This window comes from Periplaneta americana, chromosome 11 (assembly GCF_040183065.1).
Source record: "Periplaneta americana isolate PAMFEO1 chromosome 11, P.americana_PAMFEO1_priV1, whole genome shotgun sequence".
Taxonomy (NCBI): domain Eukaryota; kingdom Metazoa; phylum Arthropoda; class Insecta; order Blattodea; family Blattidae; genus Periplaneta; species Periplaneta americana.
The window spans coordinates 81,892,520-81,964,608 of NC_091127.1; positions in this window are offsets into that span (position 1 = coordinate 81,892,520).

Here is a 72,089-nt window from a genome sequence, read left to right on the forward strand (position 1 = left end):
GTTAAAAAAATGCCAAATTGGTGTGTACACACGTATTTTTATTCAAAGATTCTTGTTCCCGTCCAGATTTATGTACGTTTGCTAGTGTATCTGAAAAACTGGAAAAATCGTGGTTTCTCTGGCTAGAACTGCGTTTTTTGGACATACATTAACAAAAACCGACAAATTCCAACCGATTTTGCTAATTCTTTCTGCATGGGTTTAACATTCACAATGAAACCCCATTTTATCACTCGTTTCGATTGTCCACTCATATAAAATTTCTCTAAAAATTTGGTTTTTGCGAGATTGAAAGCTTTATAATCATGAATAAAACCTACAAATCCCAAGGGATTTCTCTCGTTGATTAATAAAATGTCAAATTCGTGTGTAGACACGTATTTCTATCCAAAGATTCATGTTCGCATCCAAAAGCATATGCGTTTGCTAATGTAATGAATAAAGTGGAAAAATCGTCGTTTCTCGGGCTGGAAATTATTTTTCCGTATATAGCTTAATAAAACCTACAAATTGAAACCGCTAATGCTAATTCTTTCTGAATCAGTTTAACATTCACAATGAAACAGCATTATATCACTGGTTTCGATTTTCCACACATATTGAATTTCTCAATAAATTTGGTTTTTGCGAGATTTTAAGCTATATATACAGGAACAAAATCTACAATTCCCATCGGAACTCTCTGATTTCTTAAAAAAATATCAATTTCGTGTGTACACACGTATTTCTATCCAAAGATTCATGTTCGCGTCCAGAAATATATGCGTTTGCTTGTGTATGGTATTGAGCGGAAAAATCGTAGTATCACGGGCTAGAAAGGCGTTTTTCCGTATATGCATTAATCAAACCTGCAAATTCCAACCGATTGTGCTAATTCCTGCTGAATGGCTTTAACATTCAAAATGAAACCGCAATTTATCACTCGTTTCGATTTTCAACTCATGCAAATTTTCTCTAAAAATTTGGTTTTTGCGATATTTTAAGCTATTTAATCATGAATAATATCTACAAATCCCATCGGATTTCTCTAGTTTCTTAAAAAAATGTCAAATTCGTGTGTAGACACGTATTTCTATCCAAAGATTCATGTTGGCGTCCAGAATTATTTGCGTTTGCTATTGTATTGTATAAAATGGAAAAATCGTCGTTTCTCGGGCTAGAAATGCTTTTTTCCTATATACATTAATAAAACCTGCAAATTGAAATCGATTGTGCTAATTCTTGCTCAATGGATTTAACATTCACAATGAAAAAGCATTTTTGACTCCTTTCGTTTTTCCACTCATATAAAATTTCCCTAAGAATTTGGTTTGTGTGAGATTTTAAGCTATATAATCATGAATAAAATCTACAATTCCCGTCGGATCTCTCTGGTTTCAGAAAAACAATGTCAAATTCGTGTGTACACACGTATTTCTATCCAAAGATTAATGTTGGCGTCCAGGAATATATACGTTTTATAGTGTATTGTAAAAAGTTGAAAAATCGTCGTTTCTCGGGATAGAAGTGCGCTTTTTTCGTATATACATTAATAAAACCTACAAATTGAAATTGATTCACCTAATTCTTTCTGATTGGGTTTAATATTCACAATGAAACATTCTTTTATCACTCGTTTTGATTTTCCACTCATATAACATTTCTCTAAATATTTGGGTTTTGCAAGATTTGAAGCTATATATACAGGAACAAAATCTACAATTCCCATCGGAACTCTCTGATTTCTTAAAAAAATGTCAAATTCGCGTGTACACACGCATTTCTATTCAAAGATTCTTGTTCGCGACCGGATTTATTTATGTTTGCTAGAGTATCTGAAAAGTGGAAAATTCGTCGTTTCTCTGCCTAGAAATGTGTTTTTTTGGATATACATTAATAAAACCTACAAATTCCAACCGATTGTACTAATTCTCCCTGAATGTCTTTAACATTCACAATGAAACCGCATTTTATCACTCGTTTCGGTTTTCCACTCACACAAAATTTGTCTAAAAATTTGGATTTTGCGAGATATTAAGCGATATAATCATGAATAAAATATGCAAATCCCGTCCGTTTTCTCTAGTTTCTTAAAAAAGTGTCAAATTGGTTTTTACTTACGTATTTGTATCCAAAGATTCTTGTTCCCGTCCCGATTAATGTACGTTTGCTAGTGTATCTGAAAAACCGGAAAAATCGCCGTTTCTCTGGCTAGAACTGCGTTTTTTTGGACATACATTAACAAAAACCTACAAACTCCAACCGATTGTGCTAATTCTTGCCGAATGGCTTTAACATTCACAATCAAACCGCATTTTATCACTGGTTTTGATTTTCCACTCATACACAATTTCTTTAAAAATTTGTGTTTTGCGAGATTTTAAGCACTTTAATGATGAATAAAATCTACAAATTACATCGGATTTCTCTAGTTTCTTAAACAAATGTCAAATTCGAGTGTAGACACGTATTTCTATCCAAAGATTCATGTTGGCGTCCAGAAATATATGCGTTTGCTAGTGCATTGTAAAATGTTGAAAAATCGTCATTTCTCGGGCTAGAAATGCGTTTTTTGTATATACATTAATAAAACCCACAAATTGAAACCGATTGTGCCAACTGTTTCTGAATGGGTTTATCATTCACAATGAAACAGCATTTTATCACTCGTTTCGATTTTCCACTCATATAAAATATCTCTAAAAATTTGGTTTTGCGAGATTTTATGCTATATAATCATGAATAAAATCTACAAATCCCATCGGATATCTCTAGTTCCTTAAAAAAATATCAAATTCGTGTGTAGACACATATTTCTATCCAAAGATTCATGGTCGCGTCCAGAAAGATATGCGTTTGCTAGTGTATTGTAAAATGTGGAAAAATATACATTTCTCGGGCTAGAAATGCGTTTTTTCGTATAACATTAATTAAACCTACAAATTGAAACCGATTGTGATAATTTTTGCTGTAAAGGTTTAACATTCACAATGAAACAGCATTTTATCACTCCTTTAGATTTACCACTCACATAAAATTTCTCTAAAATTTTGGCTTTTGCGAGATTTTAAGCTATATAATCAAGAGCAAAATCTAGAATTACCATCGGATGTCTCTGTTTTCTTAAGAAAATGACAGATTCGAGTGTACACACGTATTTCTATCAAAAGATTCATGTTCGCGTCCACAATTATGTGCGTTTTCTAGTGTATGGTAAAAAGTGGAAAAATCGTTTTTTCTCGGGCTGGAAATGCGTATTTCCGTATATATATTAATAAAACCTAAAAATTGAAATGATTGTGCTAATTCTTTATGAATGGGTTTGACATTCACCACGAACCAGCATTTTATCAGTCGTTTTGATTTTCCACTCATATAAATTTTCTCTAAAATATGATTTTTGCGAGAATTAAACTATATAATCATGAATTAAAACCACAAATCCTATCGGATATCTCTGGTTTCTTAAAAAAATGTCAAATTCGTCTGTACACACGCATTTCTATTCAAGGTTCTTGTTCGCGACCAGATTTCCATACGTTTGCTAGTGTAACGTAAAAAGTGGAAAAATCCTAGATTCTCGGGCTAGAAAGGCGTTTTTTCGTATATAAATTAATAAAACCTACAAATTGAAACCGATTGTGCTAATTCCTTTAGAATGGGTTTAATATTCAAAATGAAACAGCATTTTATCACTCGTTTCGATATTCCACTGATATAAAATTTCTATAAAAATTTGGTTTTGCGAGAATTGAAAGTATATAATCATGAATAAAATTTACAAATCACATCGGATCTCTCTGGTGTCTAAAAAAAAAAAATGTCAAATTCGTGTGTACACACGTATTTCTTTCGAAAATTTCATGTTCGCGGCCAGAATTGTGTGCGTTTGCTAGTGTATGTTAAAAAGTGGAATAATCGTTTTTCTCGGGCTAGAAATGCGTTTTTTCGTATATACGTTAATAAAACCTACAAATTGAAAATGATTGTGCTAATTCTCTCTGAATGGGTTTAACATTCACAATGAAACAGCATTGTATCAGTCGTTTTGATTTTCCACTCATATAAAATTTCTCTAAAAATTTGGTTTTTGAGAGAATTAAGCTATATAATCATGATTTAAAACCACAAATCCCATCGGATCTCTCTGGTATCTTCAAAAAATGTCAAATTCGTCTGTACACACGCATTTCTATCCAAAGATTCTTTTTCGCTACCAGATTTCTATACGTTTGCTAGTGTAACATAAAAAGTGGAAAATTCGTCGTTTCTCGGGCTAGAAATGCGTTTTTTCGGATATACATTAATAAAACCTGTAAATTCCAACCGATTTTGCCAATTATTTCTGAATGACTTTAACATTCAAAATGAAACCGCATTTTATCACTCGTTTCGATTTTCACCTCGTACAAAATTTCTCTAAAAATTTGGTTTTAGCGAGATTTTAAGCTATTTAATCACGCACAAAATCCACAAATCCCATCGGATTTCTCTAGTGTCTTAGAAAAATGTCAAATTCGTGTGTAGACACTTATTTCTATCCAAAGATTCATGTTAGCGTCCAGAATTATGTGCGTTTGCTAGTGTATTGTATAAAGTGGAAAAATCGTCGTTTCTTGGGCTAGGAATGCGTTTTTCCCTATACACATTAATAAAACCTGCTAATTGAACCCGATTGTGCTAATTCTTGCTGAATGGATTTAACATTCACAATGAAAAAGCATTTTTAACTCATTTCGGTTGTCCACTCATTTAAAATTTCCCTAAGAATTTGGTTTTTGTGAAATTTTCGGCTATATAATCATGAATAAAATCTACAAATCACATCGGATCTCTCCGGTTTCTTAAAAAAATGTCAAATTCGCTTGTACACACGCATTTCTATTCAAAGGTTCTTGTTCGTACCGGTTTTATTTATGTTTGCTAGAGTATCTGAAAAGTGGAAAATTCGTCGTTTCTCTGCCTAGAAATGTGTTTTTTTGGATATACATTAATAAAACCTACAAATTCCAACCGATTGTACTAATTCTCCCTGAATGTCTTTAACATTCACAATGAAACCGCATTTTATCACTCGTTTCGGTTTTCCACTCACACAAAATTTCTCTAAAAATTTGGATTTTGCGAGATATTAAGCGATATAATCATGAATAAAATATGCAAATCCCGTCCGTTTTCTCTAGTTTCTTAAAAAAGTGTCAAATTGGTTTTTACTTACGTATTTGTATCCAAAGATTCTTGTTCCAGTCCCGATTAATGTACGTTTGCTAGTGTATCTGAAAAACCGGAAAAATCGCCGTTTCTCTGGCTAGAACTGCGTTTTTTTGGACATACATTAACAAAAACCTACAAACTCCAACCGATTGTGCTAATTCTTGCCGAATGGCTTTAACATTCACAATCAAACCGCATTTTATCACTGGTTTTGATTTTCCACTCATACACAATTTCTTAAAAAATTTGGGTTTTGCGAGAATTTAAGCACTTTAATGATGAATAAAATCTACAAATTACATCGGATTTCTCTAGTTTCTTAAACAAATGTCAAATTCGAGTGTAGACACGTATTTCTATCCAAAGATTCATGTTGGCGTCCAGAAATATATGCGTTTGGTAGTGTATTGTAAAATGTTGAAAAATCGTCATTTCTCGGGCTAGAAATGCGTTTTTTGTATATACATTAATAAAACCCACAAATTGAAACCGATTGTGCCAACTGTTTCTGAATGGGTTTATCATTCACAATGAAACAGCATTTTATCACTCGTTTCGATTTTCCACTCATATAAAATATCTCTAAAAATTTGGTTTTGCGAGATTTTATGCTATATAATCATGAATAAAATCTACAAATCCCATCGGATATCTCTAGTTCCTTAAAAAAATATCAAATTCGTGTGTAGACACATATTTCTATCCAAAGATTCATGGTCGCGTCCAGAAAGATATGCGTTTGCTAGTGTATTGTAAAATGTGGAAAAATATACATTTCTCGGGCTAGAAATGCGTTTTTTCGTATAACATTAATTAAACCTACAAATTGAAACCGATTGTGATAATTTTTGCTGTAAAGGTTTAACATTCACAATGAAACAGCATTTTATCACTCCTTTCGATTTACCACTCACATAAAATTTCTCTAAAATTTTGGCTTTTGCGAGATTTTAAGCTATATAATCAAGAGCAAAATCTAGAATTACCATCGGATGTCTCTGTTTTCTTAAGAAAATGACAAATTCGAGTGTACACACGTATTTCTATCAAAAGATTCATGTTCGCGTCCACAATTATGTGCGTTTTCTAGTGTATGGTAAAAAGTGGAAAAATCGTTTTTTCTCGGGCTTGAAATGCGTATTTCCGTATATATATTAATAAAACCTAAAAATTGAAATGATTGTGCTAATTCTTTATGAATGGGTTTTACATTCACCACGAACCAGCATTTTATCAGTCGTTTTGATTTTCCACTCATATAAATTTTCTCTAAAATATGATTTTTGCGAGAATTAAACTATATAATCATGAATTAAAACCACAAATCCTATCGGATATCTCTGGTTTCTTAAAAAAATGTCAAATTCGTCTGTACACACGCATTTCTAATCAAGGTTCTTGTTCGCGACCAGATTTCCATACGTTTGCTAGAGTAACGTAAAAAGTGGAAAAATCCTAGATTCTCGGGCTAGAAAAGCGTTTTTTCGTATATAAATTAATAAAACCTACAAATTGAAACCGATTGTGCTAATTCCTTTAGAATGGGTTTAATATTCAAAATGAAACAGCATTTTATCACTCGTTTCGATATTCCACTCATATAAAATTTCTATAAAAATTTGGTTTTGCGAGAATTGAAAGTATATAATCATGAAAATAAAATCTACAAATCACATCGGATCTCTCTGGTTTCTTAAAAAAAAATGTCAAATTCGTGTGTACACACGTATTTCTTTCCAAAATTTCATGTTCGCGGCCAGAATTGTGTGCGTCTGCTAGTGTATGTTAAAAAGTGGAATAAACGTTTTCCTCGGGCTAGAAATGCGTTTTTTCGTATATACGTTAATAAAACCTACAAATTGAAAATGATTGTGCTAATTCTTTCTGAATGGGTTTAACATTCACAATGAAACAGCATTGTATCAGTCGTTTTGATTTTCCACTCATATAAAATTTCTCTAAAAATTTGGTTTTTGAGAGAATTAAGCTATATAATCATGATTTAAAACCACAAATCCCATCGGATCTCTCTGGTATCTTCAAAAAATGTCAAATTCGTCTGTACACACGCATTTCTATCCAAAGATTCTTTTTCGCGACCAGATTTCTATACGTTTGCTAGTGTAACATAAAAAGTGGAAAATTCGTCGTTTCTCGGGCTAGAAATGCGTTTTTTCGGATATACATTAATAAAACCTGTAAATTCCAACCGATTTTGCCAATTATTTGTGAATGACTTTAACATTCAAAATGAAACCGCATTTTATCACTCGTTTCGATTTTCACCTTGCACAAAATTTCTCTAAAAATTTGGTTTTAGCGAGATTTTAAGCTATTTAATCACGCACAAAATCCACAAATCCCATCGGATTTCTCTAGTGTCTTAGAAAAATGTCAAATTCGTGTGTAGACACTTATTTCTATCCAAAGATTCATGTTAGCGTCCAGAATTATGTGCGTTTGCTAGTGTATTGTATAAAGTGGAAAAATCGTCGTTTCTTGGGCTAGGAATGCGTTTTTCCCTATACACATTAATAAAACCTGCTAATTGAACCCGATTGTGCTAATTCTTGCTGAATGGATTTAACATTCACAATGAAAAAGCATTTTTCACTCATTTCGGTTGTCCACTCATTTAAAATTTCCCTAAGAATTTGGTTTTTGTGAGATTTTCGGCTATATAATCATGAATAAAATCTACAAATCACATCGGATCTCTCCGGTTTCTTAAAAAAATGTCCAATTCGCTTGTGAACACGCATTTCTATTCAAAGATTCTTGTTCGCGACCGGTTTTATTTATGTTTGCTAGAGTATCTGAAAAGTGGAAAATTCGTCGTTTCTCTGCCTAGAAATGTGTTTTTTTGGATATACATTAATAAATCCTACAAATTCCAACCGATTGTACTAATTCTCCCTGAATGTCTTTAACATTCACAATGAAACCGCATTTTATCACTCGTTTCGGTTTTCCACTCACACAAAATTTCTCTAAAAATTTGGATTTTGCGAGATATTAAGCGATATAATCATGAATAAAATATGTAAATCCCATCGGATTTCTCTAGTTTCATTAAAAAAATGTCAAATTGGTGTGTATGCACGTATTTGTATCCAAAGATTCCTGTTTCCGTCCAGGTTTATGTACGTTTGGTAGTGTATCTGAAAAACTCGAAAAATCATCATTTCTGGGGCTAGAAATGCGTTTTTTCGTATAACATTAATTAAACCTGCAAATTGATACCGATTGTGATACTTTTTGCTGTAAGGGTTTAACATTCACAATGAAACAGCATTTTATCACTCCTTTCGATTTACCACTCACATAAAAGTTCTCTAAAATTTAGGCTTTTGCGAGATTTTAAGCTATATAATCAAGAATAAAATCTAGAATTACCATCGGATGTCTCTGTTTTCTTAAGAAAATGACAAATTCTAGTGTACACACGTATTTCTATCAAAAGATTCATGTTCGCGTCCACAATTATGTGCGTTTTCTAGTGTATGGTAAAAAGTGGAAAAATCGTCTTTTCTCGGGCTAGAAATGCGTTTTTCCGTATATACATTAATAAAACTTAAAAATTGAAATGATTATGCTAATTCTTTATGATTGGGTTTAACATTCACCACGAACCAGCATTTTATCAGTCGTTTTGATTTTCCACTCATATAAATTTTCTCTAAAATATGATTTTTGCGAGAATTAAACTATATAATCATGAATTAAAACCACAAATCCTATCGGATCTCTCTGGTTTCTTAACAAAATGTCAAATTCGTCTGTACACACGCATTTCTATTCAAGGTTCTTGTTCACGACCAGATTTCCATACGTTTGCTAGTGTAACGTAAAAAGTGGAAAAATCGTAGATTCTCGGGCTAGAAATGCGTTTTTTCGTATATACATTAATAAAACCTACAAATTGAAAATGATTGTGCTAATTCTTTCTGAATGGGTTTAATATTCACAATGAAACATCATTGTATCAGTCGTTTTGAATTTCCACTCATATAAAATTTCTCTAAAAATTTTGGTTTTTGAGAGAATTAAGCTATATAATCATGAATTAAAACCACAAATCCCATCGGATCTCTCTGGTATCTTCAAAAAAAGGGAAATTCGTCTGTACACACGCATTTCTATCCAAAGATTCTTTTTCGCGACCAGATTTCTATACGCTTGCTACTGTAACGTAAAAAGTGGAAAAATCGTCGTTTCTCGGGCTAGAAATGCGTTTTTTCGGATATACATTAATAAAACCTGTAAATTCCAACCGATTTTGCTAATTATTTCTGAATGACTTTAACATTCATAATGAAACCGCATTTTATCACTCGTTTCGATTTTCAACTAGTACAAAACTTCTCTAAAAATTTGGTTTTTGCGAGATTTTAAGCTACTTAATCATGCATAAAATCCACATATCCCATCGGATTTCTCTAGTTTCTAAAAAAAATGTCAAATTCGTGTGTAGACACGTATTTCTATCCAAAGATTCATGTTCGTGTCCAGAATTATGTGCGTTTGCTAGTGTATTTTATAAAGAGGAAAAATCGTCTTTTCTCGGGCTAGAAATGCGTTTTTCCCTATATACATTAATAAAACCTGCAAATTGAAACCGATTGTGCTAATTCTTGCTGAATGGATTTAATATTCACAATGAAAAAGCATTTTTTCACTCATTTCGATTTTCCACTCACACAAAATTTCCCTAAAAATTTGGATTTTGCGAGATTTTAAGCAATATAATCATGAATAAAATTTACAATTCCCGTCGGATCTCTCTAGTCTCTGAAAAAAATGCAAAATTCGTGTGTACACACGTATTTCTATCCAAAGATTTATGTTGGCGTCCAGAAACATATGCGTTTGATAGTGTATTGTAAAAAGTGGAAAAATCGTCGTTTCTCGGGCTAGAAATTCGTTTTTTCGTATATACATTACTAAAACCTACAAATTGAAAATAATTGTCCTAATTCTTTCTGAATGGGTTTAAATTTCACAATGAAACAGCCTTTTATCACTCGTTTTGATATTCCAGTCATATAACTTTTCTCTAAAAATTTGGTTTTTGCGGGATTTGAAGCTATGTAATCAAGAATAAAATCTACAAATCCCATCGGATCTCTCTGGTTTGTTAAAAAAATATCAAATTCGCGTGTACACACGCATTTCTAATCAAAGATTCTTGCTCGCGACCATTTTTATTTATGTCTGCTATTGTATCTGAAAAAGTGGAAAAATCGTCGTTTCTCTGCCTTGAAATGTGTTTTTTTGGATATACATTAATAAAACCTACAAATTCCAAACAATTGTGTTAATTCTCCCTGAATGACTTTAATATACACAATGAAACCGCATTTTATCACTCGTTTTGATTTTCCACTCACACAAAATTTCTCTACAAATTTGGAATTTTTCGAGATTTTAAGCGATATAGTCATGAATAAAATATGCAAATCCCATCGGATTTCTCTAGTTTCTTACAAAAATGTTAAATTGGTGTGTACACACGTATTTGTATCCAAAGATTCTTGTCCCGTCCAGATATATATACGTTTGCTAGTGCATCTGAAAAACTGGAAAAATAGTCGTTTCTCTGCATAGAAATGCGTTTTTTGGACATATATTAACAAAAACCTACAATTTCCAACTGATTGTGCTAGTTATTGCTGAATGGCTTTAACTTTCACAATCAAACCTCACTTTGTCACTCGTTCTGAATTTCCACTCATACACAATTTCTCTAAAAATTTGTTTTTTGCGAGATTATAAGCACTTTATTCAAGAATAATATTTACAAATCCCATCGGATTTCTCTAGTTTATTAAAAAAATGTCAAATTCGTGTGTAGACACGTATTTCTATCCAAAGATTCATGTTCGCGTCCAGAATTGTGTGCGTTTGCTAGTGTATTGCAAATATGTGGAAAAATCGTCTTATCTCGGGGTAGAAATGCGTTTTTTCGTATATAGATTATTAACACCCACAAATAGAAACCGATTGTGCTAATTCTTTCTGAATGGGTTTAACATTCACAATGAAACAGCATTTTGTCACTCGTTTCGGTTTTCCACTCATATAAAATATCTCTAAAAATTTGGTCTTGCGAGATTTTAAGCTATATAATCATGAATAAAATTTACGAATCCCATCGGATAACTCTAGTTCCTTAAAAAATGTCAAATTCATGCGTAGACACGTATTTATATCCAAAGATTCATGTTCGCGTCCAGAAATATATGCGTTTTCTAGTGTATTGTAAAAAGTGGAAAAATCGTCGTTTCTCGTTCTAGAAATTGGCTTTTTCTTATACACATTAATAAAACCTACAAATTGAAACCGATTGTGCTAATTCTTGCAGAATGGGTTTAAATTTCACAATGAAACAGCGTTTTATCACTCGTTTTGATTTTCCACTCAGATAAAATTTCTCTAAAAATTTGGTTTTGCGAGAATTGAAGCTATATAATCAAGAATAAAATCTAGGATTGCCATCGGATCTCTCTGTTTTCTTAAGAAAATGTCAAGTTCCTGTGTACACACGTATTTCTATCCAAAGATTTATGTTCGCGTCTAGAAAAATGTGCGTTTGCTAGGGTATGGTAAAAAGTGGAAAAATCGTCTTTTCTCGAGCTAGAAATGCGATATTTCGTATATACGTTAATACATCCTACAAATTGAAAATGATTGTGCTAATTCTTTCTGAATGGCTTTAACATTCACTATGAAAGAGCATTTTATCACTTGTTTCGATTTTACACTCATATAAAATTTCTCTAAAAATTTTGTGTTTGCGAGATTTTAAGATCTATAATCATGAACAAAATCTACAATTAGTATCGGATCTCTCTGGTTTGTAAAAAAATGTCAAATTCGTGTTTCTAACGAAAGATTCATTTTAGCTTCCAGAAATATATGCGTTTTCTAGTGTATTGTAAAATGTGGAAACATCGTCGTTTCTCGTTCTAGAAATGGGCTTTTTCTTATATACATTAATAAAACCTGCAAATTGAAACCAATTGTGCTAATTCTTGCCGTATGAATTTAACATTCACAATGAAAAAGCATTTTTTCACTCATTTCGGTTTTCCACTCATACAAAATTTCTCTAAAAATTTTTTTTTGCGAGATTTTAATCTATATAATCATGAATAAAATATACAAATCCCATCGGATTCATCTAGTTTTTTAAAAAAGTGTCAAATTCGTGTGTACACACGTATTTCTATCCAAAGGTTCTTGTTCGCGTCCAGATTTATATGTGTTTGCTAGTGTATCTGAAAAAGTGGAAAAATCGTCGTTTCTATGGCTAGAAATTCGTTTTTTCGTATATATATTAATGAAACCTACAAATTGAAAATGATTGTCCTAATTCTTTCTGAATGGGTTTATATTTCACAATGAAACAGCCTTTTATCACGCGTTTTGATTTTCCAGTCATATAAATTTTCTATAAAAATTTGGGTTTTGCGAGATTTGAAGCTAAATAATCAGGAATAAAATCTACAAATCACATCGGATCTCTCTGGTTTCTTAAAAAAATGTCAAATTCGCGTGTACACACGCATTTCTATTCAAAGATTCTTGTTCGCGACCGGATTTATTTATGTTTGCTAGAGAATCTGAAAAAGTGGAAAAATCGTCTTTTCTCTTGGTAGAAATGTGGTTTTTTTGAATATACATTAATAAAACCTACAAATTCCAACCGATTGTACTAATTCTCCCTGAATGGCTTTAACATTCTAAATGAAACCGCTTTTTATCACTCGTTTCGATTTTCCACTCACTCAAAATTTCTCTAAAAATTTGGATTTTGCGAGATATTAAGCGATATAATCATGAAGAAAATATGCAAATCCCATCGTATTTCTCTAGTTTCTTAAAAAAATGCCAAATTGGTGTGTACACACGTATTTTTATTCAAAGATTCTTGTTCCCGTCCAGATTTATGTACGTTTGCTAGTGTATCTGAAAAACTGGAAAAATCGTGGTTTCTCTGGCTAGAACTGCGTTTTTTGGACATACATTAACAAAAACCGACAAATTCCAACCGATTTTGCTAATTCTTTCTGCATGGCTTTAACATTCACAATGAAACCCCATTTTATCACTCGTTTCGATTTTCCACTCATATAAAATTTCTCTAAAAATTTTTTTTTGCGAGATTGAAAGCTTTATAATCATGAATAAAACCTACAAATCCCAAGGGATTTCTCTCGTTTATTAATAAAATGTCAAATTCGTTTGTAGACACGTATTTCTATCCAAAGATTCATGATCGCATCCAGAAGCATATGCCTTTGCTAATGTAATGTATAAAGTGGAAAAATCGTCGTTTCTCGGGCTGGAAATTATTTTTCCGTATATAGCTTAATAAAACCTACAAATTGAAACCGTTAATGCTAATTCTTTCTGAATGAGTTTAACATTCACAATGAAACAGCATTTTATCACTGGTTTCGATTTTCCACACATATTGAATTTCTCAATAAATTTGGTTTTTGCGAGATTTTAAGCTATATATACTGGAACAAAATCTACAATTCCCATCGGAACTCTCTGATTTCTTAAAAAAATATCAATTTCGTGTGTACACACGTATTTCTATCCAAAGATTCATGTTCGCGTCCAGAAATATATGCGTTTGCTTGTGTATGGTAATGAGCGGAAAAATCGTAGTTTCACGGGCTAGAAAGGCGTTTTTCCGTATATGCATTAATCAAACCTGCAAATTCCAACCGATTATGCTAATTCCTGCTGAATGGCTTTAACATTCAAAATGAAACCGCATTTTATCACTCATTTCGATTTTCATCTCATGCAAATTTTCTCTAAAAATTTGTTTTTTGCGATATTTTAAGCTATTTAATTATAAATAAAATCTACAAATCCCATCGGATTTCTCTAGTTTCTTAAAAAAAATGTCAAATCGTGTGTAGACACGTATTTCTATCCAAAGATTGATGTTGGCGTCCAGAATTATTTGCGTTTGCTATTGTATTGTATAAAATGGAAAAATCGTCGTTTCTCGGGCTAGAAATGCGTTTTTTCCTATATACATTAATAAAACCTGCAAATTGAAATCGATTGTGCTAATTCTTGCTCAATGGATTTAACATTCACAATGAAAAAGCATTTTTCACTCCTTTCGTTTTTCCACTCAAAAAAAATTTCCTTAAGAATTTGGTTTGTGTGAGATTTTAAGCTATATAATCGTGAATAAAATCTACAATTCCCGTCGGATCTCTCTGGTTTCAGAAAAAAAATGACAAATTCGTGTGTACACTCGTATTTCTATCCAAAGATTAATGTTGGCGTCCAGGAATATATACGTTTTATAGTGTATTGTAAAAAGTTGAAAAATCGTCGTTTCTCGGGCTAGAAATGCGCTTTTTTCGTATATACATTAATAAAACCTACAAATTGAAATTGATTCACCTAATTCTTTCTGATTGGGTTTAATATTCACAATGAAACATTCTTTTATCACTCGTTTTGATTTTCCACTCATATAACATTTCTCTAAATATATGGTTTTTGCGAGATTTGAAGCTATATAATCATGAATAAAATCTACAAATCCCATCGGATCTCTCTGGTTTCTTAAAAATGTCAAATTCGCGACTAAACACGCATTTCTATTCAAAGATTCTTGCTCGCGACCAGATTTCTTTATGTCCGCTATTGTATCTGAAAGAGTGGAAAAATCGTCGTTTCTCTGCCGAGAAATGTGTTTTTTTTTTTGGATACACATTAATAAAACCTACAAATTCCAATCGATTGTGCTAATTCTCCCTGAATGGCTTTAACATTGACAATGAAACCGGAGTTTATCACTCGTTTGGATTTTCCACTCACACAAAATTTCTCTAAAAATTTGGATTTTGCGAGATTTTAAGTGATATAATCATAAATAAAATATGCAAATCCCATCGGATTTCTCTAGTTTCATTAAAAAAATGTCAAATTGCTGTGTATGCAAGTATTTGTGTCCAAAGATACTTGTTTCCGTCCAGAATTATGTACGTTTGCTAGTCTATCTGAAAAACTCGAAAAATCGTCGTTTCTCGGGCTAGAACGGCGTTTTTTTGGACATACATTAACAAAAACCTACAAATTCCAACCGATTGTGCTAGTTCTTGCCCAATGGCTTTAACATTCACAATCAAACCCATTTTATCACTCGTTTTGATTTTCCACTCATACACAATTTCTCTAAAAATTTGTTTTTTTTTGCGAGATTTTAAGCACTTTAATCATGAATAAAATCTGCAAATACCATCGGATTTCTCTAGTTTCTTAAAAAAATGTCAAAATCGTATGTAGTCACGTATTTTTATCCAAAGATTCATGTTCGCGTCCAGAATTATGTGCGTTTGCTAGTGTATTGTAAAAAGTGGAAAAATCGTCTTTTCTCGGGCTAGAAATGCGTTTTTTCGAATATACATTAATAAAACCCACAAATTGAAACCGATTGTGCTAATTCTTTCTGAATGGGTTTAACATTCACAATGAAACAGCATTTTGTCTCTCGTTTCGATTTTTCACTCATATAAAATATCTTTAAAAATTTGGTTTTGCGAGGTTTTAAGCTATATAATCATGAATAAAATCTACAAATCCCATCGGATATCCCTAGTTCCTTAAAAAAATGTCAAATTCGTGCGTAGACACGTATTTCTATCCAAAGATTCATGGTCGCGTCCAGAAATATATGCGTTTGCTAGTGTATTGCAATATGTGGAAAAATCGTCGATTCTCGGGCTAGAAATGGGTTTTTTCGTATATACATTCATTAAACGTATTTCTTTCCAAAATTCATGTTCGCGGTCAGAATAGTGTGCGTTTGCTAGTGTATGTTAAAAAGTGGAAAAATCGTTTTTCTCGCGCTAGAAATGTTTTTTTTCGTATATACGTTAATAATAGCTACAAATTGAAAATGATTGTCCTAATTCTTTCTGAATTCACATTGAAACAGAATTGTATCAGTCGTTTTGATTTTCCACTCATATAAAATTTCTCTAAAATTTGGTTATTGAGAGAATTAAGCTATATAATCATGAATTAAAACCACAAATCCCATCGGATCTCTCTGGTATCTTCAAAAAATATCAAATTCGTCTGTACACACGCATTTCTATCCAAAGATTCTTTTTCGCGACCAGATTTCTATACGTTTGCTAGTGTAACGTAAAAAGTGGAAAAATCGTCGTTTCTCGGGCTAGAAATGCGTTTTTTTGGATATACATTAATAAAACCTGTAAATTCCAACCGATTTTGCTAATTATATCTGAATGACTTTAACATTCAAAATGAAACCGCATTTTATCACTCGTTTCGATATTCCACTCATATAAAATCTCTATAAAAATTTGGTTTTGCGAGAATTGGAAGTATATAATCATGAATAAAATCTACAAATCACATCGGATCTCTCTGGTTTTTTAACAAAAATGTCAAATTCGTGTGTACACACGTATTTCTTTCCAAAAGATCATGTTCGCGGCCAGAATAGTGTGCGTTTGCTAGTGTATGTTAAAAAGTGAAAAAATCGTTTTTCTCGGGCTAGAAATGCGTTTTATCGTATATACATTAATAAAACCCACAAATTCAAACCGATTGTGCTAATTCTTTCTGAATGGGTTTAACATTCACAATGAAAGAGTATTTTATCACTCGTTTCGATTTTCCACTCATATAAAATATCTAAAAAATATGGATTTGCGAGAATTGAAAGTATATAATCATGAATAAAACCTACAAATCCCATAGGTTATCTCTACTTCCTTAAAATAATGTCAATTTCGTCTGTAGACACGTATTTCTATCCCAAGATTCATGGTCGCCTCCAGAAATATATGCGTTTGCTAGTGTATTCTAAAATGTGGAAAAATCGTCATTTCTCGGGCTAGAAATGCGTTTTTTCGTATATACATTCATTTAACCTACAAATTGAAACCGATTGTGATAATTTTTGCTGTAAGGGTTTAACATTCACAATGAAACAGCATTTTATCACTCGTTTCGATTTACCATTCACATAAAAGTTCTCTAGAATTTTGGCTTTTGCGAGATTTTAAGCTATATAATCAAGAATAAAATCTAGAATTGCCATCGGATGTCTCTGTTTTCTTAAGAAAATACCAAATTCGTGTGTACACACGTATTTCTATCCAAAGATTCATGTCCGCGTCCACAATTATGTGCGTTTTCTAGTGTATGGTAAAAAGTGGAAAAATCGTCTTTTCTCGGGCTAGAAATGCGTTTTTCCGTATATACATTAATAAAACCTAGAAATTGAAATGATTGTGCTAATTCTTTATGAATGGGTTTAACATTCAACACGAACCAGCATTTTATCAGTCGTTTTGATTTTCCACTCATATAAATTTTCTCTAAAATATGATTTTTGCGAGAATTAAACTATATAATCATGAATTAAAACCACAAATCCTATCGGATCTCTCTGGTTTCTTAAAAAAAATGTCAAATTCGTCTGCACACACGCATTTCTATTCAAAGATTCTTGTTCGCGACCAGATTTCCATACGTTTGCTAGTGTAACGTAGTAAGTGGAAAAATCGTAGATTCTCGCGCTAGAAAGGCGTTTTTTCGTATATAAATTAATAAAACCTACAAATTGAAACCGATTGTGCTAATTCCTTTAGAATGGGTTTAATATTCTCAATGTAACAGCATTTTATCACTGGTTTCGATATTCCACTCACATAAAATTTCTATAAAAATTTGGTTTTGCGAGAATTGAAAGTATATAATCATGAATAAAACCTACAAATCACATCGGATCTCTCTGGTTTAAAAAAAAAAATTTCAAATTCGTGTGTACACACGTATTTCTTTCCAAAAGTTCATGTTCGCGGCCAGAATTGTGAGCGTTTGCTAGTGTTTGTTAAAAAGTGGAAAAATCGTTTTTCTCGGGCTAGAAATACGTTTTTCGTATATAGGTTAATAAAACCTACAAATTGAAAATGATTGTGCTAATTCTTTCTGAATGGGTTTAACATTCGCAATGACACAGCATTGTATCAGTCGTTTTGATTTTCCACTCATATATAATTTCTCTAAAAATTTGGTTTTTGAGAGAATTAAGTTATATAATCATGAATTAAAACCACAAATCCCATCGGATCTCTCTGGTATCTTCAAAAAATGTCAAATTCGTCTGTACACACGCATTTCTATCCAAAGATTCTTTTTCGTGACCAGCTTTCTATACGTTTGCTAGAGTAACGTAAATGTGGAAAAATCGTCGTTTCTCAGGCTAGAAATGCGTTTTTCGGATATACATTAATAAAACCTGTAAATTCCAACCGATTTTGCTAATTCTTTCTGAATGGGTTTAACAATCACAATGAAACAGTATTTTATCATTCGTTTCGATTTTCCAGTCATATATAATATTTCAAAAATTTGGATTTGCGAGAATTGAATGTATATAAAAATGAATAAAACATACAAATCCCATAGGATACCTCTACTTCCTTAAAAAAATGTCAATTTCGTCTGTAGACACGTATTTCTATCCCAAGATTCATGGTCGCGTCCAGAAATATATGCGTTTGCTAGTGTATTCTAAAATGTGGAAAAATCGTCATTTCTCGGGCTAGAAATGCGTTTTTTTCGTATATACATTTATTAAACCTACAAATTGAAACCGATTGTGATAATTTTTGCTGTTAGGGGTTAACATTCACAATGAACTAGCATTTTATCACTCGTTTCGATTTACCATTCACATAAAAGCTCTCTAAAATTTTGGCTTTTGCGAGATTTTAAGCTATATAATCAAGAATAAAATCTAGAATTGCCATCGGATGTCTCTGTTTTCTTAAGAAAATATCAAATTCGTGTGTACACACGTATTTCTATCCAAAGATTCATGTCCGCGTCCACAATTATGTGCGTTTTCTAGTGTATGGTAAAAAGTGGAAAAATCGTCTTTTCTCGGGCTAGAAATGCGTTTTTCCGTATATACATTAATAAAACCTAGAAATTGAAAAGATTGTGCTAATTCTTTATAAATGGGTTTAATATTCAACACGAACCAGCATTTTATCAGTCGTTTTGATTTTCCACTCATAAAAATTTTCTCTAAAATATGATTTTTGCGAGAATTAAACTATATAATCATGAATTAAAACCACAAATCCTATCGGATCTCTCTGGTTTCTTAAAAAAAAATGTCAAATTCGTCTGCACACACGCATTTCTATTGTAAGATTCTTGTTCGCGACCAGATTTCCATACGTTTGCTAGTGTAACGTAAAAAGTGGAAAAATCTTAGAGTCTCGCGCTAGAAAGGCGTTTTTTTGTATATAAATTAATAAAACCTACAAATTGAAACCGATCGTGCTAATTCCTTCAGAATGGGTTTAATATTCACAATGTAACAGCATTTTATCACTCGTTTTGATATTCCACTCACATAAAATTTCTATAAAATTTGATTTTGCGATAATTGGAAGTATATAATCATGAATAAAATCTACAAATCACATCGGATCTCTCTGGTTTTTTAACAAAAATGTCAAATTCGTGTGTACACACGTATTTCTTTCCAAAAGTTCATGTTCGCGGCCAGAATAGTGTACGTTTGCTAGTGTAACGTAAAAAGTGGAAAAATCGTCGTTTCTCGGGCTAGAAATGCGTTTTTTCGGATATACATTAATATAACCTGTTAATTCCAACCGATTTTGCTAATTATTTCTGAATGACTTTAACATTCAAAATGAAACCGCATTTTATCACTCGTTTGGATTTTCAACTCGTACAAAACGTCTCTAAAAATTTTTTTTTTGCGAGATTTTAAGCTATTTAATCATGCATAAAATCCACAAATCCCATCCTATTTCTCTAGTATCTTAAAAAAATGTCATATTCGTGTGTAGACACGTATATCTATCCAAAGATTCATGTTCGCGTCCAGAATTATGTGCGTTTGCTAGTGCATTGTATAAAGTGGAAAAATCGTCGTTTCTCGGGCTAGAAATGCTTTTTTCCCTATATACATTAATAAAACCTGCAAATTAAAACCGATTGTGCTAATTCTGGCTGAATGGATTTAACATTCACAATAAAAAAGCATTTTTTCAGTCATTTCGGTTTTCGACTCATATAAAATTTCCATAAATATTCGGTTTTTGTGAGATTTTAAGCTAATATAATCATGAATAAAATCTATAATTCCCGCCGTATCTCTCTAGTTTCTGAAATAATATAAAATTCGTGTGTACACACGTATTTCTATCCAAAGATTTATGTTGGCGTCCAGAAACTTATGCGTTTGATAGTGTATTGAAGAAAGTTTAAAACTCGTCGTTTCTCGGGCTAGAAATTCCTTTTTTTCGTATATACATTAATAAAACCTACAAATAGAAAATTATTGTCCTAATTCTTTCTGAATGGGTTTAAATTTCACAATGAAACAGCCTTTTATCACTCGTTTTGATTTTCGACTCATATAACTTTTCTCTTAAAATTTGGTTTTTGCGAGATTTCAAGCAATATAATCATGAATAACATCTACAAATCCCATCGGATCTCTCTGGTTTCTTAAAAAAATGTCAAATTCGCGTGTACACACGCATTTCTATTCAAAGTTTCTTGTTCGCGACCGTATTTATTTATGTTTGCTAGTGTATCTGAAAAAGTGGAAAAATCGTCGTTTCTCTGCCTAGAAATGTGTTTTTTTGGATATACATTAATAAAACCTACAAATTCCAACCGATTGTTCTAATTCTCCCTGAATGGCTTTAACATTCACAATGAAACCGCATTTTATCACTCGTTTCGATTTTCCACTCACACAAAATTTCTCTAAAAATTTGGATTTTGCGAGATATTAAGCGATATAATCATGAATAAAATATGCAAATCCCATCGGATTTCTCTAGTTTCTTGAAAAATGTCAAATTGGTGTGTACACACGTTTTTGTATCCAAGGATTCTTGTTCCCGTCCAGATTAATGTACGTTTGCTAGTGTATCTGAAAAACTGAAAAAATCGCCGTTTCTCTGGCTAGAACTGCGTTTTTTTGGACATACATTAACAAAAACCTACAAACTCCAAACGATTGTGCTAATTCTTGCCGAATGGCTTTAACATTCACAATCCAACCGCATTTTATCACTGGTTTTGATTTTCCACTCCTACACAATTTCTCTAAAATTTTGGTTTTTGCGAGATTTTAAGAACTTTAATCATGAATAAAATCTACAAATCCCATCGGATTTATCTAGTTTCTTAAAAAAATGTCAAATTCGTGTGTAGACACGTATTTCTATCCAAAGATTCATGTTGGTGTCCAGAAATATATGCGTTTGCTAGTGTATTGTAAAATGTGGAAAAATCGTCATTTCTCGGGCTAGAAATGCGTTTTATCGTATATACATTAATAAAACCCACAAATTCAAACCGATTGTGCTAATTCTTTCTGAATGGGTTTAACATTCACAATGAAACAGTATTTTATCACTGGTTTCGAATTTCCACTCATATAAAATATCTCAAAAATTTGGTTTTGCGAGATTTTAAGCTATATAATCAGGAATAAAATCTACAAATCCCATCGGATATCTCTACTTCGTTAAAAAAATGTCAATTTCGTCTGTAGACACGTATTTCTATCGAAAGATTCATGGTCGCGTCCAGAATTATATGCGTTTGCTAGTGTATTGTAAAATGTGGAAAAATCGTCATTTCTCGGGCTAGGAATGCGTTTTTCCCTATACACATTAATAAAACCAGCAAATTGAAACCGATTGTGCAAATTCTTACTGAATGGATTGACATTCACAATCAAACCGCATTTTATCACTCGTTTTGATTTTCCAATCATACACAATTTCTCTAAAAATTTGTTTTTTGCGAGATTTTAAGCAGTTTAATCATGAATAAAATCTACAAACCCCATCGGATTTCTCTAGTTTCTTAAAAAAATGTCAAACTCGTGTGTAGACACGTATTTCTATCCAAAGATTCAAGTTCGCGTCCAGAATTATGTGCGTTTGCTAGTGTATTGTAAAAAGTGGAAAAATCGTCTTTTCTCGGGCTAGAAATGCGTTTTTTCTTATATACATTCATTAAACCTACGAATTGAAACCGACTGTGATAATTTTTGGTGTATGGGTTTAACATTCACAATGAAATAGCATTTTATCACTCGTTTCGATTTACCACTCACATAAAAGTTCTCTAAAATTTTGGCTTTTGCGAGATTTTAAGCTATATAATCAAGAATAAAATCTAGAATTGCCATCGGATGTCTCTGTTTTCTTTAGAAAATGTCAAATTCGTGTACACACGTATTTCTATCCAAAGATTCATGTTCGTGTCCAGAATTATGTTCGTTTGCTACTGTATGGTAAAAAGTGGAAAAATCGTCTTTTCTCTGGTTAGAAATACGATTGTTCGTATATACATTAATAAAACCTACAAATTGAAATGGTTGTGCTAATTCTTTATGAATGGGTTTAACATTCACCGCGAACGAGCATTTTATCTGTCGTTTTGATTTTCCACTCAAATAAATTTTCTCTACAATATGACTTTTCGGAGAATTAAACTATATAATCAGGAATTAAAACCACAAATCCTATCAGATCTGTCTGGGTCTTTAAAAAACGTCAAATTCGTCTTTACACACGCATTTCTATCCAAAGTATCTTGTTCGCGACCAGATTTCTATACGTTTGCTAGTGTAACGTAAAAAGTGGAAAAATCGTAGTTTCTCGGGCTAGAAATGCGTTTTTTCTTATATAAATTAATAAAACCTACAAATTGAATCAGATTGTGCCAATTCCTTTAGAATGGGTTTAACATTCACAATGAAACAGCATTTTATCACTCGTTTCGATATTCCACTCATATAAAATTTCTCTAAAAATTTGGTTTTGCGAGAATTGAAGCTATATAATCATGAATAAAACCTACAATTCCCGTCGGATCTCTCTAGTTTCCGAAAAAAATGTAAAATTCGTGTGGACACACGTATTTCTACCCAAAGATTCATGTTCGCTCCAGAAACATATGCGTTTGCTAATGTAATGTATAAAGTGGAAAAATCGTCGTTTCTCGTGCTGGAAATTATTTTTTCGTATATACCTTAATAAAACCTACAAATTGAAACCGATAATGCTAATTCTTTCTGAATGAGTTTAACATTCACAATGAAACAGCATTTTATCACTGGTTTCGATTTTCCACACATACTAAATTTCTCAATAAATTTGGTTTTTGAGAGATTTTAGGCTACATATACAGGAACAAAATCTACAATTCCCATCGGATCTCTCTGGTTTCTTAAAAAATATCAATTTCGAGTGTACACACGTATTTCTATCCAAAGATTCATGTTCGCGTCCAGAAATATATGCGTTTGCTTGTGTATGGTAATAAGTGGAAAAATCGTCGTTTCACGAGCTAGAAATGCGTTTTTTCGTATATGCATTAATGAAACCTACAAATTCCAACCGATTGTGCTAATTCCTGCTGAAAGGCTTTAACATTCAAAACGAAACCGCATTTTATCACTCGTTTGGATTTTCAACTCATACAAATTTTCTCTAAAAATTTGGTTTTTGCGAGATTTTAAGCTATATAATCAAGAATAAAATCTAGAATTGCCATCGGATGTCTCTGTTCTCTTAAGAAAATGTCAAATTCGTGTGTACACACGTATTTCTATCCAAAGATTCATGTTCGCGTCCACAATTATGTGCGATTTCTAGTGTATGGTAAAAAGTGGAAAAATCGTCTTTTCTCGGGCTAGAAATGCTTTTTCCGTATATATTAATAAAACGTAAAAATTGAAATGATTGTGCTAATTCTTTATGAATGGGTTTAACATTCAACACGAACCAGCATTTTATCGGTCGTTTTGATTTTTCACTCATATAAATTTTCTCTAAAATATGATTTTTGTGAGAATTAAACTATATAATCATGAATAAAAACCACAAATCCAATCGGATCTCTCTGGTTTGTTAAAAAAATGTCAAATTTTTCTGTACACACGCATTTCTGTCCTAAGATTCTTGTTCGCGACCAGGTTTCCATACGTTTGCTAGTGTATCGTAAAAAGTGGAAAAATTTTAGTTTCCCGGGCTAGAAATGCGTTTTTTCGTATATAAATTAATAAAACCTACAAATTGAAACCGATTGTGCTAATTCCTTTAGAATGGGTTAATATTCACAATGAAACAGCCTTTTATCACTCGTTTTGATTTTCCACTCATATAACATATCTCTATATATTTGGTTTTTGCGAGATTTGAAGCTTTATAATCATGAATAAAATCTACAAATCCTATCGGATCTCTCCAGTTTCTTAAACAAATGTCAAAATCGCGTGTACACACGCATTTCTATTCAAAGTTTCGTGTTCGCGACCGGATTTATTCATGTCAGCTAGTGTATATGAAAAAGTGGAAAAATCATCGTTTCTCTGCCTAGTAAAGTTTTTTTTTTCTGGATATACATTAATAAAACCTACAAATTCCAAACGATTGTGCTAATTCTCCCTGAATGGCTTTAACATTGACAATGAAACCGCAATTTATCACTCGTATCGATTTTCCACTCACAAAAATTTCTCTAAAATTTGGATTTTGCGAGATTTTTAGCGATATAATCATGAATAAAATATGCAAATCCCATCGGATTTCTCTAGTTTCTTAAAAAAAAAGTCAAATTCGTGTGTAGACACGCATTTCTATCCAAAGATTTATGTTGGCGTCCAGAAACATATGCGTTTGATAGTGTATTGTAAAAAGTGGAAAACTCGTCGTTTCTCGGTCTAGAAATACGTTTTTTCGTATATACATTAATAAAACCTACAAATTGAAAATTATTGTCCTAATTCTTTCTGAATGGGTTTAAATTTCACAATGAAACAGCCTTTTATCACTCGTTTTGATTTTCCACTCATATAAATATTCTCTTAAAATTTGGTTTTTGCGAGATTTGAAGCTATATAATCATGAATAAAATCTACAAATCCCATCGACTCTCTGGTTTCTTAAATAAATGTCAAATTAACCTGTACACACGCATTTCTATTCAAAGTTTCTTGTTCGCGACCGTATTTATTTATGTTTGCTATTGTATCTGAAAAAGTGGAAAAATCGTCGTTTCTCTGCCTAGAAATGTGTTTTTTTTGGATATACATTAATAAAACCTACAAATTCCAACCGATTGTTCTAATTATCCCTGAATGGCTTTAACATTCACAATGAAACCGCATTTTATCACTCGTTTCGATTTTCCACTCACACAAATTTTCTCTAAAAATTTGGATTTTGCGAGATATTAAGCGATATAATCATGAATAAAATATGCAAATCCCATCGGATTTCTCTAGTTTCTTAAAAAAATGTCAAATTGGTGTGTACACACGTATTTGTATCCAAAGATTCTTGTTCCCGTCCAGATTAATGTACGTTTGCTAGTGTATCTGAAAAACTGAAAAAATCGCCGTTTCTCTGGCTAGAACTGCGTTTTTTTGGACATACATTAACAAAAACCTACAAACTCCAAACGATTGTGCTAATTCTTGCCGAATGGCTTTAATATTCACAATCAAACCGCATTTTATCACTCATTTTGTTTTTCCACTCAAACACAATATCTCTAAAAATTTTGGTTTTTGCTAGATTTTAAGCACTTTAATGAAGAGTAAAATCTACAAATTACATCGGATTTCTCTAGTTTCTTAAACAAATGTCAAATTCGTGTGTAGACACGTATTTCTATCCAAAGATTCATGTTCGCGTCCAGAAATATATGCGTTTGCTAGTGTATTGTAAAATGTTGAAAAATCGTCATTTCTCGGGCTAGAAATGCGTTTTTTGTATGTACATTAATAAAACCCACAAATTGATACCGATTGAGCTAACTCTTTCTGAATGGGTTTAACATTCACAATGAAACAGCATTTTATCACTCGTTTTGATTTTCCACTCATATAAAATATCTCTAAAAATTTGGTTTTGCGAGATTTTAAGCTATATAATCATGGATAAAATCTACAAATCCCATCGGATATCTCTACTTCCTTAAAAAAATGTCAATTTCGTCTGTAGACACGTATTTCTATTCAAAGATTCATGGTCGCGTCCAGAAATATATGCGTTTGCTAGTGTATTGTAAAATGTGGAAAAATCGTCATTTTTCGGGCTAGAAATGCGTTGTTTCGTATATACATTCATTAAACCTACAAATTGAAACCGATTGTGATAATTTTTGCTGTAAGCGTTTAACATTCACAATGAAACAGCATTTTATCACTCGTTTCGATTTACCATTCACATAAAAGCTCTCTAAAATTTTGGCTTTTGCGAGATTTTAAGCTATATAATCAAGAATAAAATCTAGAATTGCCATCGGATGTCTCTGTTTTCTTAAGAAAATGTCAAATTCGTGTGTACACACGTATTTCTATCCAAAGATTCAAGTCCGCGTCCACAATTATGTGCGTATTCTAGTGTATGATAAAAAGTGGAAAAATCGTCTTTTCTCGGGCTGGAAATGCGTTTTTCCGTATATACATTAATAAAACCTAGAAATAGAAATGATTGTGCTAATTCTTTATGAATGGGTTTAACATTCAACACGAACCAGCATTTTATCAATCGTTTTGATTTTCCACTCATATAAATTTTCTCTAAAATATGATTTTTGCGAGAATTAAACTATATAATCATGAATTAAAATCACAAATCCTATCGGATCTCTCTGGTTTCTTAAAAAAATGTCAAATTCGTCTGCACACACGCATTTCTATTCAAAGATTCTTGTTCGCGACCAGATTTGCATACGTTTGCTAGTGTAACGTAGTAAGTGGAAAAATGTAGATTCTCGCGCTAGAAAGGCGTTTTATCGTATGTAAATTAATAAAACCTACGAATTGAAACCGATTGTGCTAATTCCTTTAGAATGGGTTTAATATTCACAATGTAACAGCATTTTATCACTCGTTTCGATATTCCACTCACATAAAATTTCTATAAAAATTTGGTTTTGCGAGAATTGGAAGTATATAATCATGAATAAAATCTACAAATCACATCGGATCTCTCAGGTTTTTTAAAGAAAATGTCAAATTCGTGTGTACGCATGTATTTCTTTCCAAAAGTTCATGTTCGCGGCCGGAATTGTGTGCGTTTGCTAGTGTATGTTAAAAAGTGGAAAACTCGTTTTTCTGGGGCTAGAAATGCGTTTTTTCGTATATACGTTAATAAAAGCTACAAATTGAAAATGATTGTGCTAATTCTTTCTGAATGGGTTTAACATTCACAATCAAACCGCATTTTATCACTCGTTTTGATTTTCCACTCATACACAATTTCTCTAAATATTTTGGTTTTTGCGAGATTTTAAGCACTTTAATGATGAATAAAATCTACAAATTACATCGGATATCTCTAGTTTCTTAAACAAATGTCAAATTCGTGTGTAGACACGTATTTCTATCCAAAGATTCATGTTCGCGTCCAGAATTATGTGGGTTTGATAGTGTATTTTATAAAGTGGAAAAATCGTTGTTTCTCGGGCTAGAATTGCGTTTTTCCTTATATACATTATTAAAACCTGTAAATTGAAACCGATTGTGCTAATTCTTGCTGAAAGGATTTAACATTCACAATGAAAAAGCATTTTTTCACTCATTTCGGTTTTCGACACATATAAAATTTCCATAAGAATTCGGTTTTTGTGAGATTTTAAGCTATATAATCATGAATAAAATCTACAATTCCCGTCGGATCACTCTAGTTTCTGAAAAAAATATAAAATTCTTGTGTACACCCGTATTTCTATCCTAAGATTTATGTTGGCGTCCAGAAACATATGCGTTTGATAGTGTATTGTAAGAAGTGGAAAAATCGTCGTTTCTCGGGCTAGAAATCAGTTTTTTCGTATATACATTAATAAAACCTACAAATTAAAAATGATTGTCCTAATTCTTTCTGAATGGGTTTAAATTTCACAATGAAACAACCTTTTATCACTCGTTTTGATTTTCCACTCATATAACTTTTCTCTTAAAATTTGGTTTTTGCGAGATTTGAAGCTATATAATCATGAATAAAATCTACAAAACCCATCGGATCTCTCTGGTTTCTTAAATAAATGTCAAATTAACGTGTACACACGCATTTCTATTCAAAGTTTCTTGTTCGCGACCTTATTTATTTATGTTTGCTTGTGTATCTGAAAAAGTGGAAAAATCGTCGTTTCTCTGCCTAGCAATGTGTTTTTTTGGATATATATTAATAAAACCTACAAATTCCAACCGATTGTTCTAATTATCCCTGAATGGCTTTAACATTCACAATGAAACCGCATTTTATCACTCGTTTCGATTTTCCACTCACACAAAATTTCTCTAAAAATTTGGATTTTGCGAGATATTAAGCGATATAATCATGAATAAAATATGCAAATCCCATCGGATTTCTCTAGTTTCTTAAAAAAATGTCAAATTGGTATGTACACACGTATTTGTATCCAAAGATTCTTGTTCCCGTCTAGATTAATGTACGTTTCCTAGTGTATCTGAAAAACTGAAAAAATCGCCGTTTCTCTGGCTAGAACTGCGTTTTTTTGGACATACATTAACAAAAACCTACAAACTCCAAACGATTGTGCTAATTCTTGCCGAATGGCTTTAATATTCACAATCAAACCGCATTTTATCACTCATTTTGATTTTCCACTCAAACACAATTTCTCTAAATATTTTGGTTTTTGCGAGATTTTAAGCACTTTAATGATGAATAAAATCTACAAATTACATCGGATTTCTCTAGTTTCTTAAACAAATGTCAAATTCGTGTGTAGACACGTATTTAACCAAAGATTCATGTTGGCGTCCAGAAATATATGCGTTTGCTAGTGTATTGTAAAATGTTTAAAAATCGTCATTTCTCGGGCTAGAAATGCGTTTTTTGTATATACATTAATAAAACCCACAAATTGAAACCGATTGAGCTAACTGATTCTGAATGGGTTTAACATTCACAATGAAACATCATTTTATCACTCGTTTCGGTTTTCCACTCATATAAAATATCTCTAAAAATTTGGTTTTGCGAGATTTTAAGCTATATAATCATGAACAAAATCTACAAATCCCATCGGATATCTCTACTTCCTTAAAAAAATGTTAATTGCGTCTGTAGACACGTATTTCTATCCAAAGATTTATGGTCGCGTCCAGAAATATATGCGTTTGCTAGTGTATTGTAAAATGTGGAAAAATCGTCATTTCTCGGGCTAGAAATGCGTTTTTTCGTATATAATTTCATTAAACCTACAAATTGAAACCGATTGTGATAATTTTTGCTGTAAGCGTTTAACATTCACAATGAAACAGCATTTTATCACTCGTTTCGATGTACCATTCACATAAAAGCTCTTTAGAATTTTGGCTTTTGCGAGATTTTAAGCTATATAATCAAGAATGAAATCTAGAATTGCCATCGGATGTCTCTGTTTTCTTAAGAAAATGTCAAATTCGTGTGTACACACGTATTTCTATCCAAAGATTCATGTTCGCGTCCACAATTATGTGCGTTTTCTAGTGTATGGTAAAAAGTGGAAAAATCGTCTTTTCTCGGGTTAGAAATGCGTTTTTCCGTATATACATTAATAAAACCTAGAAATTGAAATGATTGTGCTAATTCTTTAAGAATGGGTTTAAGATTCAACACGAACCAGCATTTTATCAGTCGTTTTGATTTTCCACTCATATAAATTTTCTCTAAAATATGATTTTTGCGAGAATTAAACTATATAATCATGAATTAAAACCACAAATCCTATCGGATCTCTCTGGTTTCTTAAAAAAATGTCAAATTCGTTCGTACACACGCATTTCTATTCAAAGATTCTTGTTCGCGACCAGATTTCCTTGCGTTTGCTAGTGTAACGTAAAAAGTGGAAAAATCGTAGATTCTCGGACTAGAAAGGCGTTTTTTCGTATATAAATTAATAAAACCTACAAATTGAAACCGATTGTGCTAATTCCTTTAGAATGGGTTTAATATTCACAATGAAACAGCATTTTATCACTCGTTTCGATATTCCACTCATATAAAATCTCTATAAAAATTTGGTTTTGCGAGAATTGGAAGTATATAATCATGAATAAAATCTACAAATCACATCGGATCTCTCTGGTTTTTTAACACAAATGTCAAGTTCGTGTGTACACACGTATTTCTTTCCAAAAGTTCATGTTCTCGGCCAGAATTGCGTACGTTTGCTAGTGTATGTTAAAAAGTGGAAAAATCGTTTTTCTCTGGCTAGAAATGCGTTTTTTCGTATATACGTTAATAAAAGCTACAAATTGAAAATGATTGCGCTAATTCTTTCTGAATGGGTTAAACATTCACAATGAAACAGCATTGTATCAGTCGTTTTGATTTTCCACTCATATAAAATTTCTCTAAAAATTTGGTTTTTGAGAGAATTAAGCTATATAATCATAAATGAAAACCACAAATCCCATCGGATCTCTCTGGTATCTTCAAAAAATGTCAAATTCGTCTGTACACACGCATTTCTATACAATGATTCCTTTCGCGACCAGATTTCTATACGTTTGCTAGTGTAACGCAAAAAGTGGAAAAATTGTCGTTTCTCGGGCTAGAAATGCGTTTTTTCGGATATACATTAATATAACCTGTAAATTCCAACCGATTTTGCTAATTATTTCTGAATGACTTTAACATTCAAAATGAAACCGCATTTTATCACTCGTTTCGATTTTCAACTCGTACAAAACGTCTCTAAAATTTTGGTTTTTGCGAGATTTTAAGCTATTTAATCATGCATAAAATCAACAAATCCCATCCTATTTCTCTAGTTTCTTAAAAAAAAGGTCACAATCGTGTGTAGACACGTATTTCTATCCAAAGATTCATGTTCGCGTCCAGAATGATGTGCGTTTGCTAGTGCATTGTATAAAGTGGAAAAATCGTCGTTTCTCGGGCTAGAAATGCGTTTTTCCCTATATACATTAATAAAACCTGCAAATTGAAACGGATTGTGCTAATTCTTGCTGAATGGATTTAACATTCACAATGAAAAAGCATTTTTTCACTCATTTCGGTTTTCGACTCATATAAAATTTCCATAAATATTCGGTTTTTGTGAGATTTTAAGCTATATAATCATGAATAAAATCTACAATTCCCGTCGTATCTCTCTAGTTTCTGAAATAATGTAAAATTCGTGTGTACACACGTATTTCTATCCAAAGACTTATGTTGGCGTCCAGAAACATATGCGTTTGTTAGTGTATTGTAAAAAGTGGAAAACTCGTCGTTTCTCGGGCTAGAAATTCGTATTTTCGTATATACATTAATAAAACCTACAAATTGAAAATGATTGTCCTAATTCTTTCTGAATGGATTTACATTTCACAATGAAACAGCCTTTTATCACTCGTTTTGATTTTCCACTCATATAAATTTTCTCTTAAAATTTGGTTTCTGCGAGATTTGAAGCTATATAATCATGAATAAAATCTACAAATCCCATCGGATCTCTCTGGTTTCTTAAATAAATGTCAAATTCTTGTGTACACACGCATTTCTATTCAAAGTTTCTTGTTCGCGACCGGATTTATTTATGTTTGCTAGTGCATCTGAAAAAGTGGATAAATCGTCATTTGTCTGCCTAGAAATGTTTTTTTTTGGATATACATTAATAAAACCTACAAATTCCTACCGATTGTACTAATTCTCCCTGAATGGCTTTAACATTCACAATGAAACCGCATTTTATCACTCGTTTCGATTTTCCACTCACACAAAATTTCTCTAAAAATTTGGATTTTGCGAGAAATTAAGCGATATAATCATGAATAAAATATGCTAATCCCATCGGATTTCTCTAGTTTCTTAAAAAAATGTCAAATTGGTGTGTACACACGTATTTGTATCCAAAGATTCTTGTTCTCGTCCAGATTTATGTACGTTTGCTGGTGTATCTGAAAACTGGAAAAATTGTCGTTTCTCTGGATAGAAATGCCTTTTTTTGGACATACATTTACAAAAACCTACAAATTCCAAACGATTGTGCTAGTTCTTGCCGAATGGCTTTAACATTCACAATGAAACTGCATTTTATCACTCGTTTCGATTTTCCACTCATATAAAATTTCTATAAAAATTTGGTTTTGCGAGAATTGGAAGTATATAATCATGAATAAAATCTACAAATCACATCGGATCTCTCAGGGTTTTTAAAGAAAATGTCAAATTCGTGTGTACGCACGTATTTCTTTCCAAAAGTTCATGTTCGCGGCCGGAATTTTGTGCGTTTGCTGGTGTATGTTAAAAAGTGGAAAAATCGTCTTTTCTCGGGCTAGAAATGCGTTTTTCCGGATATACATTAATAAAACCTGGAAATTGAAATGATTGTGCTAATTCTTTATGAATGGGTTTGACATTCAACACGAACCAACATTTTATCAGTCGTTTTGATTTTCCACTCATATAAATTTTCTCTAAAATATGATTTTTGCGAGAATTAAACTATATAATCATGAATTAAAACCACAAATCCTATCGGATCACTCTGGTTTCTTAAAAAAAATGTCAAATTCGTCTGCACACACGCATTTCTATTCAAAGATTCTTGTTCGCGACCAGATTTCCATACGTTTGCTAGTGTAACGTAAAAAGTGCAAAAATCGTAGATTCTCGCGCTAGAAAGGCGTTTTTTCGTATATAAAATAATAAAACCTACAAATTGAAACCGATTGTGCTTATTCCTTTAGAATGGGTTTAATTTTCACAATGTAACAGCATTTTATTACTCGTTTCGATATTCCACTCACATAAAATTTCTATAAAAATTAGGTTTTGCGAGAATTGGAAGTATATAATCATGAATAAAATCTACAAATCACATCGGATCTCTCCGGTTAAAAAAAAAAAAAAAAATGTCAAATTCGTGTGTACACACGTATTTCTTTCCAAAAGTTCATGTTTGCGGCCAGAATTGCGTACGTTTGCTAGTGTATGTTAAAAAGTGGAAAAATCGTTTTTGTCGGGCTAGAAATGCGTTTTTTCGTATATACGTTAATAAAACCTACACATGGAAAATGATTATGCTAATTCTTTCTGAATGGGTTTAACATTCACAATGAAACAGCATTGTATCAGTCGTTTTGATTTTGCACTCATAAAATTTCTCTAAAAATTTGGTTTTTAAGAGAATTAAGCTCTATAATCATAAATTAAAACCACAAATCCATCGGATCACTCTGGTATCTCCAAAAAATGTCAAATTCGTCTGTACACACGCATTTCTATCCAAAGATTCTTTTTCGCGACCAGATTTCTATACGTTTGATAGTGTAACGTAAAATGTGGAAAAATCGTCGTTTCTCGGGCTAGAAATGCGTTTTTTTCGGATATACATTAATAAAACCTGTAAATTCCAACCGATTTTGCTAATTATTTCTCAATGACTTTAACATTCAAAATGAAACCGCATTTTATCACTCGTTTCGATTTTCAAATCATACACAATTTCTCTAAAAATTTGGTTTTTGCAATGTTTTAAGCATTTAATCATGAATAAAATTTACAAATCCCATCGGATTTCTATAGTTTCTTATAAAATTGTCAAATTTGTGTGTAGACACGTATTTCTGTCCAAAGATTCATGTTCGCGTCCAGAAATATATGCGTTTGCTAGTGTATTGTAAAATGTGGAAAAATCGTCATTTCTCGGGCTAGAAATGCGTTTTTTCGTATATACATTAATAAAACCCACAAATTGAAACCGATTGTGCTAATTCTTTCTGGATGGGTTTAACATTCACAATGACACAGCATTTTATCACTCGTTTCGATTTTCCACTCACACAAAATTTCATTAAATATTTGGATTTTGCGAGATTGTAAGGGATATAATCATGAATAAAATATGCAAATCCCATCGGATTTCTGTAGTTTCTTAAAAAAATGTCAAATTGGTGTGTACACACGTATTTGTATCCAAAGATTCTTGTTCCCGTCCAGATTTATGTACGTTTGCTGGTGTATCTGAAAACTGGAAAAATTGTTGTTTCTCTGGATAGAAATGCCTTTTTTTGGACATACATTTACAAAAACCTACAAATTCCAAACGATTGTGCTAGTTCTTGCCGAATGGCTTTAACATTCACAATGAAACTGCATTTTATCACTCGTTTTTGATTTTCCACTCATACACAATTTCTCTAAAAATTTGTTTTTTGCGAGATTTTAAGCACTTTAATCATGAATAAAATCTACAAATCCTATCGGATTTCTCTAGTTTCTTAAAAAAATGTCAAATACGTTTGAAGACACGTAGTTCTATCCAAAGATTCATGTTCGCGTCCAGAATTATGTGCGTTTGCTAGTGTATTGTAAAAAGTGGAAAAATCGTCTTTTCTCGGGGTAGAAATGCGTTTTTTCTTATATACATTAATAAAACCCACAAATTGAAACCGATTGTGCTAATTCTTTCTGAATGGGTTTAACATTCACAATGAAACAGCATTTTGTCACTCGTTTCGATTTTCCACTCATATAAAATATCTCTAAAAATTAGGTTTTTCGAGATTTTAAGCTATATAATCATGAATAAAATCTACAAATCCCATCGGATATCTCTAGTTTCTTAAAAAAATGTCAAATTCGTGCGTAGACACGTATTTCAATCCGAAGATTCATTTTCGCGTCCAGAAATATATGCGTTTGCAAGTGTATTGTAAAATGTGGAAAAATCGTCATTTCTCGGGCTAGAAATGCGTTTTTTCATATATACATTCATTAAACCTACAAATTGAAACCGACTGTGATAATTTTTGCTGTATGGGTTTAACATTCACAATGAAATAGCATTTTATCACTCGTTTCGATTTACCACTCATATAAAAGTTCTCTAAAATTTTGGCTTTTGTGAGATTTTAAGCTATATTATCAAGAATAAAATCTAGAATTGCCATCGGATGTCCCTGTTTTCTTAAGAAAAAGTCAAATTCGTGTGTACACACGTATTTCTATCCAAAGATTCATGTTCGTGTCCAGAATTATGTGCATTTCCTAGTGTATGGTAAAAAGTGGAAAAATCGTCTTTTCTCGGGTTAGAAATACGATTTTTCGTATATACATTAATAAAACCTGCAAATTGAAAAGATTGTGCTAATTCTTTATGAATGGGTCTAACATTCACAATGAAACAGCATTTTATCACTCGTTTCGATATTCTACTCATATAAAATTTCTCTAAAAATTTGGTTTTGCGAGAATTGAAGCTATATAATCAAGAATAAAATCTAGAATTGCCATCGGATTTCTCTGTTTTGTTAAGAAAATGTCAAATTCGTGTGTACACACGTATTTCTATCCAAAGTGTCATGTTCGCGTCCAGAATTATGTGCGTTTGCTGGTGTATTGCATAAAGTGGAAAAATCGTCGTTTCTCGGGCTAGAAATGCGTTTTTCCCTATATATTCATTAATAAAACCAGCAAATTGAAACCGATAATGCTAATTCTTGCTGAATGGATTTAACATTCACAATTAAAAAATCATTTTCTCATTCATTTCGTATTTCCACTCATATAAAATTTCCCTAAGGATTTGGTTTTTGTGAGATTTTAAGCTATATAATCATGAATGAAATCTACAATTCCCGTCGGATCTCTCTAGTTTCTGAAAAAAAATGTAAAATTGGTGTGTACACACGTATTTTTATCCAAAGATTCATGTTCGCGTCCAGAAATATATGCGTTTGCTAGTGTAATGTATAAAGTGGAAAAATCGCTGTTTCTTGGGCTGGAAATTATTTTTTCGTATATACCTTAATAAAACCTACAAATTGAAACCGATAATGCTAATTCTTTCTGAATGAGTTTAACATTCACAATGAAACAGCATTTTATCACTGGTTTCGATTTTCCACACATATGAAATTTTCTCAATAAATTTGGTTTTTGCGAGACTTTAAACTATATATACAGGAACAAAATCTACAATTCCCATCGGATCTCTCTGGTTTCTTAAAAAAATTTCAATTTCGTGTGTACACACGTATTTTTATCCAAAGATTCATGTTCGCGTCCAGAAATATATGTGTTTGCTTGTGTATGGTAATAAGTGGAAAAATCGTCGTTTCACGGCCTTGAAATGCCTTTTTTAGGTATATATGCATTAATTAATCCTACAAATTCCAAATGAGTGTGCTAATTCCTGCTGAATGGCTTGAACATTGAAAATGAAACCGCAATTTATCACTCCTTTCGATTTTCAAATCGTACAAATTTTCTCTAAAAATTTGGTTTTTGCCAGATTTTAAGCTATTTAATGATGAATAAAATCTACAAATCCCATCGGATTTCTCTAGTTTCTTAAACAAATGTCAAATTCGTGTGTAGACACGTATTTCTATCCAAAGATTCATGTTCGCGTCCAGAATTATTTGCGTTTGCTATTATATTGTATAACATGGAAAAATCGTCGTTTCTCGGGCTAGAAATGCGTTTTTTCCTATATACATTAATAAACCTACAAATTGAAATTGATTCACCTAATTCTTTCTGAATGGGTTTAACATTCTCAATGAAACATTCTTTTATCACTCGTTTTGATTTTCCACTCTTATAACATTTCTCTAAATATTTGGTTTTTGCGAGATTTGAAGCTATATAATCATGAATAAAATCTACAAATCCCAGCGCATCTCTATGGTTACTTAAAAAAAATATCAATTTCGTGTGTACACACGTATTTCTATCCAAAGATTCATGTTCGCGTCCAGAAATATATGCTTTTGCTTGTGTATGGTAATAAGTGGAAAAATCGTCGTTTCACGGGCTAGAAATGCGTTTTTTCGTATATGCATTAATGAAACCTGCAAATTCCAACCGATTGTGCTGATTCGTGCTGAATGGCTTTAACATTCAAAATGAAACCGCATTTTATCACTCGTTACGGTTTTCAACTCATACAAATTTTTAGATTTTGCGAGATTTTAAGCTATTTAATCATGAATAAAATCTACAAATCCCGTCGGATTTCTCTAGTTTCTTAAAAAATGTCAAATTCCCGTGTATACACTTATTTCTATCCAAAGATTCATGGTCGCGTCCAGAATTATTTGCGTTTGCTATTGTATTGTATAACATGGAAAAATCGTCGTTTCTCGGGCTAGAAATGCGTCTTTTCCTATATACATTAATAAAACCTACAAATTGAAATTGATTCACCTAATTCTTTCTGAAGGGGTTTAACATTCTCAATGAAACATTCTTTTATCACTCGTTTTGATTTTCCACTCTTATAACATTTCTCTAAATATTTGGTTTTTGCGAGATTTGAAGCTATATAATCATGAATAAAATCTACAAATCCCATCGCATCTCTCTGGTTACTTAAAAAAAAATATCAATTTCGTGTGTACACACGTTTTTCTATCCAAAGATTCATGTTCGCGTCCAGAAATATATGCTTTTGCTTGTGTATGGTAATAAGTGGAAAAATCGTCGTTTCACGGGCTAGAAATGCGTTTTTTCGTATATGCATTAGTGAAACCTACAAATTCCAACCGATTGTGCTAATTCGTGATGAATGGCTTTAACATTCAAAATGAAACCGCATTTTATCCCTCGTTACGATTTTTAACTCATACAAATTTTTAGATTTTGCGAGATTTTAAGCTATTTAATCATGAATAAAATCTACAAATCCCATCGGATTTCCCTAGTTTCTTAAAAAATGTCAAATTCCTGTGTATACACGTATTTCTATCCAAAGAATCATGGTCGCGTCCAGAATTATTTGCGTTTGCTATTGTACTGTATAAAATGGAAAAATCGTCGTTTCTCGGGCAAGAAATGCGTTTTTTCCTATATACTTTAATAAAACCTGCAAATTGAGATCGATTGTGCTAATTCTTGCTGAATGGATTTAACATTCAGAATGAAAAAGAATTTTTTCACTCCTTTCGTTTTTCCACTCATATAAAATTTCCCTAAGAATTCGGATTGTGTGAGATTTTAAGCTATATAATCATGAATAAAATCTACAATTCCCGTCGGATCTCTCTGGTTTCCGAAAATAAATGTCAAATTGGTGTGTACACACGTATTTCTATCCAAAGATTTATGTTGGCTTCCAGAAATATATGCGTTTGGTAGTGTAATGTATAAAGTGGAAAAATCGTCGTTTCTCGTGCTGGAAATTATTTTTTAGTATATACCTTAATAAAACCTACAAATTGAAACCGATAATGCTGATTCTTTCTGAATGAGTTTAACATTCACAATGAAACAGCATTTTATTACTGGTTTCGATTTTCCACACATATTAAATTTTCTCAATAAATTTGGTTTTTGCGAGCCTTTAAACTATATAAACAGGAACAGAATCTACAATTCCCATCGGATCTCTCTGGTTTCTTAAAAAAAATCAATTTCGTGTGTACACACGTATTTTTATCCAAAGATTCATGTTCGCTTCCAGAAATATATGCGTTTGCTTGTGTATGGTAATAAGTGGAAAAATCGTCGTTTCACGGCCTTGAAATGCCTTTTTTAGGTATATATGCATTAATTAATCCTACAAATTCCAACTGATTATGCTAATTCCTGCTGAATGGCTTGAGCATTCAAAATGAAACCGCAATTTATGACTCGTTTCGATTTTCAAATCGTACAAATTTTCTCTAAAAATTTGGTTTTTGCCAGATTTTAAGCTATTTAATCATGAATAAAATCTACAAATCCCATCGGATTTCTCTAGTTTCTTAAAAAAATGACAAATTCGTGTGTAGACACGTATTTCTATCCAAAGATTCATGTTCGCGTCCAGAATTATTTGCGTTTGCTATTGTATTGTATAACATGGAAAAATCGTTGTTTCTCGGACTAGAAATGCGTTTTTTCCAATATACATTAATAAAACCTACAAATTGAAATTGATTCACCTAATTCTTTCTGAATGGGTTTAACATTCTCAATGAAACATTCTTTTATCAATCGTTTTGATTTTCCACTCCTATAACATTTCTCTAAATATTTGGTTTTTGCGAGATTTGAAGCTATATAATCATGAATAAATTCTACAAATCCCATCGCATCTCTCTGGTTTCTTAAAAAAATGTCAAATTCACGACTACACACGGATTTCTATTCAAAGATTCTTGTTCGCGTCCGGATTTATTTATGTTTGTTGATTATCTGAAAAAGTGGAGAAATCGTCGTTTCTCTGGCTAGAAATGTTTTTTTTTGGATATACATTAATAAAACCTACAAATTCCAACCGATTGTACTAATTCTCCCTGAATGGCTTTAAGATTCACAATGAAACCGCATTTTATCACTCGTTTCGTTTTTCCCCTCACAAAAATTTCTTTAAAAATTTGAATTTTGCGAGATTTTAAGCGATATAATTATGAATAAAATATGCAAATCCCATCGGATTTCTCTAGTTTCTTAAAAAAATGTCAAATTCGTGTGTACACACGTATTTCTATCCAAAGATTCATGTTCGCGTCCAGAAATATGTGCGTTTGCTAGTGTATTGTATAAAGTGGAAAAATCGTCGTTTCTCGGGTTAGAAATGCGTTTTTCCCTATATACATTAATAAAACCTGCAATTTGAAACCGATTGTGCTAATTCTTGCTGAATGGATTTAACATTCACAATGAAAAAGCATTTTTTTCACTCATTTCGGTTTTCGACTAATATAAAATTTCCATAAGAATTTGGTTTTTGTTAGATTTTAAGCTATATAATCATGAATAATATGTTCAATTCCCATCGGATTTCTCTAGTTTCTTAAAAAAATGTCAATTTCGTGTGTAGACACGTATTTCTATCCAAAGATTCATGTTCGCGTCCAGAATTATGTGCGTTTGCTAGTGTAGTGTATAAAAAGGAAAAATTTTAGTTTCTCGGGCCAGAAATGCGTTTTTCCTTATAAATATTAATAAAACCTGCAAATTGAAACCGATTGTGCTAATTCTTGCTGAAAGGATTTAACATTCACAATGAAAATGCATTTTTTCACTCATTTAGTTTTTCGACTCATATAAAATTTCCATAAGAATGTGGTTTTTGTGAGATTATAAGCTATATAATCATGAATAAAATCTACAATTCCCGTCGGATCTCTCTAGTTTCTGAAAAAAATGTAAAATTCCTGTGTACACACGTATTTCTATCTAAAGATTTATGTTGGCATCCAGAAACATATGCGTTTGATAGTGTATTGTAAAAAGTGGAAAAATCGTCGTTTGTCGGGATAGAAATTCGTTTTTTCGTATATACACTAATAAAACCTACAAATTGAAAATGATTGTCCTAAATCTTTCTGAATGGGTTTAAATTTCACAATGAAACAGCCTTTTATCACTCGTTTTGACTTTCCACTCATATAACTTTTCTCTTAAAAGTTCGTTTTTGCGAGATTTGAAGCTATATAAACATGAATAAAATCTACAAATCCCATCGGATCCCTCTGGTTTATTAAAAAAATGTCAAATTCGCGTGTACACACGCATTTCTATTCAAAGTTTCTTGTTCGCGACCGTAATTATTTATGTTTGCTATTGTATCTGAAAAAGTGGAAAAATCGTCGTTTCTCTGCCTAGAAATGTGTTTTTTTGGATATACATTAATAAAACCTACAAATTCCAACCGATTGTACTAATTCTCCCTGAATGGCTTTAACATTCACAGTGAAACCGCATTTTGTCTCTCATTTCGATTTTCCACTCACACAAAATTTTTCTAAAAATTTGGATTTTGCGAGATATTAAGCGATATAATCATGAATAAAATATGCAAATCCCATCGGATTTCTCTAGTTTCTTAAAAAAATGTCACATTGGTGTGTACACACGTATTTGGATCCAAAGGTTTTTGTTCCCGTCCAGATTAATGTACGTTTGCTAGTGTATCTGAAAAACTGAAAAAATCGCCGTTTCTCTGGCTAGAACTGCGTTTTTTTGGACATACATTAACAAAAACCTACAAACTCCAACCGATTGTGCTAATTCTTGCCGAATGGCTTTAACATTCACAATCAAACCGCATTTTATCACTCGTTTTGATTTTCCACTCATACACAATTTCTCTAAAAATGTCTTTTTTGCGAGATTTTAAGCAATTTAATGATGAATGAAATCTACAAATTCCATGGGATTTCTCTAGTTTCTTAAAAAAATATAAAATTCGTGTGTAGACACGTATTTCTATCCAAAGATTCATGTTCGCGTCCAGAAATATATGCGTTTGCTTGTGTATTGTAACATGTTGAGAAATAGTCATTTCTCGGGCTAGAAATGCGTTTTTTGTATATACATTAATAAAACCCACAAATTGAAACCGATTGAGCTAACTGTTTCTGAATGGGTTTAACGTTCAGAATGAAACAGCATTTTATCGCTCGTTTCGATTTTCCACTCTTATAAAATATCTCAAAAATTTGGTTTTGCGAGATTTTAAGCTATATAATCAGGAATAAAATCTACAAATCCCATCGGATATCTTTACTTCCTTAAAAAAAATGTCAATTTCGCCTGTAGACACGTATTTCTATCCAAAGATTCATGGTCGCGTCCAGAAATATATGCGTTTGCTAGTGTATTCTAAAATGTGGAATAATCGTCATTTCTCCGGCTAGGAATGCGTTTCTCCCTATACGCATTAATAAAACCTGCAAATTGAAACCGATTGTGCAAATTCTTGCAGAATGGATTTGACATTCACAATGAAAAAGCATTTTTTTACTCATTTCGGTTTTCCACTGATATAAAATTTCCCTAATAATTTGGTTTTTGTGAGATTTTAAGCTATATAATCATGAATAAAATCTACAATACCCGTCGGATCTCTCTGGTTTCTGAAAATAAATGTCAAATTGGTGTGTACACACGTATTTCTATCCAAAGATTTATGTTGGCTTACAGAAATATATACTTTTTACAGTGTATTGTAAGAAGTTGCAAAATCGTCGTTTCTCGGGCTAGAAATGCGCTTTTTCGTATATACATTAATAAAACCTACAAATTGAAATTTTATTCACCTAATTATTTCTGAATGGGTTTAACATTCACAATGAAACATTCTTTTATCACTCGTTTTGATTTTCCACTCATATAACATTTCTCTAAATATTTGGTTTTTGCGAGATTTGAAGCTATATAATCATGAATAAAATCTACAAATCCCATCGGATCTCTCTGGTTTCTTAGAAAAATGTCAAATTCGCGACTACACACGCATTTCTATTCAAAGATTCTTGCTCGCGACCAGATTTATTTATGTCGCTATTGTATCTGAAAAAGTGGAAAAATCGTCGTTTCTCTGCCTACAAATGTGTTTTTTTTGGATATACATTAATAAAACCTACAAATACCAAAAGATTGTGCTAATTCTCCCTGAATGGCTTTGACATTGACAATGAAACCGCATCTTATCACTCGTTTCGATTTTCCACTCACACAAAATTTCTCTAAAAATTTGGATTTTGCGAGATATTAAGCGATATAATCATGAATAAAATATGCAAATCCCATCGGATTTCTCTAGTTTCTTAAAAAAATGTCAAATTGGTGTGTACACACGTATTTGTATCCAAAGATTCTTGTTCCCGTCCAGATTAATGTACGTTTGCTAGTGTATCTGAAAAACTGGAAAAATCGCCGTTTCCCTGGATAGAACTGCGTTTTTTTGGACATACATTAACAAAAACCTACAAACTCCAACCGATTGTGCTAATTCTTTCCGAATGGCTTTAACATTCACAATCAAACCGCATTTTAATCACTGGTTTTGATTTTCCACTCATACACAATTTCTCTAAAAATTTGGTTTTTGCGAGATTTTAAGCACTTTAATGATGCATAAAATCTACAAATCCCATCGGACATCTCTAGTTTCATAAAAAATGTCAAATTCGTGTGTAGACACGTATTTCTATCCAAAGATTCATGTTCGCGTGCAGAAATATATGCGTTTGCTAGTGTATTGTAAAATGTTGAAAAATCGTCATTTCTCGGGCTAGAAATGCGTTTTTTGTATATACATTAATAAAAACCCACAAATAGAAAACCGATTGAGCTAACTCTTTCTGAATGGGTTTAACATTCACAATGAAACAGCATTTTATCACTCGTTTCGATTTTCCACTCATATAAAATATCTCTAAAAATTTGGTTTTGCGAAATTTTAAGCTATATAATCAGGAATAAAATCTACAAATCCCATCGGATATCTCTACTTCGTTAAAAAAATGTCAATTTCGTCTGTAGACACGTATTTCTATCCAAAGATTCATGGTCGCGTCCAGAAATATATGCGTTTGCTAGTGTATTCTAAAATGTGGAAAAGTCGTCATTTCTCGGGCTAGGAATGCGTTTTTCCCTATACACATTAATAAAACCAGCAAATTGAAACCGATTGTGCAAATTCTTAGTGAATGGATTTGACATTCATAATCAAACCGCATTTTATCACTCGTTTTGATTTTCCAATCATACACAATTTCTGTAAAAATTTTTTTTTGCGAGATTTTATGCAGTTTAATCATGAATAAAATCTACAAATCCCATCGGATTTCTCTAGTTTCTTAAAAAAATGTCAAACTCGAGTGTAGACACGTATTTCTATCCAAAGATTCAAGTTCGCGTCCAGAATTATGTGCGTTTGCTAGTGTATTGTAAAAAGTGGAAAAATCGTCTTTTCTCGGGCTAGAAATGCGTTTTTTTGTATATATATTCATTAAACCTACGAATTGAAACCGACTGTGATAATTTTTGCTGTATGGGTTTAACATTCACAATGAAATAGCATTTTATCACTCGTTTCGATTTACCGCTCACATAAAAGTTCTCTAAAATTTTGGCTTTTGCGAGATTTTAAGCTATATAATCAAGAATCAAATCTAGAATTGCCATCGGATGTCTCCGTTTTCTTAAGAAAATGTCAAATTCGTGTACACACGTATTTCTATCCAAAGATTCATGTTCGTGTCCAGAATTATGTGCGTTTGCTACTGTATGGTAAAAAGTGGAAAAATCGTCTTTTCTCGGGTTAGAAATACGATTGTTCGTATATACATTAATAAAACCTACAAATTGAAATGGTTGTGCTAATTCTTTATGAATGGGTTTAACATTCACCGCGAACCAGCATTTTATCAGTCGTTTTGATTTTCCACTCATATAAATTTTCTCTACAATATGACTTTAGCGAGAATTAAACTATATAATCAGGAATTAAAACCACAAATCCTATCAGATCTGTCTGGATTTTTAAAAAACGTCAAATTCACTTTACACACGCATTTCTATCCAAAGTATCTTGTTCGCGACCAGATTTCTATACGTTTGCTAGTGTAACGTAAAAAGTGGAAAAATCGTAGTTTCTCGGTCTAGAAATGCGTTTTTTCTTATATAAATTAATAAAACCTACAAATTGAATCAGATTGTGCCAATTCCTTTAGTATGGGTTTAACATTCACTATGAAACAGCATTTTATCACTCGTTTCGATATTCCACTCATATAAAATTTCTCTAAAAATTTGGTTTTGCGAGAATTGAAGCTATATAATCATGAATAAAACCTACAATTCCCGCCGGATCTCTCTAGTTTCCGAAAAAAATGTAAAATTCGTGTGTACACACGTATTTCTATCCAAAGATTCATGTTCGCTCCAGAAATATATGCGTTTTCTAGTGTAATGTATAAAGTGGAAAAATCGTCGTTTCTCGTGCTGGAAATTATTTTTTCGTATATACCTTAATAAAACCTACAAATTGAAACCGATAATGCTAATTCTTTCTGAATGAGTTTAACATTCACAATGAAACAGCATTTTATCACTGGTTTCGATTTTCCACACATATTAAATTTCTCAATAAATTTAGTTTTTGAGAGATTTTAAGCTACATATACAGGAACAAAATCTACAATTCCCATCGGATCTCTCTGGTGTCTTAAAAAAATATCAATTTCGTGTGTACACACGTATTTCTATCCAAAGATTCATGTTCGCGTCCAGAAATGTATGCGTTTCCTTGTGTATGGTAATAAGTGGAAAAATCGTCGTTTCACGAGCTAGAAATGTGTTTTTTCGTATATGCATTAATGAAACCTACAAATTCCAACCGATTGTGCTAATTCCTGCTGAAAGGCTTTAACATTCAAAACGAAACCGCATTTTATCACTCGTTTCGATTTTCAACTCATACAAATTTTCTCTAAAAATTTGGTTTTTTGCGAGATTTTAAGCTATATAATCAAGAATAAAATCTAGAATTGCCATCGGATGTCTCTGATCTCTTAAGAAAATGTCAAATTCGTGTGTACACACGTATTTCTATCCAAAGATTCATGTTCGCGTCCACAATTATGTGCGATTTCTAGTGTATGGTAAAAAGTGGAAAAATCGTCTTATCTTGGGCTAGAAATGCTTTTTTCCGTATATATTAATAAAACGTAAAAATTGAAATGATTGTGCTAATTCTTTATGAATGGGTTTAACATTCAACACGAACCAGCATTTTATCAGTCGTTTTGATTTTTCACTCATATAAATTTTCTCTAAAATATGATTTTTGCGAGAATTAAACTATATAATCATGAATAAAAACCACAAATCCAATCGGATCACTCTGGTTTGTTGAAAAAATGTCAAATTGGTCTGTACACACGCATTTCTATCCTATGATTCTTGTTCGCGACCAGGTTTCCATACGTTTGCTAGTGTATCGTAAAAAGAGGAAAAATTTTAGTTTCCCGGGCTAGAAATGCGTTTTTTCGTATATAAATTAATAAAACCTACAAATTGAAACCGATTGTGCTAATTCCTTTAGAATGGGTTAATATTCACAATGAAACAGAATTTTATCACTCGTTTCGTTATTCCACTCATATAAAATTTCTCTAAATTTTGGTTTTGCGAGAATTGAAAGTATATAATCATGAATAAAATCTACAAATCACATCGGATCTCTCTGGTTTCTTAAAAAAAAATATCTAAGTCTTGTGTACACACGTATTTCCTTCCAAAATTTCATGTTCGAGTCCAGAAATAAATGCGTTTGCTTGTGTATGGTAATAAGTGGAAAAATCGTCGTTTCACGGGCTAGAAATGTGTTTTTTCGGATATGCATTAATGAAACCTACAAATTCCAACCGACTGTGCTAATTGTAGCAGAATGGCTTTAACATTCAAAAGGAAAACGTATTTTATCACTCGTTTCGATTTTCAACTCATTCAAATTTTCTGTAAAAATTTGGTTTTTGCGAGATTTTAAGCTGTTTAATCATGACTAAAATCTACAAATCCCATCGGATTTCTCTAGTTTCTTAAAAAAATGTCAATTTCGTTTGTAGACACGTATTTCTATCCAAAGTTTCATGTTCGCGTCCAGAATTAATTGCGTTTGTTATTGTATTATATAAAATGGAAAAATCGTAGTTTCTCGGGCTAGAAATGCGTTTTTTCCTATATACATTATTAAAACCTGCAAATTGAAATCGATTGTGCCAATTCTTGCTGATTGGATTTAACATTCACAATGAAAAAGTTTTTTTTCACTCTTTTCGGTTTTCCACTCATATAAAATTACCCTAAGAATTTGGTAATTGTGAGATTTTAAGCTATATAATCATGAATAAAATCTACAATTCCCGTCGGATCTCTCTGGTTTCTGAAAAAAATGTCAAATTGGTGTGTACACACGTATTTCTATCCAAAGATTTATGTTGGCGTCCAGAAATATATACTTTTTATAGTGTATTGTAAGAAGTTGAAAAATCGTCGTTTCTAGGGCTAGAAATGCGCTTTTTCGTATATACATTAATAAAACCTACAAATTGAAATTGATTCACCTAATTCTTTCTGAATGGGTTTAAATTTCACAATGAAAAAGCCTTTTATCACTCGTTTTGATTTTCCACTCATATAACATATCTCTATATATTTGGTTTTTGCGAGATTTGAAGCTTTTTAATCATGAATAAAATCTACAAATCCTATCGGATCTCTCTGGTTTCTTAAAAAAAATGTCAAAATCGCGTGTACACACGCATTTCTATTCAAAGTTTCGTGTTCGCGACCGGATTTATTCATGTCTCCTAGTGTATATGAAAAAGTGGAAAAATCATCGTTTCTCTGCCTAGTAAAGTTTTTTTTTTTTCTGGATATACATTAATAAAACCTACAAATTCCAAACGGTTGTTCTAATTCTCCCTGAATGGCTTTAACATTGACAATGAAACCGCATTTTATCACTCGTATCGATTTTCCACTCACAAATATTTCTCTAAAATTTGGATTTTGCGAGATTTTAAGCGATATAATCATGAATAAAATATGCAAATCTCATCGGATTTCTCTAGTTTCTTAAAAAAAATGTCAAATTGGTGTGTACACACGTATTTGTATCCAAAGATTCTTGTTTCCGTACAGATTTATGTACGTTTGCTAGTGTATCTGAAAAACTGGAAAAATCGTCGTTTCTCTGGCTAGAACTGCGTTTGTTTGGACATACATCAACAAAAACCTAGAAATTCCAACCAATTGTGCTAGATCTTGCCCAATGGCTATAACATTCACAATCAAACCGCATTTTATCACTCGTTTTGATTTTCCACTCATACACAATTTCTCTAAAAATTTATTTTTTGCGAAATTTTAAGCAATTTAATCATGAATAAAATCTACAAATCCCATCGGATTTCTCTAGTTTTTTAAAAAAATTTCAAATTCGTGTGTAGACACCCATTTCTATCCAAATCTTCATATTCGCGTCCAGAAATATATGCGTTTGCTAGTGTATTGTAAAATGTGGAAAAATCGTCATTTCTCGGGCTACAAATGCGTTTTTCCGTATAAAATATGATTTTTGCGAGAATTAAACTATATAATCATGAATTAAAACCACAAATCCTGTCGGATCTCTCTGGTTTCTTAAAAAAATGTCTAATTCGTTCGTACACACGCATTTCTATTAAAAGATTCTTGTTCGCGACCAGATTTCCTTACGTTTGCTAGTGTAACGTAAAAAGTGGAAAAATCGTAGATTCATGGGCTAGAAAGGCGTTTCTTCGTATATAAATTAATAAAACCTACAATTTGAAACCGATTGTGCTAATTACTTTAGAATGGGTTTAATATTCACAATGAAACAGAATTTTATCACTCGTTTCGATATTCCACTCATATAAAATCTCTATAAAAGTTTGGTATTGCGAGAATTGGAAGTATATAATCAGGAATAAATTCTACAAATCACATGGATCTCACTGGTTTTTTAACAAAAATGTCAGATTCGTGTGTACACACGTATTTCTTTCCACGGCCAGAATAGTGTGCGTTTGCTGATGTATGTTAAAAAGTGAAAACATCGTTTTTCTCGGGCTAGAAATGCGTTTTATCGTATATACGTTAATAAAAGCTACAAATTGAAAATGATTGTGCTAATTCTTTCTGAATGGGTTTAACATTCACAATGAAACAGCATTGTATCAGTCATTTTGATTTTCCACTCATATAAAATTTCTCTAAAAATTTGGTTTTTGAGAGAATTAAACTATATAATCATGAATTAAAACCACAAATCCCATCGGACCTCTCTGGTATCTTCAAAAAATGTCAAATTCGTCTGTACACACGCATTTCTATCCAAAGATTCTTTTTCGCGACCAGATTTCTATACGTTTGCTAGTGTAACGCAAAAAGTGGAAAAATCGTCGTTTCTCGGGCTAGAAATGCGTTTTTTCTGATATACATTAATATAACCTGTAAATTCCAACCGATTTTGCTAATTATTTCTGAATGACTTTAACATTCAAAATGAAACCGCATTTTATCACTCGTTTCGATTTTCATCTCGTACAAAACCTCTCTAAAAATTTGGTTTTTGCGAGATTTTAAGCTATTTAATCATGCATAAAATCCACAAATCCCATCCTATGTCTCTAGTTTCTTAAAAAAATATCACATTCGTGTGTAGACACGTATATCTATCCAAAGATTCATGTTCGCGTCCAGAATGATGTGCGTTTGCTAGTGCATTGTATAAAGTTGAAAAATCGTCGTTTCTCGGGCTAGAAATGCGTTTTTCCCTATATACATTAATAAAACCTGCAAATTGAAACCGATTGTGCTAATTCTTGCTGAATGGATTTAACATTCACAATGAAAAAGTATTTTTTCACTCATTTCGGTTTTCGACTCATATAAAATTTCCATAAATATTCGGTTTTTGTGAGATTTTAAGCTATATAATCATGAATAAAATCTACAATTCCCATCGTATCTCTCTAGTTTCTGAAATAATGTAAAATTCGTGTGTACACACGTATTTGTATCCAAAGATTTATGTTTTCGTCCAGAAACATATGCGTTTGAGAGTGTATTGGATAAAGTGGAAAACTCGTCCTTTCTCGGTCTAGAAATTCGTTTTTTCGTATATACACTAATAAAACCTACAAATTGAAAATGATTATCCTAATTCTTTCTGAATGGGTTTAAATTTCACAATGAAACAGCCTTTTATCACTCGTTTTGATTTTCCACTCATATAAATTTTCTCTTAAAATTTGGTTTTTGCGAGATTTGAAGCTATATAATCATGAATAAAATTTACAAATCCCATCGGATCTCTCTGGTTTCTTAAATAAATGTCAAATTAACGTGTACACACGCATTTCTATTCAAAGTTTCTTGTTCGCGACCGGATTTATTTATGTCTGCTAGTGTATCTGGAAAAGTGGAAAAATCGTCGTTTGTCTGCCTAGAAATGTGTTTTTTTGGATATACATTAATAAAACCTAAAAATTCCAACCGATTGTACTAATTCTCCCTGAATGGCTTTAACATTCACAATGAAACCGCATTTTATCACTCGTTTCGATTTTCCACTCACACAAAATTTCTCTAAAAATTTGGATTTTGCGAGATATTAAGCGATATAATCATGAATAAAATATGCAAATCCCATCGGATTTCTCTAGTTTCTTAAAAAAATGTCAAATTGGTGTGTACACACGTATTTGTATCCAAAAATTCTTGTTCCCATCCAGATTAATGTACGTTTGCTAGTGTATCTGAAAAACTGAAAAAATCGCCGTTTCTCTGGCTAGAACTGCGTTTTTTTGGACATACATTAACAAAAACCTAAAAACACCAACCGATTGTGCTAATTCTTGCCGAATGGCTCTAACATTCACAATCAAACCGCATTTTGTCACTCGTTTTGATTTTCCACTCATACACAATTTCTCTAAAAATTTTGGTTTTTGCGAGATTTTAAGCACTTTAATGATGAATAAAATCTACAAATTTCATCGGATTTCTCTAGTTTCTTAAACAAATGTCAAATTCGTGTGTAGACACGTATTTCTATCCAAAGATTCATGTTGGCGTCCAGAAATATATGCGTTTGCTAGTGTATTGTAAAATGTTGAAAAATCGTCATTTCTCGGGCTAGAAATGCGTTTTTTGTATATACATTAATAAAACCCACAAATTGAAACCGATTGAGCTAACTGTTTATGAATGGGTTTAACATTCACAATGAAACAGCATTTTATCACTCGTTTCGATTTTCCACTCATATAAAATATCTCTAAAAATTTGGTTTTGCGAGATTTTATGCTATATAATCATGAATAAAATATACAAATCCCATCGGATATCTCTACTTCCTTAAATAAATGTTAATTTCGTCAGTAGACACGTATTTCTATCCAAAGATTCATGGTCGCATCCAGAAATATAAGCGTTTGCTAGTGTATTGTAAAATGTGGAAAAAATCGTCATTTCCCGGGCTAGAAATGCGTTTTTTCGTATAAATTCATTAAACCTACATATTGAAACCGATTGTGATAATTTTTGCTGTAAGGGTTTAACATTCACAATGAAACAGCATTTTTATCACTCGTTTCGATTTACCATTCACATAAAAGCTCTCTAAAATTTTGGCTTTTGCGAGATTTTAAGCTATATAATCAAGAATGAAATATAGAATTGCCATCGGATGTCTCTGTTTTCTTAAGAAAATGTCAAATTCGTGTGTACATAAGTTTTTCTATCCAAAGATTCATGTCGGCGTCCACAATTATGTGCGTTTTCTAGTGTATGGTAAAAAGTGGAAAAATCGTCTTTTCTCGGGTTAGAAATACGATTTTTCGTATATACATTAATAAAACCTGCAAATTGAAATGATTGTGCTAATTCTTTATGAATGGGTTTAACATTCACAATGAAACAGCATTTTATCACTCGTTCCGAATTTCTACTCATATAAAATTTCTCTAAAAATTTGGTTTTGCGAGAATTGAAGAAATATAATCAATCATAAAATCTAGAATTGCCATCGGATTTCTCTGTTTTGTTAAGAAAATATCAAATTCGTGTGTAGACACGTATTTCTATCCAAAGATTCATATTCGCGTCCAGAATTATGTCGGTTTGCTGGTGTATTGCATAAAGTTGAAAAATCGTCGTTTCTCGGGCTAGAAATGTGTTTTTCCCTATATACATTAATAAAATCTGCAAATTGAAACCGATAATGCTAATTCTTGCTGAATGGATTTAACATTCACAATTAAAAAATCATTTTCTCATTCATTTCGTTTTTCCACTCATATGAAATTTCCCTAAGGATTTGGTTTTTGTGAGATTTTAAGCTATATAATCATGAATGAAATCTACAATTCCCTTCGGATCTCTCTAGTTTCTGAAAAAAAATGTAAAATTGGTGTGTACACACGTATTTTTATCCAAAGATTCATGTTCGCGTCCAGAAATATTTGCGTTTGCTAGTGTAATGTATAAAGTGGAAAAATCGTTGTTTCTTGGGCTGGAAATTATTTTTTCGTATATACCTTAATAAAACCTACAAATTGAAACCGATAATGCTAATTCTTTCTGAATGAGTTTAACATTCACAATGAAACAGCATTTTATCACTGGTTTCGATTTTCCACACATATTAAATATTCTCAATAAATTTGGTTTTTGCGAGACTTTAAACTATATATACAGGAACAAAATCTACAATTCCCATCGGATCTCTCTGGTTTCTTAAAAAAATTTCTATTTCGTGTGTACACACGTATTTTTATCCAAAGGTTCATGTTCGCGTCCAGAAATATATGCGTTTGCTTGTGTATGGTAATAAGTGGAAAAATCGTCGTTTCACGGCCTTGAAATGCCTTTTTTTTAAGTATATATGCATTAATTAATCCTACAAATTCCAAATGATTGTGCTAATTCCTGCTGAATGGCTTGAACATTCAAAATGAAACCGCAATTTTTCACTCGTTTCGATTTTAAAATCGTACAAATTTTCTCTAAAAATTTGGTTTTTGCCAGATTTTAAGATATTTAATCATGAATAAAATCTACAAATCCCATCGGATTTCTCTAGTTTCTTAAAAAAAAGTCAAATTCGTGTGTAGACACGTATTTCTATCCAAAGATTCATGTTCGCGTCCAGAATTATTTGCGTTTGCTATTGTATTGTATAACATGGAAAAATCGTCGTTTCTCGGGCTAGAAATGCGTTTTTTCCTATATACATTAATAAAACCTACAAATTGAAATTGATTCACCTAATTCTCTCTGAATGGGTTTAACATTCTCAATGAAACATTCTTTTATCACTCGTTTTGATGTTCCACTCTTATAACATTTCTCTAAATATTTGGTTTTTGGGAGATTTGAAGCTATATAATCATGAATAAAATCTACAAATCCCATCGCAACTCTCTGGTTACTTAAAAAAAATATCAATTTTGTGTGTACACACGTTTTTCTATCCAAAGATTCAAGTTCGCGTCCAGAAATATATGCTTTTGCTTGTGTATGGTAATAAGTGGAAAAATCGTCGTTTCTCGGGCTAGAAATGCGTTTTTTCGTATATGCATTAATGAAACCTACAAATTCCAACCGATTGTGCTAATTCGTGCTGAATTGCTTTAACATTCAAAATGAAACCGCATTTTATCACTCGTTACGATTTTCAACTCCTACAAATTTTCTCTAAAAATTTGGGTTTTGCGAGATTTTAAGCTATTTAATCGTGAATAAAATCCACAAATCCCATCGGATTTCTCTAGTTTCTTAAAAAAATGTCAAATTCCTGTGTATACACGTATTTCTATCCAAAGATTCATGTTCGCGTCCAGAATTATTTGCGTTTGCTATTGTATTGTATGAAATGGAAAAATCGTCGTTTCTCGGGCTAGAAATGCGTTTTTTCCTATATACATTAATAAAACCTACAAATTGAAATTGATTCACCTAATTCTTTCTGAATGGGTTTAACATTCTCAATGAAACATTCTTTTATCACTCGTTTCGATTTTCCACTCTTATAACATTTCTCTAAATATTTGGTTTTTGCGAGATTTGAAGCTATATAATCACGAATAATATCTACAAATCCCATCGCATCTCTCTGGTTTCTTAAAAAAATGTCATATTAGCGACTACACACGGATTTCTGTTCAAAGATTCTTGTTCGCGTCCGGATTTATTTATGTTTGTTGAGTATCTGAAAAAGTGGAGAAATCGTCGTTTCTCTGGCTAGAAATGTGTTTTTTTGGATATACATTAATAAAACCTACAAATACCAAAGGATTGTGCTAATTCTCCCTGAATGGCTTTGACATTGACAATGAAACCGCATTTTATCATTCGTTTCGTTTTTCCCCTCACACAAAATATCTCTAAAAATTTGAATTTTGCGAGATTTTAGGCGATATAATCATGAATAAAATATGCAAATCCCATCGGATTTCTCTAGTTTCTTAAAAAAATGTCAAATTCGTGTGTAGACACGTATTTCTATCCAAAGATTCATGTTCGCGTCCAGAATTATGTGCGTTTGCTAGTGTATTGTATAAAGTGGAAAAATCGTAGTTTCTCGGGCTAGAAATGCGTTTTTCCCTATATACATTAATAAAACCTGCAATTTGAAACCGATTGTGCTAATACTTGCTGAATGGATTTAACATTCACAATGAAAAAGCATTTTTTTCACTGATTTCGGTTTTCGACTAATATAAAATATTCATAAGAATTTGGTTTTTGTGAGGTTTTAAGGTATATAATCATGAATAATATCTACAATTCCCATCGGATTTCTCTGGTTTATTAAAAAAATGTCAAATTCGCGTGTACACACCCTTTTCTATTCAAAGTTTCTTGTTCGCGACCGTATTTGTTTATGTTTGCTAGTGTATCTGAAAAAGTGGAAAAATCGTCGTTTCTCTGCCTAGAAATGTGTTTTTTTTTGGATATACATTAATAAAACCTACAAATTTCAACCGATTGTACTAATTCTCCCTGAATGGCTTTAACATTCACAATGAAACCGCATTTTGTCTCTCGTTTCGATTTTCCACTCACACAAAATTTCTCTAAAAATTTGGATTTTGCGAGATATTAAGCGATATAATCATGAATAAAATATGCAAATCCCATTGGATTTCTCTAGTTTCTTAAAAAAAAATCAAATTCGTGTGTAGACACGTATTTGTATCCAAAGATTCTTGTTCCCGTCCAGATTAATGTACGTTTGCTAGTGTATCTGAAAAACTGGAAAAATCGCCGTTTCTCTGGCTAGAACTGCGTTTTTTTGGACATACAATAACAATAACCTACAAACTCCAACCGATTGTGCTAATTCTTGCCGAATGGCTTTAACATTCACAATGAAACCGCATTTTATCACTCGTTTTGATTTTCCACTCAAACACAATTTCTCTAAAAATTTGGTTTTTGCGAGATTTTAAGCAATTTAATGATGAATGAAATCTACAAATCCCATTGGATTTCTCTAGTTTCTTAAAAAAATATCAAATTCGTGTGTAGATACGTATTTCTATCAAAAGATTCATGTTCGCGTCCAGAAAAATATGCGTTTGCTAGTGTATTGTAAAATGTTGAGAAATCGTCATTTCTCGGGCTAGAAATGCGTTTTTTGTATATACATTAATTAAACCCACAAATTGAAACCGATTGAGCTAACTGTTTCTGAATGGGTTTAACATTCACAATGAAACAGCATTTTATCACTCGTTTCGATTTTCCACTCACACAAAATTTCTCTAAAAATTTGGATTTTGCGAGATTTTAAGCTATATAATCAGGAATAAAATCTACAAATCCCATCGGATATCTCTACTTCCTTAAAAAAATGTCAATTTCGACTGTAGACACGTATTTATATCCAAAGATTCATGGTCGCGTCCAGAATATATGCGTTTGCTAGTGTATTCTAAAATGTGGAATAATCGTCATTTCTCCGGCTCGGAATGCGTTTTTCCCTATACACTTTAATAAAACCAGCAAATTGAAACAGATTGTGCAAATTCTTGCTGAATGGATTTGACATTCACAATGAAAAAGCATTTTTTCAATCATTTCGGTTTTCCACTTACATAAAATTTCCCTAATAGTTTGGTTGTTGTGAGATTTTAAGCTATATAATCATGAATAAAATCTACAATTCCCGTCGGATCTCTCTGGTTTGTGAAAAAAATGTAAAATTCGTGTGTACACACGTATTTTTATCCAAAGAGATATGTTGGCGTCCAGAACCATATGCGTTTGCTAGTGTAGTGTATAAAGTAGAAAAATCGTCGTTTCTCGGGCTGGAAATTATTTTTTCGTATATACCTTAATAAAACCTACAAATTGAAACCGATAATTCTAATTCTTTCTGAATGAGTTTAACATTCACAATGAAACAGCATTTTATCACTGGTATCGATTTTCCACACATATTAAATTTCTCATAAATTTGGTTTTTGCGAGATTTTAAGCTATATATACAGGAGCAAAATCTGCAATTCCCATCGGATCTCTCTGGTTACTTAAAAAAATATCAATTTCGTGTGTACACACGTTTTTCTATCCAAAGATTCATGTTCGCGTCCAGCAATATATATGCTTTTGCTTGTGTATGGTAATAAGTGGAAAAATCTTCGTTTCACGGGCTAGAAATGCGTTTTTTCGTATATGCATTAATGAAACCTACAAATTCCAACCGATTGTGCTAATTCGTGCTGAATGGCTTTAACATTCAAAATGAAACCGCATTTTATCACTCGTTACGATTTTCAACTCCTACAAATTTTCTCTAAAAATTTGGGTTTTGCGAGATTTTAAGCTATTTAATCATGAAAAAATCTGCAAATCCCATCGGATTTCTCTAGTTTCTTAAAAAAATGTCAAATTCCTGTGTATACACGTATTTCTATCCAAAGATTCATGTTCGCGTCCAGAATTATTTGCGTTTGCTATTGTATTGTATGAAATGGAAAAATCGTCTTTTCTCGGGCTAAAAATGCGTTTTTTCCTATATACATTAATAAAACCTTCAAATTGAGATCGATTGTGCTAATTCTTGCTGAATGGATTTAACATTCACAATGAAAAAGCATTTTTTCACTCCTTTCGGTTTTCCAGTCATATAAAATTTCCCTAAGAATTTGGTTTGTGTGAGATTTTAAGCTATATAATCATGAATAAAATCTACAATTCCCGTCGGATCTCTCTGGTTTCTGAAAAAAATGTCAAATTCGTGTGTACACACGTATTTCTATCCAAAGAATTATGTTGGCTTCCAGAAATATACACGTTTTATAGTGTATTGTAAAAAGTTGAAAAATCGTCGTTTCTCTGCCTAGAAATGTGTTTTTTTTGGATATACATTAATAAAACCTACAAATTCCAAACGATTGTGCTAATTCTCCCTGAATGGCTTTAACATTGACAATGAAACCGCATTTTATCACTCGTTTCGATTTTCCACTCACAAAAATTTCTCTAAAATTTGGATTTAGCGAGATTTTAAGCGATATAATCATGAATAAAATATGCAAATCCCATCGGATTTCTCTAATTTATTAAAAAAGTGTCAAATTGGTGTGTACACATGTATTTGTATCCAAAGATTCTTGTTTCCTTCCAGATTCATGTACGTTTGCTATTGGTTCTGAAAAACTGGAAAAATTGTCGTTTCTCTGGCTAGAACTGCGTTTTTTGGACATACATTAAGAAATACCTACAAACTCCAACCGATTGTGCTAGTTCTTGCCCAATGGCTTTAACATTCACAATCAAACCGCATTTTATCACTCGTTTGGATTTTCCACTCATACACAATTTCTCTAAAAATGTCTCTTTTGCGAGATTTTAAGCAATTTAATCAGGAATAAAATATACAAATCCCATCGGATTTCTCTACTTTCTTAAAAAAATGTCAATTTCGTGTGTAGACACCTATTTCTATCCAAAGATTCATGTTCGCGTCCAGAATTATGTGCGTTTGTTAGTGTATTGTAAAAAGTGGAAAAATCGTCATTTCTCGGGCAAGAAATGCGTTTTTTGTATATACATTAATAAATCCCACAAAATGAAACCGATTGAGCTAACTGATTCTGAATGTGTTTAACATTCACAATGAAACAGCATTTTATCACTCGTTTCGATTTTCCACTCATATAAAATATCTCTAAAAATTTGGTTTTGCGAGATTTTAAGCTATATAATCATGAATAAAATCTACAAATCCCATCGGATATCTCTACTTCCTTAAAAAAATGTCAATTTCGTCTGTAGACACGTATTTCTATCCAAAGATTCATGGTCGCGTCCAGAAATATATGCGTTTGCTAGTGTATTGTAAAATGTGGAAAAATCGTCATTTTTCGGGCTAGAAATGCGTTTTTTCGTATATACATTCATTAAACCTACAAATTGAAACCGATTGTGATAATTTTTGCTGTAAGGGTTTAACATTCACAATGAAACAGCATTTTATCACTCGTTTCGATTTACCATTCACATAAAAGTTCTCTAAAATTTTGGCTTTTGCGAGATTTTAAGCTATATAATCAAGAATAAAATCTAGAATTGCCATCGGATGTCTCTGTTTTCTTAAGGAAATATCAAATTCGTGTGTACACACGTATTTCTATCCAAAGATTCATGTCCGCGTCCACAATTATGTGCGTATTCTTGTGTATGGTAAAAAGTGGAAAAATCGTCTTTTCTCGGGCTAGAAATGCTTTTTTCGTATATACATTAATAAAACCTAGAAATTGAAATGATTGTGCTAATTCTTTATGAATGGGTTTAACATTCAACACGAACCAGCATTTTGTCAGTCGTTTTGATTTTCCACTCATATAAATTTTCTCTAAAATATGATTTTTGCGAGAATTAAACTATATAATCATGAATTAAAACCACAAATCCTATCGGATCTCTCTTGTTTCTTAAAAAAATGTCAAATTCGTCTGTGCACACGCATTTCTATTCAAAGATTGTTTTTCGCGACCAGATTTAAATACGTTTGCTAGTGTAACGTAAAAAGTGGAAAAATCGTAGATTCCTGCGCTAGAAATGCGTTTTTTCATATATAAATTAATAAAACCTACGAATTGAAACCGATTGTACTAATTCCTTGAGAATGGGTTTAATATTCACAATGAAACAGCATTTTATCACTCGTTTCGATATTCCACTTATATAAAATTTATCTAAAAATTTGGTTTTGAGAGAATTGAAAGTATATAATCGTGAATAAAATCTACAAATCACATCGGATATCTCTGGTTTCTTAAAAAATATATCAAATTCGTGTGTACACACCTATTACTTTCCTAAAATTCATGTTCGCGGCCAGAATTGTTTGCGTTTGCTAGTGTATGTTAAAAAGTGGAAAAATCGTTTTTCTCGGGCTAGAAATGCGTTTTTTCGTATATACGTTAATAAAACATACACATTGAAAATGATTATGCTAATTCTTTCTGAATGGGTTTAACATTCACAATGAAACAGCATTTTATCTGTCGTTTTCATTTTCCACTCAAATAAAATATCTCTAAAAATTTGGTTTTGCGAGATTTTAAGCTATATAAACAAGAATAAAATCTACAAATCCCATCGGATGTCTCTACTTCCTTAAAAAAAATTAAATTTCGCCTGTAGACACGTATTTCTATCCAAAGATTCATGGTCGCGTCCAGAAATATATGCGTTTGCTAGTGTATTGTAAAATATGTGGAAAAATCGACATTTCTCGTTCTAGGAATGCGTTTTTCCCTATACCCGTTAAGGAAACCAGCAATTTGAAACCGATTGTGCAAATTCTTGCTGAATGGATTTGATATTCACAATGAAAAAGAATTTTTTCACTCATTTCGGTTTTCCACTCATATAAAATGTCCCTAAATTTTGGTTTTTGAGATTTTAAGCTATATAATCATGAATAAAATCTACAATTCCCGTCGGATCTCTCTGGTTTCAGAAAAAATTGTAAAATTCGTGTGTACACACGTATTTCTATCCAAAAAGATATATGTTGGCGTCCAGAAACATATGCGTTTGCTAGTGTAATGTATAAAATGGAAATATCATTGTTTCTCGGGCTGGAAATTATTTTTTCCTAAATACCTTAATAAAACTTACAAATTGAAACCGATAATTCTAATTCTTTCTGAAACAGCATTTTATGACTGGTTTCAATTTTCCACACATATTAAATTTCTCAATAAATTTGGTTTTTGCGAGATTTTAAGCTATTTATACAGGAACAAAATCTACAATTCCCATCGGATCGCTCTGGTTTCTTAAAAAAATATCAATTTCGTGTGTACACACGTATTTCTATCCAAAGATTCATGTTCGCGTCCAGAAATATATGCTTTTGCTTGTGTATGGTAATAAGTGGAAAAATCGCAGTTTCACGGGCTGGAAATGCGTTTTTTCGTATATGCATTAATGAAACCTACAAATTCCAACCGATTATGCTAGTTCCAGCTGAATGGCTTTAACATTCAAAATGAAACCGCATTTTATCACTCGTTTCGATTTTCAACTCATACAAATTTTCTCTAAAAATTTGGTTTTTGCGAAATTTTAAGCTATTTAATCATGTATAAAATCTACAATTCCCATCGGATTTCTCTAGTTTCTTAAAAAAATGTCAAATTCGTGTGTAGACACGTATTTCTATCCAAAGATTCATGTTCGCGTCCAGAATTATTTGCGTTTGCTATTGTATTGTATAAAATGGAAAAATCGTCGTTTCTCGGGCTAGAAATGCGTTTTTTCCTATATACATTAATAAAACCTGCAAATTGAGATCGATTGTTCTAATTCTTGCTGAATGGATTTAACATTCACAATGAAAAAGCATTTTTTCACTCGTTTCGGTTTTCCACTCAAAAAAAAATATTCCCTAAGAATTTCGTTTGTGTGAGACTTTATGCTATATAATCATGAATAAAATCTACAATTCCCGTCGGATCTCTCTGGTTTCTGAAAAAAAATTTCAAATTGGTGTGTACACACGTATATCTATGCAAAGATTTATGTAGGCGTCCAGAAATATATACGTTTTGTAGTGTACTGTAAAAAGTTGAAAAATCGTCGTTTCTCGGGCTAGAAATGCGCTTTTTCGTATATACATTAATAAAAAATACAAATTGAAATTAATTCACCTAATTCTTTCTGAATGGGTTTAACATTCACAATGAAACATTGTTTTATCACTCGTTTTCATTTTCCACTCATATAACATTTCTCAAAGTATATTTGGTTTTTGCGAGATTTGAAGGTATATAATCAGGAATAAAATCTACAAATCCCATCGGATCTCTCTGGTTTCTTAAAAAAATGTCAAGTTCGCGACTACACACGCATTTCTTTTCAAAGATTCTTGCTCGCGACCAGATTTATTTATGTCTGCTATTGTATCTGAAAAAGTGGAAAAATCGTCGTTTCTCTGCCTAGAAATGTGTTTTTTTGGATATACTTTAATAAAACCTACAAATTGCAAACGATTGTGCTAATTCTCCCTGAATGGCTTTAACATTGACAATGAAACCGCATTTTATCACTCGTTTCGATTTTCCACTCACACAAAATTTCTTTAAATATTTGGATTTTGCGAGATTGTAAGGGATATAATAATGAATAAAATATGCAAATCCCATCGGATTTCTCTAGTTTCTTAAAAAAATTTCAAATTGGTGTGTACACACGTATTTGTATCCAAAGGCTCTTGTTCCCGTCCAGATTTATATACGTTTGCTGGTGTATCTGAAAACTGGAAAAATTGTCGTTTCTCTGGATAGAAATGCCTTATTTTGGACATCCATTTACAAAAACCTACAAATTCCAAACGATTGTGCTAGTTCTTGCCGAATGGCTTTAACATTCACAATGAAACTGCATTTTATCACTCGTTTTGATTTTCCACTCATACACAATTTCTCTAAAAATTTGTTTTTTGCGAGATTTTAAGCACTTTAATGATGAATAAAATCTACAAATCCCATCGGATTTCTCTAGTTTCTTAAAAAAATGTCAAATTCGTGTGTAGACACGTATTTCTATCCAAAGATTCATGTTCGCGTCCACAATTATGTGCGTTTGCTAGTGTATTGTAAAAAGAGGAAAAATCGTCTTTTCTCGGGCTAGAAATGCGTTTTTTCGTATATACATTAATAAAACCCACAAATTGAAACCGATTGTGCTAATTCTTTCTGAATGGGTTTAACATTCACAATGAAACAGCATTTTGTGATTCGTTTCGATTTTCCACTCATATAAAATATCTCTAAAAATTAGGTTTTGAGAGATTTTAAGCTATATAATCATGAATAAAATCTACAAATCCCATCGGATATCTCTAGTTCCTTAAAAAAATGTCAAATTCGTGCGTAGACACGTATTTCAATCCGAAGATTCATTTTCGCGTCCAGAAATATATCCGTTTGCTAGTGTATTGTAAAATGTGGAAAAATCGTCATTTCTCGGGCTAGAAATGCGTTTTTTCATATATACATTCATTAAACCTACAAATTGAAACCGACTGTGATAATTTTTGCTGTATGGGTTTAAGATTCACAATGAAATAGCATTTTATCACTCGTTTCGATTTACCACTCATATAAAAGTTCTCTAAAATTTTGGGTTTTGTGAGATTTTAAGCTATATAATCAAGAATAAAATCTAGAATTGCCATCGGATGTCTCTGTTTTCTTAAGAAAAAGTCAAATTCGTGTATACACACGTATTTCTATCCAAAGATTCATGTTCGTGTCCAGAATTATGTGCATTTCATAGTGTATGGTAAAAAGTGGAAAAATCGTCTTTTCTCGGGTTAGAAATATGATTTTTCGTATATACATTAATAAAACCTGCAAATTGAAATGATTGTGCTAATTCTTTATGAATGGGTTTAACATTCACCGCGAACCAGCATTTTATCAGTCGTTTTGATTTTCCACTCATATAAATTTTCTCTAAAATATGACTTTTGCGAGAATTAAACTACATAATCATGAATTATAACCACAAATCCTATCGGATCTGTCTGGTTTCTTAAAAAAAGTCATATTCGTCTTTACACACGCATTTCTATCCAAAGATTCTTGTTCGCGACCAGATTTCTATACGTTTGCTAGTGTAACGTAAAAACTGGAAAAATCGTAGTTTCTCGGGCTAGAAATGCGTTTTTTCTTATATAAATTAATAAAACCTACAAAATGAATCATATTGTGCTAATTCCTTTAGAATGGGTTTAACATTCACAATGAAACAGCATTTTATCACTCCTTTCGATATTCCACTCATATAAAATTTCTCTAAAAATTTGGTTTTGCGAGAATTGAAGCTATATAATCAAGAATAAAATCTAGAATTGCCATCGGATTTCTCTGTTTTGTTAAGAAAATGTCAAATTCGTGTGTACACACGTATTTCTATCCAAAGATTCATGTTCGCGTCCAGAATTATGTGTGTTTGCTGGTGTATTGCATAAAGTGGAAGAATCGTCGTTTCTCGGGCTAGAAATGCGTTTTTCCCTATATACATTAATAAAACCTGCAAATTGAAACCGATAGTGCTAATTCTTGCTGAATGGATTTAACATTCACAATTAAAAAATCATTTTCTCATTCATTTCGTTTTTCCACTCATATAAAATTTCCCTAAGAATTTGGATTTTGTGAGATTTTAAGCTATATAATCATGAATGAAATCTACAATTCCCGTCGGATCTCTCTAGTTTCTGAAAAAAATGTAAAATTGGTGTGTACACACGTATTTCTATCCAAAGATTCATGTTCGCGTCCAGAAATATATTCGTTTGCTAGTGTAATGTATAAAGTGGAAAAATCGTTGTTTCTTGGGCTGGAAATTATTTTTTGGTATATACCTTAATAAAACCTACAAATTGAAACCGATAATGCTAATTCTTTCTGAATGAGTTTAACATTCACAATGAAACAGCATGTTATCACTGGTTTCGATTTTCCACACATATTAAATATTCTCAATAAATTTGGTTTTTGCGAGACTTTAAACTATATATACAGGAACAAAATCTGCAATTCCCATCGGATCTCTCTGGTTTCTTAAAAAAATATCAATTTCGTGTGTACACACGTATATTTATCCAAAGATTCATGTTCGCGTCCAGAAATATATGCGTTTGCTTGTGTATGGTAATAAGTGGAAAAATCGTCGTTTCACGGCCTAGAATTCCCTTTTTTAGGTATATATGCATTATTTAATCCTACAAATTCCAACTGATTGTGCTAATTCCTGCTGAATGGCTTGAACATTCAAAATGAAACCGCAATTTATCACTCGTTTAGATTTTCAAATCGTACAAATTTTCTCTAAAAATTTGGTTTTTGCCAGATTTTAAGCTATGTAATGATGAATAAAATCTACAAATCCCATCGGATTTCTCTAGTTTCTTAAAAAAATGTCAAATTCGTGTGTAGACACGTAGTTTTATCCAAAGATTCATGTTCGCGTCCAGAATTATTTGCGTTTGCTATTGTATTGTATAACATGGAAAAATCGTCGTTTCTCGGGCTAGAAATGCGTTTTTTCCTATATATATTAATAAATCCTACAAATTGAAATTGATTCACCTAATTCTTTCTGAATGGGTTTAACATTCTCAATGAAACATTCTTTTATCACTCGTTTCGATTTTCCACTCTTATAACATTTCTCTAAATATTTGGTTTTTGCGAGATTTGAAGCTATATAATCACGAATAATATCTACAAATCCCATCGCATCTCTCTGGTTTCTTAAAAAAATGTCATATTAGCGACTACACACGGATTTCTGTTCAAAGATTCTTGTTCGCGTCCGGATTTATTTATGTTTGTTGAGTATCTGAAAAAGTGGAGAAATCGTCGTTTCTCTGGCTAGAAATGTGTTTTTTTGGATATACATTAATAAAACCTACAAATTCCAACCGATTGTACTAATTCTCCCTGAATGGCTTTAACATTCACAATGAAACCGCATTTTATCATTCGTTTCGTTTTTCCCCTCACACAAAATATCTCTAAAAATTTGAATTTTGCGAGATTTTAAGCGATATAATCATGAATAAAATATGCAAATCCCATCGGATTTCTCTAGTTTCTTAAAAAAATGTCAAATTCGTGTGTAGACACGTATTTCTATCCAAAGATTCATGTTCGCGTCCAGAATTATGTGCGTTTGCTAGTGTATTGTATAAAGTGGAAAAATCGTAGTTTCTCGGGCTAGAAATGCGTTTTTCCCTATATACATTAATAAAACCTGCAATTTGAAACCGATTGTGCTAATACTTGCTGAATGGATTTAACATTCACAATGAAAAAGCATTTTTTTCACTGATTTCGGTTTTCGACTAATATAAAATATTCATAAGAATTTGGTTTTTGTGAGGTTTTAAGGTATATAATCATGAATAATATCTACAATTCCCATCGGATTTCTCTGGTTTATTAAAAAAATGTCAAATTCGCGTGTACACACCCTTTTCTATTCAAAGTTTCTTGTTCGCGACCGTATTTGTTCATGTTTGCTAGTGTATCTGAAAAAGTGGAAAAATGTCGTTTCTCTGCCTAGAAATGTGTTTTTTTTTGGATATACTTTAATAAAACCTACAAATTGCAAACGATTGTGCTAATTCTCCCTGAATGGCTTTAACATTGACAATGAAACCGCATTTTATCACTCGTTTCGATTTTCCACTCACACAAAATTTCTTTAAATATTTGGATTTTGCGAGATTGTAAGGGATATAATAATGAATAAAATATGCAAATCCCATCGGATTTCTCTAGTTTCTTAAAAAAAAATCAAATTCGTGTGTAGACACGTATTTGTATCCAAAGATTCTTGTTCCCGTCCAGATTAATGTACGTTTGCTAGTGTATCTGAAAAACTGGAAAAATCGCAGTTTCTCTGGCTAGAACTGCGTTTTTTTGGACATACAATAACAATAACCTACAAACTCCAACCGATTGTGCTAATTCTTGCCGAATGGCTTTAACATTCACAATGAAACCGCATTTTATCACTCGTTTTGATTTTCCACTCATACACAATTTCTCTAAAAATTTGGTTTTTGCGAGATTTTAAGCAATTTAATGATGAATGAAATCTACAAATCCCATTGGATTTCTCTAGTTTCTTAAAAAAATATCAAATTCGTGTGTAGACACGTATTTCTATCCAAAGATTCATGTTCGCGTCCAGAAAAATATGCGTTTGCTAGTGTATTGTAAAATGTTGAGAAATCGTCATTTCTCGGGCTAGAAATGCGTTTTTTGTATATACATTAATTAAACCCACAAATTGAAACCGATTGAGCTAACTGTTTCTGAATGGGTTTAACATTCACAATGAAACAGCATTTTATCACTCGTTTCGATATTCCACTCACACAAAATTTCTCTAAAAATTTGGATTTTGCGAGATTTTAAGCTATATAATCAGGAATAAAATCTACAAATCCCATCGGATATCTCTACTTCCTTAAAAAAATGTCAATTTCGTCTGTAGACACGTATTTATATCCAAAGATTCATGGTCGCGTCCAGAATATATGCGTTTGCTAGTGTATTCTAAAATGTGGAATAATCGTCATTTCTCCGGCTCGGAATGCGTTTTTCCCTATACACTTTAATAAAACCAGCAAATTGAAACAGATTGTGCAAATTCTTGCTGAATGGATTTGACATTCACAATGAAAAAGCATTTTTGCACTCATTTCGGTTTTCCACTCACATAAAATTTCCCTAATAGTTTGGTTGTTGTGAGATTTTAAGCTATATAATCATGAATAAAATCTACAATTCCCGTCGGATCTCTCTGGTTTGTGAAAAAAATGTAAAATTCGTGTGTACACACGTATTTTTATCCAAAGAGATATGTTGGCGTCCAGAACCATATGCGTTTGCTAGTGTAGTGTATAAAGTGGAAAAATCGTCGTTTCTCGGGCTGGAAATTATTTTTTCGTATGTACCTTAATAAAACCTACAAATTGAAACCGATAATTCTAATTCTTTCTGAATGAGTTTAACATTCACAATGAAACAGCATTTTATCACTGGTATCGATTTTCCACACATATTAAATTTCTCATAAATTTGGTTTTTGCGAGATTTTAAGCTATATATACAGGAACAAAATCTGCAATTCCCATCGGATCTCTCTGGTTACTTAAAAAAATATCAATTTCGTGTGTACACACGTTTTTCTATCCAAAGATTCATGTTCGCGTCCAGCAATATATATGCTTTTGCTTGTGTATGGTAATAAGTGGAAAAATCTTCGTTTCACGGGCTAGAAATGCGTTTTTTCGTATATGCATTAATGAAACCTACAAATTCCAACCGATTGTGCTAATTCCTGCTGAATGTGGCTTTAACGTTCAAAATGAAACCGCATTTTATCACTCGTTACGATTTTCAACTCATACAAATTTTTCTCTAAAAATTTGGTTTTTGCGAGATTTTGAGCTATTTAATCATGAATAAAATCTGCAAATCCCATCGGATTTCTCTAGTTTCTTAAAAAAATGCCAAATTCGTGTGTACACACGTATTTCTATTCAAAGATTCATGGTCGCGTCCAGAATTATTTGCGTTTGCTATTGTATTGTATAAAATGGAAAAATCGTCGTTTCTCGGGCTAGAAATGCGTTTTTTCCTATAAAAATTAATAAAACCTGCAAATTGAGATCGATTGTGCTAATTCTTGCTGAATGGATTTAACATTCACAATGAAAAAGCATTTTTTCACTCCTTTCGGTTTTCCACTCATATAAAATTTCCCTAAGAATTTGGATTGTGTGAGATTTTAAGCTATATAACCATGAATAAAATCTACAATTCCCGTCGGATCTCTCTGGTTTCTGAAAATAAATGTCAAATTGGTGTGTACATACGTATTTCTATCCAAAGATTTATGTTGGCTTCCAAAAATATATACTTTTATAGTGTATTGTAAGAAGTTGAAAAATCGTCGTTTCTTGGCTAGAAATGCGCTTTTTCGTATTTACATTAATAAAACCTACAATTGAAATTTTATTCACCTAATTCTTTCTGAATGGGTTTAACATTCACAATGAAACATAGTTTTATCACTCGTTTTGATTTTCCACTCATATAACATTTCTCTAAATATTTGGTCTTTGCGAGATTTGAAGCTATATAATCATGAATAAAATCTACAAATCCCATCGGATCTCTCTGGTTTCTTAGAAAAATGTCAAATTCGCGACTACACACGCATTTCTATTCAAAGATTCTTGCTCGCGACCAGATTTAATTATGTCTGCTATTGTATCTGAAAAAGTGGAAAAATCGTCGTTTCTCTGCCTACAAATGTGTTTTTTTTTTGGATATTCATTAATAAAACCTTCAAATTCCAAACGATTGTGCTAATTCTCCCTGAATGGCTTTAGCATTGACAATGAAACCGCATCTTATCACTCGTTTCGATTTTCCACTCACACAAAATTTCTCTAAAAATTTGGATTTTGCGAGATATTAAGCGATATAATCATGAATAAAATATGCAAATCCCATCGGATTTCTCTAGGTTCTTAAAAAAATGTCAAATTGGTGTGTACACACGTATTTGTATCTAAAGATTCTTGTTCCCGTCCAGATTAATGTACGTTTGCTAGTGTGTCTGAAAAACTGGAAAAATCGCCGTTTCTCTGGCTAGAACTGCGTTTTTTTGGACATACAATAACAATAACCTACAAACTCCAACCGATTGTGCTAATTCTTTCCGAATGGCTTTAACATTCACAATCAAACCGCATTTTAATCACTGGTTTTGATTTTCCACTCATACACAATTTCTCTAAAAATTTGGTTTTTGCGAGATTTTAAGCACTTTAATGATGCATAAAATCTACAAATCAAATCGGATATCTCTAGTTTCTTAAAAAAAATGTCAAATTCGTGTGTAGACACGTATTTCTATGCAAAGATTCATGTTCGCGTCCAGAAATATATGCGTTTGCTAGTGTATTGTAAAATGATGAAAAATCGTTATTTCTTGGGCTAGAAATGCCTTTTTTGTATATACATTAATAAAAACCCACAAATAGAAAACCGATTGAGCTAACTCTTTCTGAATGGGTTTAACATTCACAATGAAACAGCATTTTATCACCCGTTTCGATTTTCCACTCATATAAAATATCTCTAAAAATTTGGTTTTGCGAGATTTTAAGCTATATAATCAGTAATAAAATCTACAAATCCCATCGGATATCTCTACTTCGTTAAAAAAATGTCAATTTCGTCTGTAGACACGTATTTCTATCCAAAGATTCATGGTCGCGTCCAGAAATATATGCGTTTGCTAGTGTATTCTAAAATGTGGAAAAATCGTCATTTCTCGGGCTAGGAATGCGTTTTTCCCTATACACATTAATAAAACCAGCAAATTGAAACCGATTGTGCAAATTCTTGCTGAATGGATTTGACATTCACAATGAAAAAGCATTTTTTCACTCATTTCGGTTTTCTACTCATATAAAATTTCCCTAATAATTTGGTTTTGTGAGATTCTAAGCTATATAATCATGATAAAATCTACAATTCCCGTCGGATCTCTCTGGTTTCTGAAAAAAATGTCAAATTCGTGTGTACACACGTATTTCTATGCAAAGAGATATGTTGGCGTCCAGAAACGTATGCGTTTGCTAGTGTAGGTATAAAGTGGAAAAATCGTCGTTTCTCGGGCTGGAAATTATTTTTTCGTATATACCTTAATATAACCTACAAATTGAAACCGATAATTCTAATTCTTTCTGAATGAGTTTAACATTCACAATGAAACAGCATTTTATCACTGGTATCGATTTTCCACACATATTAAATTTCTCAATAAATTTGGTTTTTGCGAGATTTTAAGCTATATATACAGGAAGAAAATCTACAATTCCCATCTGAACTCTCTGGGTATTTAAAAAAATATCAATTTTGTGTGTACACACCTTTTTCTATCCAAAGATTCATTGCTATCTGTTCTGCTTGATTATTTGAGCATTTATTGTTTAGCCTGAATTTTTGTTGTTGGACTACTGTTTTGTTTCTAAATATGACTGCTGCTGCTCCTACTTTTCCATTAATTTTGCTGCCATCTGTGAACACTTCTATTTCGTATTGTTCATTTGTAGCTTCACAGATCTCTATTATTTCTGCAGGATGCATCCACTGTGTTGTATCTACTGGTTCGTCGTACTCCTGTAACAATCCGTGTGTGGCCTTATATATGTTTATCTTCTCTTCTATTATAATCTTTATTGGCTTGACTCCAGCTATGATACAAGATGCATCGTAAGATAGAGTCCTGTATGCTTTCGCCATTTTGATGTTGATCAGTCTTTGGACCCTTTGGTATTTCTTGATGTTATTTCCTTTTGTTAGTGCCTTCTCCCAGACGGGTGCTCCGTACACTAACACAGGAATGATAGCACCTCGATAGATAGTTTTGAGGGCTCCGTGTCCTAGTCCCCACTGGAGTCTTGCAGATTTTGTAAGTTGGTGGATTAGGCCTGTGCACTTTTGCGAGACATATTCTATATGTCGATCAAAGGTCAGTCTACTATCCAGAAATATTCCTAAATATTTCATGGTTTTAACCTGTTCTAGTGGTTGATGATTCATGTAGATTCTAACTTTTCCATTATTTCCAATTCTTCTTCTTGTTACCAATAGGACCTTGGATTTCTCGCTGTTGAAGTGTATTTTGTAGCTTTTTGCCCAATTTTCTATTTTCTTTAGGTCTCGATTAGCAAAGTTTTCAGCCTCTGCTATACTTTGTCCTTTTGTAAGGATGACTAAGTCGTCTGCAAATGCAATTACTTTGGTTTTATCCGTGAATTTCAGGTTTAATAACGAATTATATAATACATTCCAAAAACCTGGACCGCAGCAAGAACCTTGTGGGCATCCTTTGGTCAGCTCTTTCTCTATTTTATAGGTGTTGAGCCTTAAACTTGCTTTCCTTTGAGAGAAGCAGTTTCGTGACAAGCGATAAAGATTCCTAGGGCATTGTAGCTCCCTTAAGTTAGCCATAATGCCGGGCCACCACGCTGCGTCGAACGCTCCTTTGACATTTAAACTTACTACAATAGTGAAGTTCATTAGGGTATTTTCTTCTATGGCCTCTTTAACAGCCATCGCTGCATCTATCGTGCTTTTCTGAGGAGTAAATCCATATTGGTTTGTGTTGAACTTCTTTTTGGTATTGATGTGGTGGAGTATCCTATCAATCATTAGCTTTTCTAGGACCTTTCCTCCTATATTCAGTAAGCTGATAGGTCTAAATTTTGAAGCATCTTTACGGAAATGGACATACCAAATATTGAACGAACAGTGGCAATTTACACAGACAGCAAAGTCACAATAGATTTATTGAGGAACAACGACAAACATGGATACATAATAGAGCAAATTAGGCAAAATCTTAAAATCCTCTTTAGTCAGCATTGGAAGATTACCTTTAAATGGATAAAAGCACATGTTGGCATCCATGGAAATGAAATAGCTGATAAATTAGCTAAGCAAGCAACAGAAGAAGATCACATACCAGTAATCTACAATAAAATACCTAAGAGTACAATAATAGACGCAGAGAAAAAGAAAAGCACTGAAAAATGGCAAAGGATGTGGTCAAACACAACAAAAGGAGCACTAACGAAGAGATTTTTTCCTTCAGTGACGGATAGGATGAAAATCAACATAACAGCTACACCAAACCTTGCATCAATACTAACTGGTCACGGGAAACTCAGATCTTATAACTATAGATTCAGAATTTCGGAAAACCCAGGATGTCCTTGCGGAGCAGCTGACCAAACAGTCGATCATCTTCTGTGGGATTGCCAAATCTTGAACCAACAGCGCAGTGTCTTCAAGGAAGCAACAAGGAGTGGAAGAAATTGGCCAATAAATTATAGGGACATCATAAAACAGCATTTGAGGTCATTTGTGCACTATATTAAAGCTATAAACTTTGAACAATTGTAAATATATGTCTCAGATTCGTAACATGCGTAAACACACTCAATTAGCAAAATATTATAAACACTATAGTTATAATTACTAAAAGTGTATATATGTAAATAGTGTAAATAGAATTAGTTTCAATAAGTGAAAGAGAATGATAGTGAAGATATTCGTTTCATTAAGTGAAAGAGAGTGATAGTGAAGATCCAATTACCAAAAGTGTATATATATATAAACAGCGTAAATAGAACAAGTATAATTAACTCAAAAATAGTGATAGTGATAGAGAACATTCAACAGTGAATAACATAAAATAATACAACACAATAATGAATATCAACAAAACCACGAAACAGTGAAGCAAAAGACAATGGGAAACCTATGAACACAAAATTGATAAACAAGTTTCAATAAACCATGTAATATGACTACGCGTCATGGGGCATGGTGATAATTAAACCGGAAAGAAAAAAAAAATCCAAAGATTCATGTTCGCGTC